At 45.0% G+C, this 72089-nt stretch overlaps 1 protein-coding gene across 1 annotated transcript; it reads left to right on the top strand.

Moving 5' to 3' along the window:
* The first annotated feature begins 18165 nt into the window (after positions 1–18165).
* On the top strand, positions 18166–57365 carry MTNR1B (melatonin receptor 1B). The gene is made up of 2 exons (XM_053385587.1): positions 18166–18679; positions 56065–57365. Exons 1-2 carry the CDS (start codon positions 18400–18402, stop codon positions 56931–56933), a joined length of 1149 nt encoding a protein of 382 aa, XP_053241562.1. The 5' UTR covers positions 18166–18399; the 3' UTR covers positions 56934–57365.
* The last annotated feature ends 14724 nt before the right edge of the window (positions 57366–72089 follow it).

Below are 72089 nucleotides of genomic sequence, written 5' to 3' on the forward strand. Positions count from 1 at the left end.
TCCCTCGTTATGCAGAGTATCCAGCACAGGGAAGGAGCCGAAATAGTATGAGTTACATGGCTAAAGAGTGTTTTATTCCTAACTACACAGACAGAAAAGAAAATACATCCTCTCTCTGTGAGAGCAGAGATAAACTGAAAACAAAGGAACAGGAAGCCAGTAACATCACATCCGTCTCCTGTCTTCCGTGAGACTTCCAACAGTCTGGAATCCTTGGAATGTAAACAGAGTCTTGTGACTCCAAGAGCACTGCACAGTGGCAACACACAGAAACCAACAGTCGCCCCATTATACAATAAACAATATGAAGAAGAAGAAGAAGAAGAAGAGTTTGGATTTGATATCCCGCCTTTCACTCCCCTTCAGGAGTCTCAAAGCGGCTAACATTCTGCTTTCCCTTCCTCCCCCACAGCAAACACTCTGTGAGGTGAGTGGGGCTGAGAGACTTCAGAGAAGTGTGACTAGCCCAAGGTCACCCAGCAGCTGCATGTGGAGGAGCGGAGACGCGAACCCGGTTCCCCAGATTGCAAGACTACCGCTCTTAACCACTACACCTCACTGGCTCTCGGTATGCTGCTTGTTCCTGCTGCAACAAGCTACCCCCTGGTCTCCCAGAATCAGAAGAGGTATGAAGAGGAAGGAGCAAAGACAGGCAAGCCAGCATAGTCTCATACGCCACCGCAGCCCAATTACCGTATTTTTCGCTCTATAAGACGCACCAGACCACCAGACGCACCTAGTTTTTGGAGGAGGAAAACATGGAAAAAAATATTCTGAATCTCAGAATACAGAACAGCAAGAGGGATTGCTGCGCAGTGAAAGCAGCAATCCCTCTTGCTGTTCTGGCTTCTGTGATAGCTGCGGAGTCTGCATTCGCTCCATAAGACGCACACACATTTCCCCTTACTTTTTAGGAGGGAAAAAGTGAGTCTTATAGAGCAAAAAATACAGTATATAATAAACAATATGCTTTTTGGCCATGGGTGAAAATGTTTACGCACACAAAATGCTCCTAATTACTGTACTTTTCCATGTATAAGACAAGGGTTTTTTTTACTCTAAAACAAGGTGCTTGTTTTTTTCTGCGACGCATGAGATTGGCAGTGTTTGTGCGTCGGGTGATTGATTTCTGCCATTCCCCTCCAAAAAAAGCTCAGCAACTCTGGGAAATCCTCCCCAAACGAAGCTCAACTATTCTGGGCCATCTCCTCCCATTTTCTTAAATCAGAGTCCCCAAAAGTAGGGGGCATATTATACATGGGGGCGTGTTATACACGGGAAAATACGGTAGCTTTTCTCTATGCAGAGGCACATAAGAACCTAATGAGTACCGCTGGGTTTTTTTATTCCATTCTCTGCTCTAGTAGGAAATTCAACATTCACAGGATGCCAGTTTCTGCGGCGCTGTCTGTCTTTCTATATTTTCCACCCCTACTAATGAAGAGTTTGAAGCTTTGGAGAATTGGTTCGAGATAAGCTTGTAGGGTAGAAGGAGGGGAAGCAGCACAGACGCATCTCCAGGCAGCAGCTATAAAACTACACAGTATAAAAATGAAAGAACAGTGGGGAAGGAGTAGCCTCCGGCAGGAAAAGTGGTGTGCAGAGTGTTTGATGGCTTCACTATAGAGGCTGTTGCTCAGTTTTCTTTCCCAGAGCACAAGCACAAAGAGGGTCTTGGGGGAGGCAGAGAATAAATTGAAAGAAGGACTGACCTGTATCTCAAAAAAGCAAATCTCTTAACACTAATCTGAGGCAGGGAACCCCTTGGCAATCATTCAGAAGGCGTTCTTTTCTTTAACACCCCCCCAAAAAAAACCTTCTGCAATACGTTATTTGAAAGTATACCGCTTTGCCTTAGAGACGCAACTCAGGATGATTTCTGATACGATCGTTTTGTAAGTCATCGCAGCTCAGTGCCACAGGGCACACTTTTGGCCTGGCAAAATTCGGAACTCCTTTGCGCTTTGTAGTTCCTAACATCCCTGAAGCTTCCTCTGTAGTTGTTATGGAAGTGGAAGCTCACAGTGCAAGGGTAGTCAATGTGGAGCACTCCCCAGATATTGTTGGACTACAACTCCCATCAGCCCAGGCCATGCTGGCTGGGGCTGATGGGAGATGGATTCCAACAGCTTTTGGAGGGCACCGTGTTGTCTACCCCTGTGGCAGAGTATGCAACTCTTTTCCTTTTGATGGGGGCAAAAGACGAAGTCAATTATTCTGGGATGCAGAGAGGAGTCCTTTTAGCATCCCTGGTGCAGCACCCACCCACAATCCATTGCATCCCATTTGACTCCTCTTAATTCTCCACGAACATACCCATCTGATTTGTTCCCTACAGATTCCATTGCTCATATTCACATGTGGCATTGTTGTTGTTGTATTTCTTTCTTTTGATTTTTTAAAACACCCACTGTTCCCAGAGCAGCATAAAGTCCATGTGCACGAAAATACAGTCCCTTACACTGACTGTCTAAAAGTACATGGCATGAAAGGAAAACAGACTGGGAGGAAAGAGGAAATGAGCAAACTCAGGTTCAAGTTCATAGTTACAATATTTTCTAATGGACAGGACAGTTCAAGGAGAGGAGGCACCAAACGTTGCCAGTCCCTCAGCTGTGCTGAATGAGCGACCCGACATCCCTTCTGTTTCCCCCTCTGCTTCAGCCTGATGTAAATTATTTATTTGCATCTTATATCTTCTTTTATTATGATGATTATTCTGATCTGGGTACAGCAGAAGAGCAGCCTGAAATATGTATCATCATCATCACCATTAACGCTATTGACAAGGGCACCACAATGTGCACCTGTCGTTTTAGAATATAGTCATTATTTATTTGTTTGCTTTTTCCATTTGAACCATGAAGAGACAGATGCTGTTGCGTCTCAGCTCTTGGATATTTCAGACAACTGGTGATGCCACTGAGACATTTATTTTCCAACAAGAAAATGTTAATTCATGGTGGCTCATCATGTACACCTCGAAAGCAGCCGGAGCATAACAGCCCCACATATTTTTCTTCAGCAAGGAGTTTTTATCTGTCCCATGGTAGAAATATCAGGGATTGTGGGTAGGAAGGTGGGAATATCTAAATTACTGGTTCTTATTAGTCTGAGTAGCACCGAGTTAAAAACAAAAGAGTAAATGGGTAAAATTGATGGTAACTGCAGCCAGACAGGTTATCGTAAGTAACTGGAAAATTGCAGAAGAGCTAGGGGTAAACCAATGGAGGAAAAAACTGAATAATATTATAATTTTAGAATATCTAACTGTGAAGATACACAGAATGAAAGGGTTTAAGGTCAGTGAGAAAGAGGAGGGTTGGTTTGAGAAGATATTGAATTATTTGGGTAGGTTTGAACAATTTGGGGCAATTAAAATGTTAAAAGTTAAATAAACCTTGTGGATGGAGGAGTGTTAACGTATATAAAATTGTACATATGGTTGATTTGAATATGTTATTATGGATTATGTATACCCAATGTATCAGCCGCCTGGGGAATTTCACTGTTTGAGTTTTGGTTGTTGATAAAAAAATAAAAACATTAAACATTTTTTTAAAAAATTGTGCCATGGAAGAAATAAACCCCTCCCTTCCTTCATTCTATAGTTAAAACTATGTAATTTCCCTCCCTCCCTCTCTTATTAATAGTAGAACCCAGGTTCATCCAAAGAAGCTAGGTACTGGAAGATTCTGGACAGACAGAAGAAAATACTGCATCACAAAGCACATTTTATAATGTGTTATAAATTTTATAATGAATGATTTTAGAGTGTTGTTTGTGTTGTACTTTTGTACTGTTTTATTGTTGTTAGCCGCCCTGAGCCCGGCTTCAGCTGTGGAGGGCGGGATATAAATAAAATTTATTATTATTATTATACTTAAAACTATTGAATTCGCTCCCAGCAACTTGGATGGCTTTAAAAGAGGATTAGACAAATTCATGGAGGAAGAGGCTGTCAATAGCTAATTGCCATGTTCTACCTCCACTCTCAAGAGGCCGTCTCTGAATACCAGCTGCTGAGAAAGCCACTTCCGCCCTTCGAAGGAGGTGGAGTTGCTGGCTTCACGGTCCCACACGTGCGCGGTGACTGGAGCCCAGCCCCGCACGATTGGGGGGGGGGGATTCCTGGCTGCATCACCCCCTGGCCAGCCAATCGCCTGCCCTACTTAAGGCAGGACGTGGCTGGGGATCTCCCTCTTTTCCCGCTTGCCAGCTGTTCCTGCTTTTTTTTTTTTAAAGATATTTATTGGAATTTTCAAAAAATAAAGAAAAAACATAAAAAATACAATTAAAAACAAATAAAATTTACATTTCTTACTGTCAATAACCAATTTCCTTGACTTCCCCACACCTCCCCTTCTTGTATTCCAGTTCCAATTTTTAGCTCAGCAAGTTCTTGTCCCCAAACTTTACCTTATTTTCTCTAATTCATTTTGGTTAACCAATGTTAACTTATAAATCTCAATCTTTATACATCAATACTTATTCTTAAAAATCTTTTTCTAAGGTCAGCCCCATCATTTTAGTTAACCAATTTTAACTTATAAACCTCAATCTTTATACGTCAATACTTATTCTTAAAGGTCTTTTTCTAAGGTTGGCCCCAATTCCCTTCCCCAAGATCCCCATTTTTATGTTAATGGCAAAACCAAATTAAATGAAACAGAATATAGTTATACACCCTTTGGATTCCCAAAGCCCCACCACCCCCTTTCCCGGTTTCGAACCCCAACAAAAGTCCATCAGTCCATCTGCAGTCAGCCTGGCGACCTCACATCCGAGGCTCTCAATTCTCTCTCAATTCCTCTTTGCCGGTTTTTTTTTTACCAGCTGTTCCTGCTTTTCCCACCCTCCCGCCCTATAATGTTTTCATTCCTTGACCTTGCTATGGACCTTGATTGGTCGCCGTTGAGGGGCCTGGCAGGAATTTTTCCACTTGGCAAATTGGCACCAGCCACTTGGTTTTCGCCTACCTCGTAGCAAATCGTCATAACTTTCTGGGTATTAGCGGTTAGGCATTGGTATTGTTTTGTAGATGGAAGAGGGGAGGTAGTGCCATTACCTGCCCCACATATTGAAGGGTAGTCCGATAAAGGATTCCAGGGGGCGTGGCCCTGTCCGAAGCCTATGGAGGTGAGGGCCTAAGGCACGCCCCCTTAGCGGTGACCCCGGGGGAGTTCCTAGTTGATGTGCATTAGCAGGACTCCCCCTATTGGTGGTTAACCCTTCCCGGACTTCAAGCGGACGGGCTGGAGTCAGATATAGTCGGTTAGGACCAATGCCTAAGCCAATACCGCTCATCACCTGTAACCAATAAAGTTGTGGCCTTATTTAGCCCATTAACCTTAATAATTGTGTCATGTGTCTTTATTTCCACTGGGGGCGGCAGGAACGTGCCATGCAATTACAAGGAGTGAGAGTACAGTTGTGCTCAGGTCCTCCTTCTTGTGGACTTCTCAAAGGCATCTGGTAGGTACCGTATTTTTTGCACCATAACACTCACTTTTTTCCTCCTAAAAAGTAAGGGGAAATGTCTGTGCGTGTTATGGAGGGAATGCCTACGGGTGGCATGCCTACGGATTTTCCTCCTCTAAAAACTATGTGCGTGTTATGGTCGGGTGCGTGTTATAGAGCGAAAAATACGGTAAAACACAACAAGAAGATTCTGGAGAAGATGGGCTGCTGATGAAATCCAACCGGGCTCTTCTTCACTCTAACGCTACCTGAGGTTCATTTAATTCAAGCATTGCGCAGCTGATCAATATGTTTGGCCAGAACAAGACAAATCGTTCTCTTTTATTTTTTCCTTTTCTTTCAACAAAGCACACTTCTTTCTCCAGTAAAACTGGCTCTCAGCCGTCTTGAAAACAATAATAATATTTGTGAGGCATCCAAGAACAGGAATTGACTGTACTAGACACCCTTTGAATACAACACACATTGATTTTTCAAGCATCGGGTTGTCCTTGGCTATTAATTTCCCTGAAATGTCTTCTTAGGACTGCTAAACTGTTGGGACAGGAAACTCACAAAATGATAGCATAGCCAAGAAATACCCCTCCTACGTCTCAAATGGTAGGGTTAGACCTGTGTTGTTGCTTTTGCGTTTGTCTGTTGCGGTGAGTGAAATTGCTTTGAAAATTATTTTTGAGGTGCATTTTTTTAAAAAAAAGATAAACTAGGCCAAATTCTGTGGAAACTCCCGTATACTAGCAGTGATTCATTCAGTGCCCCTGCTTAGTTTCAGATGCTTGGTTCATAACCATGAATGCTTCTCTGGTGGTTTAAAAATAAATAAAAAAAGAACTGGTGCTTTAAATTTCTGAAGTTTCCAAATGTTTGAGGTTTAGGGAGCAATCCTATGTGCAGGAAACTGGTGCAAAGCAAGATAGCATAATTTAAGCCAGTGTATCTGACCGCCCCAAGCCATCTGAAGGCAGCTCTGTAAGGGGAAGGGATATATATATATATATATATATATATATATATATATATATATATATATAATGTTGAATGTTTTATTATGTTTTTATATATTGTTATGAGAATCCTAAGGTCTGAAATAGTACAGGAGAGCAATCCTGAAGCCATTTTGACTCTCCCAAATTGACATCAATATATTCCTCTGCAAGGAACAAGGAAATGGGAAAGCCTCCCCATTGTCTTTTGCTCACATATCCTGTCTTAAGGGCATATTTGTGTATGAATAGGGTGAGCCTGTGACCTGCATTCAGGAAGCAAAGTATTAATCTTAGATTCCACCTATCTTAGATTCTTAGATTCCACCTAAACATTAGGAAGAACTTCCTGACAGTAAGAGCTGTTTGACAGTGGAATTTGCTGCCAAGGAGTGTGGTGGAGTCTCCTTCTTTGGAGGTCTTTAAGCAGAGGCTTGACAACCATATGTCAGGAGTGCTCTGATGGTGTTTCCTGCTTGGCAGGGGGTTGGACTCGATGGCCCTTGGGGTCTCTTCCAACTCTATGATTCTATGATTCTATGATAATCATCACAAAAGAATGGCCAGACTGCCCAGGTAATGCAATCAGTGCATTATCAGGTATCCTGGCAAACAGAATTTCTGCTGTAGACTGCCTCCTCTGCTGTAGACTGCCTCCTTCTGTGATGTATGTATGATCTTTCAGGGGGATGGTCTTGGGCTACAGGTTGGGAAATTTCAAAAGTCTATATAAGAGCTTGTGTACCATTGTTCAGGGTTCTCTCCTCCCTCCTGTGTGTGGTGAGTGGGAACCCTGTTGCATCAGTTAATAAAGATCAGGCTTACTAGCCACTTTGCTTCTCAATATATTTTGGTTGACCTCTGTTATTTTCTCCTGCCAATAGGGAACCCACGTAAGGACTCTGTACAGGCTCTTGGATACCCCATAAGGGAAAAGGAGCAGTTTTTTCTTATAACAATATGTTGCAAGTCACCCAGAGTGGCTGGAGCAACCCAGTCAGACGGGCAGGGTATAAATGTTGGTGTTGTTGCTGAATAAAAAGGTAAAGGGACCCCTGACCATTAGGTCCAGTCGTGGCCGACTCTGGGGTTGTGGCACTCATCTCGCTTTATTGGCCGAGGGAGCCAGCGTACAGCTTCCGGGTCATGTGGCCAGCATGACTAAGCCACTTCTGGTGAACCTGTGCAGCGCACGGAAACACCGTTTACCTCCCCGCTGGAGTGGTACCTACTTATCTACTTGTACTTTGACGTGCTTTCGAACTGCTAGGTTGGCAGGAGCAGGGACCGAGCAACGGGAGCTCACCCCGTCGCGGGGATTCGAACTCCCGACCTTCTGATCAGCAAGCCCTAGGCTCTGTGGTTTAACCCACAGTGCCACCTGTGTCTGTTGTTGTTGAATAGGACGTCCCTATTTTCATCTGAGAAATGTTGGAGGGTATAAAATTACACAAGACCGAAGTCTACAGGGGCTACAGCTGCTGCTCTGCCTAAACCAGGCAGAGGGGAAACGAGCCTTTAAAACAGCGCTCTAATTTGGGTTCCCAGGTCACATGACCAAGCGGAACAAGCATAGGATCTCCCCTTTCTGGTCCCACCCCGGGTTGGGCTCTTTGGCTGAGCTGGGGTTGGGGAATTCATGTAGGTGAGTCCAGCTGAGAGGGAGACCTGCTGCATTCTCAGTTGCTTATCTGAGATGATTTTGCCATAGCTTTGCCCCCATAATTTATGTTTTTAATTTTGCATATATTTTTAAATAATTGAACATTGCTTTAAGAACTAGATACAGCGGTACCTTGGGTTACATACGCTTCAGGTTACAGACTCTGCTAACCCAGAAATAGTGCTTCAGGTTAAGAACTTTGCTTCAGGATGAGAACAGAAATCGTGCGGCGGCAGCAGGAGGCCCCATTAGCTAAAGTGGTGCTTCAGGTTAAGAACAGTTTCAGGTTAAAAATGGGCCTCTGGAACAAATTAAGTACCTAACCCGAGGTACCAGTGTAGTGGAAAGCAGAATGTGTGTGTGTACGTGTGTGTGTGTGTGCGCGCGTGTGCGCTTCACGCAACCCTTCTCCAGCGAGAGAGAAGTAAAGGATCATAGCACAAAAAATACTCCCTTTATTTCAGGTACGGAGAGTGGGAAATCAGTTAGGTCGCATGAAAATGAACTGCAGTGAGTCAATCAATTAAGCAGTTCTAGGGAAGAGAAAAGAAACTCCATAAATTGACTTCTGAACGGGGGGGGGGGCGGGCTGAGTAGTTAGCTGTTCACGGAAGACAGTTTTATTATGTGACATGGGAGTGAATGGATATATTTATTGCTATTGATGAATTACTGCTCCAAGAAATGCTTGGAATCAATGAACTACAGAAGAATAACATACCAGGAAACAGGAAACAAAACAAAGCAAAACCCTCACAGCAATTAAAGCCAAAGTAAGAGTGCTAGCTGACCAAAGGATTTCTCAGCTGATGGTTGCTTATCTGATTTTTTCACAAAACATTTCTCCACTAAGGGAGTCTGAACAACACACACATTCTCTTGCCAGGTGGGTAAGATGAATTTTCCTTCTTCCTAATGTGCACCTCTGGATTCCAGATCCATCTTGGGCTCTTCCCAAAGGCTGCCTAAGAGTTCCTGGTTAAAAGCAACCTACCCTCACCGTGGGTGGCGCTGTGGGTAAAACCTCAGCGCCTAGGACTTGCCGATCATATGGTCGGCGGTTCGAATCCCTGCGGTGGGGTGCGCTCCCATTGCTCGGTCCCAGCGCCTGCCAACCTAGCAGTTCGAAAACACCCCCGGGTGCAAGCAGATAAATAGGGACCGCTTACTAGCGGGAAGGTAAACGGTGTTTCCGTGTGCTGCGCTGGCTCGCCAGATGCAGCTTGTCACGCTGGCCACGTGACCCAGAAGTGTCTTCGGACAGCGCTGGCCCCCAGCCTCTTAAGTGAGATGGGCGCACAACCCCAGAGTCAGACACGACTGGCCCTCACCAGATTCTGAAACTCCCAAGGCTGTGGAGAGACAGTTAAGATAAGAGGCAGATTACATGGACTCCTTAATTAAGGCATGAACTAAAAACCCAATGCTCTCTACCCTGTTCAATGAAGGAGATAAAGGAGGATTACGCAGATGTTTCCAGTGCTTGATTACCTTATCTTGGATTTTCAGGCCGTACAAGGAATTAATGAATGACAGAAGGTCCCTTCTACCAATGTCTGCTGGAGCAGCCTTCGGACCTCTAGGACCTAAAAAGTTCAGGTCAAAGGTCCATCTCGTCGAACATCACCTATGAGAAAGTTCCAAGCCAGACTGAACACGAGAATTTTCAGCGGATCCATGTGGATGCCCTTTCACCTACGAAGGATAACACTAAAAGTAAAGGTAAAGGACCCCTGGACAATTAAGTCCAGTAAGGCAACTATGGGGTGCGGTGCTCATCTCACTTTCAGGCCGAGGGAGCTAGCGTTTGTCCACAGACAACTTTCCGGGTCATGTGGCCAGCATGACTAAACAGCTTCCGGCGCAATGGAACACTGTGACGGAAGCCAGAGGGCACGGAAACGCCGTTTACCATCCTACCGCAGCAGTATCTAATTATCTACTTGCATTGGTGTGCTTTCAAACTGCTAGGTTGGCAGGAGCTGGGACAGAGCAATGGGAGCTCACTCCATCATGGGGATTCAAACCGCCCACCTTCTGATCGGCAAGCCCAAGAGGCTCAGTGGTTTAGTGTGGAGAAAGGGAATCAGCAGAAGTCTCTCTCCTTCTCTCAAAATAGTAGAATCCAGAGCCATCTAATGAAGCTGACAAGTGAGAGAATCAGGACTGTTTAACTACAACACTCTTCACGAGGTGCATATTTAATCTGTGGAATATGCTACCCACAGGACGTGGCGATGACCACAAGCTTGGAGAACTTGAGAAGGCAATTGGGCAAACTCATGGGGGGATGTGGCTATCAATGGCCGCTGGTGATGATGGCTATATATTACCACCAATATCAAAGGCAGCTTGCCTCTGAATGCTATTTGCGGGATAGCACAATACTGTGCTCGTGCTCTGCTTCAGTTGACCACCGTGAGAAGATGATGATGACCTAGATAGGCCTGCTGTGATCCCGCAGTGCTCTATTCACCTCATATGTTTTGAGCATTGGACGGAGTGAGATATCTGGGTTCTTGAATCTCTGCTCATCCATGAAGCTCGCTGTGTGTTCTTGAGCCAACCACGATATCTCAGCATCGTGTACCTCATTCCAATGCGCCATCTTCTCCTGCTTCTTGATGAAATGGCATTCACGCATGTGTGAATGGCTCCAAAATCAAGGGATGGTCCGAATGTCTGGAGGCAGCATTACAGACTGCACACTGAGCTTTCATGAGTCTCAAAAAACCCCAAAACCTACTCCTATGTCAAGGCCACTCTCATGCTCAACTTCAAACCGTCAGGTGATAAAAGGTCAATTGGTGACTGTGTGAATCGGCACAAAGACAGACATTGGGAGATGCAGAAACTTCTTGACAGCCATTGATGGTAGAATAGCACTGCCATTGTGTTGTGGCGAGAGCACTTGTGTCCAGCATGGTGCCCTCCCTATGTTGCTGGACTACAACTCCCATCACCCCGGACCATATAAACTCCCAGCAAAATGAGTAAGAGGAGTTGCAGTCAGGGCCGAATATATGGTTGCACACCACCCCAATCTCCAAGCGATGTGAGATTCCAGAGACTTACTCAGCACTTACTCAGAGTTTAGTTTCCTTGGACCACAGGGAGGTTAGGCTGGCCTCAACCAGAGCTGGGGCTTTTTCGGCTGTGGCCCCGATCTGGTGGAACGCCCTACCGCAGGAGATCAGGGCCTGAAAGACAGAGCTGTTCCACCAGGTCTTTGGCCAAGACACAGTTTGACCCGCCTCCTTTGGTAATCCTCACAGAACTCTAGCCCAATAGTTGCCATTAATTTGATTTTGAATTGATTTTAAAATGAATTGATTTTAGAATGCTGTGTTACTTTTATTGTTGTTAGCCGCTCTGAGCCCAGCTTCAGCTGGGGAGGGCGGGATATAAATAAATCTTTATTTATTTATTATTATTTATTGGAAAGAGGGTCAGCAGAGATGGTGGTGTCTTTAGGATATATGGTTTATTTACACATTTGTACAACCTGGGCCTATGATGGAGGGGCTCAACACCCCCCAAAAGGGCTTGCTTTCCCCACAGCCACAGCCTTGGTTCCAGAAGATCAAGCATGTCTCTCCCTCACATGCTTCTGCCTGCAGCCTGCTTCTAGCTCTCTTTCACACAACTTTCCTTTCTTCCCTCTGGCTACCTGCCAGTTAAGGGAGAGGGGGGTAGATCTACGCACTTGCCCTCTGGTGTGGAGCTACTTCCTGTTAGGATATAGTTCCGTTCCACCTTAAAAGGGAACAGGCATGACTGTTGTGTGTCACATGCCTGTTTACATTCCAGCACAGTCTGCTGGGAACTTCCGTTTGTATATTGCTTTTGCTATGTTGCTGTTTGTTGGACACAGAAGGGAGGCAGACATGTTTTTCCTTTGTTCCTGAACTATGCTGAATAAATGCCTATAAATAATGCTTACACACGTCTCTGTCCGCCACTTCCATTGTGAGAAGTTATTCACTCTGCTGATTAGAGTGTGCACTGTCCTCTGAAGGTTTTGGAAGCTCGTGTCACTGATTGATGCTGTACCGGGAACAGGTGTTCGCCCAGCTACCGGCCGGTGGCTGGAGCCAGCTGGGGGCCTGGCAAATGCCCCCGTCTCCCTGGCAGCATCCCAACACTTCCTTTGTTCCCTTAACAACCCATCCTTAGGGAGCCATTACCTCAACAAGAGGCTCAAGTGGCTATTCCAGCAATGGAATATTTGCTAGATCCAAGAACTGGAAGGGGCACAGGCATGCAGCCTAACCTCAACCCTCAACTCACAACGATACGTTGCAACTCCCCCCTACAAAACGTGACACTGAGCCTAGAATTCAATTTCCGTAGAATGTCAAGTTCCTGGTGTCCTCCTTGTTCAACAGCACTGCTTCCCCCCATGGTTACCAAGATCTAGTTACTGGCTATTTCCCCATGGACTCTCAAGAAACCAAAGCAGGTGCTAAGAATGGTTTCCAGTCATCAGAGACAGCGATTCCGTGCCATATACAGCTCTTAGCTTTTCAGTCAGATTAGCAGAAATTGAATCAGATTTATATATATATAAAAGACTAGATAGTAGGCTTGCTTGCTTAATATGCATCGTTTATAGAGCCCACAGGATCAAGTTCATCTCAGTGCACAGTTTGGACTTCTTTGTGGAGGTAACGCTCTGCTTTGCAAAGGCACACCTCGCACCAGACGTGCAACAGTATATCAAGGAGCATTGAGCCTGACTTTTCACCTTCTTGGCTAGAAAACAGGGTTTTCCCCGTGACCTTTTGTCCTCTCACAATTTGTTAGACATATCACTTGGCTGGAGCATGGCCAAGGACTAAGACATAATCAAGTATCGGGGGAAACTTTGAGGGAAACGCCTGCTGACAAGTGTATATGCTAACGCTAAAAATGTGCTTAGATGGAAATACGTTAAGTTCAGGGTGGTTTCACTACTGTTTCCAATTGTTGACTTCTGCTAATAAAAGGAGCCTCGGCAGAGCTAGCCGGCAGCTTGCTTGCAGCATGCTTGCCAGTGTGCTTCTGCACTGCTCACCTGCATTCAACCTCCTGTCGTCTCAGTTATTCCTACACTTCTTATTTTCAAGCAGAGGACACTCAGTGCTGGTTATTCTTCTGCATAATAGTAGCACTGCGGATGAAAGGAGTGTGTGTGTGTGTGTGGTCCTGGATTTAGAGTGGTACAGGCGGTTCAACTGCACAGCTCAGCCAGGGATCCTCCCAGCTCAAGGAACGTCCCATCTCAGCCAGGGAACCAGTGGATCCTAACCCACCCACCCTGGAGCATCTTGCTATAGGGTTGCTCCCACCATTTGCCCACCAGTTGCCTTAGCCTTTGTTTCCAGCTTTAACAAACCCTGATGAGCATATATTTATTGCATTTTTTTACTATTTATTGGAAACTGTTAGGGTTCCAAGGGGTTGCTCGAGAGCAAGCAGGCAAATAACTCCCTGCTCGGCTGTGAAGCCTTGCTTTTGATGCCAAAATAAACTTTATCTGTCCAGAGCGCCACTCTCCCATGGCTGGCTCATTCACTGGCAGAATCTGTGAGTGGGCGGTCCTTAAACCTTCCCCAGCAAAGTAATTTCTTGACGCCCAGTCTGCGCCTCCCCTCTCGGCGCGAAAGCTTACTACGCAAGTAGGGCGTGGGTAACGGTGGACCTCTCTCCTCCCTGCTTTGCCCAGGCAAGGTGTCCTGGCACCGCCTCGCCTCCTCCGAGCCCTGCAGCTCCTCTCCACTGGAGGCGTGGTTACTCTCCTACGCTGAGGAGGAGCTGCTTCCCATGATCTTTGGGGGCTCTCTGTAATCCATCTGGCTTTTCCTCTCTCCCTCCTGAACCGATGGCAGTTCCCTGACAGAAACCATTGCTGTTTCATGAAAGGCTGCATATCAATGATTTTGAACGAATAAAATAAAATGACATTCTGTTCTTTGGTGGCCAATCAGATGCCCATGGGAATCCCACACGCAGGATGTGAGCAGGATAGCTTTCAGGGCTCTATGGCCTCTCACCATCAGTAGCAGCTACACTGATAGACCCTGATAGGGACGCGGGTGGCGCTGTGGTCTAAACCACTGAGCTTCTTGGGCTTGCCAATAGGAAGGTTGGCAGTTTGGCTAGTCACCTTTGACTGGACTTAACCGTCCAGGCGTCCTTTACCTTTACCTTTTTACCTGCATAATCATAGAATTGTAGAGTTTGAAGGGACCCCGAGGTTCATCTAGTCCAACCCCCCTGCAATGCAGGAAACTCATCTAAAGCATCCATGACAGACGGTCGCCCAACCTTTATACCTCTATCATGTCCTGCTTTACTCACTTTGCTGAACTAAAAAAATCCCCAGAGCTGTAACCTTTCCTCTTAGGGAGTTCCTGTAGCCCAGGCATAGGCAAACTCAGCCCTCCAGGTGTTTTGGGACTACAACTCCCATCATCCCTAGCTACAGGACCAGTGGTCAGGGGTGATGGGAATTGTGGTCCCAAAACACCTGGAGGGCCGAGTTTGCCTATGCCTGCTCTAGCCCCTTGATCATTTTGGCTGCCCTTTTTCTGCACCTCACCAATTTGCATCTATGCCACATATATTTAGGACAGCGTACTAAGATAGGAAATACAAATAAAATATCCTGTTGGAGGGATCAACCTCCACACAGAAACAATTTCTAGCAACAGCCCCGCCCACCAGGAGCTGTATCATGAGAAGCAGCTTGAGATCATCTTAGCTGTTGCCAAATATACTAGGGCGTATTGCCATAAGAAATTGAATGTGTATTCCAAAAATAGCTTTAATAATTTGGCATCCTCCCTGGGGCGTCTGTTGTGGATGAGAAACAACGGGTGATGAAAGAGTTGGATTTTAGCTTTGTAATGTGCACATACACACACACACACACACACACCAATTTGATTTGGGTCCTAATGTGATGCTTTGGAGCAGCTCTGATAAAAGGAATAGCCTGACCTGGAAGGATCCAATGGTTGACCCAAACAGGATCTGGACTGGACACAGTTTTTAATTGGGGTTTAAACCCCTAATTAAACATGTGGTTGTTGGGAGGCGGGGGAGAAGGAGTAGCTGCATACTCACAAGCATGGTTTCAGAATAAGGGAAATCCGCCGATTTCAATTCTCTCATTTTTCCAATCTTAAATTCAACTCTCTGCATTTCTGCAGCGCTCTGCAAATTTCTTGTGAAAATCCACCAGCGTTTTAGGGCCAATTTCCTCTAACGAACGTTTTTGTGTGCAGTTTTAACTAATATACGCATCTACCATGGTTGGGAGTGTTGACAAAGTGGAAGGATCAGGAGCTGTGACTTATGCAATTTAATATTTGTGTAAACAAGAACATCGCTGGCTGCAGTTCTAGACATCAGGATGTTGCAATAGAGGAAGAATCACAGAGTTGGAAGGGACCCTGAGGATCATCTGGTCCAACCCTCAGCAATACAGGAATATGCAGCTGTCCCTTATGGGGACTGAACTTGCAACCTTGGCGTTACCATGTTGTTAAAGTCAAAGACCCAGGGCCAGAGAAACCAGGATTCCACATGGTACTTGGTTGGACAAAGGCATGCACTAAACTAAATGGGGAAAGTGCAGTTCTTTATCTCCATGAAAGGCTGAAGCTTTTAGAAGGATGCAATCCCAGTTGCAAGAAGAAAAGGCCTGCCTCCAAGTAAATGTGTTTACGATCAGGCAAGACATACGAAATATAGAGCTGCTGTGAAATTGAGCCCATGTGCTTTGGAATAACTATTGCTGTTCTCAATAAGGCACACTCACTTGCAGAATATCCAGTGGTGTGTATTCCTTAGTACAAGATGTGACGTTAACATATGAGAGTGCTGGAGGTGAAATAGTTAAACGGGTTACCCAATCAGAACCCGGGGGTGGAGTCAGAGGGACTATAAAACCATCTCTGGGAGGGGCGAAGGGAGGAGTTTGTTGGGAGTTGGGTGGTTGCTTGGAGTGGGAGTGAATGGGGATAGAGTCTGTGGGTAGGTGGAGTTAATGTAGCGGAATAAGCTGAGTCAGGAACAGTTAGGAGCTAGGAAGACGAGTAAATATCTGAGAGGTGGTTTAGTGAGTGAGAGCAGGTAGTGGAAGTTATAGGTCTGGATAGGCACCCCATGATTGTAATTGACCGATACTGTTTATGAAACCACACACTTAGAGCTGTTCGACAGTGGAATTTGCTGCCAAGGAGTGTGGTGGAGTCTCCTTCTTTGGAGGTCTTTAAGCAGAGGCTTGACAACCATATGTCAGGAGTGCTCTGATGGTGTTTCCTGCTTGGCAGGGGGTTGGACTCGATGGCCCTTGTGGTCTATTCCAACTCTATGATTCTATGACTTGTTAAACTGAAATAAATAAACAGAAGTTTGTGTTCTGATTTAACCCTGACGGTGAAACCTCTGGGGACCCTGTGTGATCGCCACAGAAAAACTGGGTGCCCAGTTCCACCATCCCTGACCATTGACGAGGCTGGTGGGGGCTTACGGGAGTTGGAGCCCAACCACTTTTGGAGGTCATGGATTGTCCACCCTGTCATAGGTGTATGCCATGCTTCACCAATCTGGTCTCCTCCAGATATTTTTGGGGGCTACAACACTAGTCCGTTAATGGCTATTGGCTGTGCTGGCTCTGGCTGATGGAAGTTGGTGAGCAGCGATATCTGGAGGTGCATACAGGTTCTCCACAGCTGCCCTAGTAAGCATGTTTGAGATTTCAGCTTTACAGCACAATCCCATACCTGCCCATTCAGGAGCAAATCCCACGGCATTCGGTGGAACCTTTCCCCAAGGTAAGTGTGCATAAGATTAGAGCCTTAGAAAGCTCAAGCATGTTGGTGTGCAATGCAAAGGCTCTCACTCAGAGTAACAGCCACCAGTTCAGAGGGGACTATGAAATTTCTGAAGGAGTTGTTTGACAATGGAAACATAGAATCACAGAACTGGAAGTGTTGGAGGGGGCATCAAGGGTTATCTAGTTTAACTCCCTGCAATACAGGAATCTCAACTTGAGCATCCATGGCATGTCTGCCGACAGCTGTTCTCCAGTAGTTTCGAGGCAGGACTTTTTGAATTCCAAATGTGAGGGAGATACAGGGAACATGTGTGTGTTGCATTAATGCCTAGGTTGTGCACCTCGCAGAAGCATCTGACCAGGCACTGCTAGAGAAGAGGATGCTGCACAACGTGGAACTTTCACCTGATCCATCTGGGCTCATCTTATGCAGCTATGTTTGGGAATATTGTAATACGAGACACAGAAGATTCTTTTATTGATCCATCCAATGTACATCACAAACACACACTTTGGAACCCCCCTGCTTGTCTAACTTTTGTTAAACTTTTGACTATTCAAACTGTTCGCAAACAATCTGTTTCTAACCTGCGCCTGTGGCTGCATACACAGCATGCATTTGAAGCACCCACACGCCCCAAGAATCCTGGGAACTATAGTTTGCTAAGGGTGCTGGGAAACATAGCTCTGTAAGGGATAAAATGCAGCTGCCGGGATTCTTGGGGAGCGGCGTGCGCTTGAAACACGTGCAGCCGTCACCTATTTCTTTGCAGCGTTTTCCAAAATAGCGCGCATCTGCCAACAATGAGAACAATTACGATTTTCAGTCCCGCCGTTGCTCCCCTCCCAGTCCTCCTGGACACATCTTCCCTTCCGCGCACCAAAACGCGTGCTGTTCTCCTCCTCCTCCTCCTCCTCCTCCGTCCGCGTTTCCACACAGCTAATCCGGTGAGTAATCGGCGTGTGTCACTCCGTGTCGGCGTGCAAAGAGTAAGGGACACCTTCCCACCCGCGCGCCTTAGGTCTTCCGAAGCTGCCGGCGAACTGAAAGGAAGCGAAGAAAAAGTTCCCTCGCAGCCTGGCAGGCCCCGCCTACGTGGGGGCGGGGCCAGGGCGCCAGTGGGCGGGGCCTGGCGCCTTGACCCCTCCTCCCACTCCCCTCGGTCTCCTTTTCCCTTACCGGAGTCGAACGAGAGGGGGCGGGGATTGGGCTGGAGCCCCGCCTCCTTTCCTTTTTTAAACAAAAGAGCCAAGTGCGAGGGGCGGAGCATGGCGAGTGGGAAGCCGTCTATTAAAACCCTTGGCGCTGGCGGGAGCCGGGCAGTCACCGGAGGCAGCGCACCTGGGACGGGGCAAGGAGAGGAGGGGAAGTCCCGGAGGCGCCTCTTTCCGATGCGAGCAGAGGGAGCGCAGCGAGGGCCGGGCTGGGGGCGCAGGGGTCCGCGATGCTGGAGAATGGCTCCTTAAGGAACTGCTGCGGGCTGGGCGGCCGAGGGGGCTTCGGCTTCTCCCAGCGAGGGGAGGCCGAGGCGGCGGCGGATGCAGAAGCGGAGGCGGCCGGAGGAGAAGCAGCAGCAGGGGCGGCTGCTGGGGCAGCAGACCCCCGGCCGGGCTGGGTAGTCGCGGCGCTGTCCAGCGTGCTGATCTTCACCACGGTGGTGGATATCGCGGGCAGCCTGCTGGTCATTATCTCGGTGTTCAAGAACCGCAAGCTCAGGAATTCAGGTAACAGGAGGACGCGCGCGGGTGCGTAAAGCGAGCGCGTGCGGGGCAGGGCTTGAGTCCTTTGCGCGCGTTCTAGCGGCGATGGGACGGGGAGAGGGATGGCGCATGGCGTTGTGCAGCCTTATTTTTGGGATGCGAGGTTCTGGCTGCTTTTGACAGGCTGAGAGAGCAGTTGTGCGGGTGGCGATTTGCCTCCAGGGATTGACCCCTTCTTACTTCTCTTCTGGAACACAGAGGGAGAAAGTATGCAAAACCACCGGAGCCTGCCAAAAGTTTGCTTGTTTGTTTATTTAAGATACATTGCACACTGCTAACCGCCCAAATAGAACCTGAATCTCCACCTCGGATCTCATCCTAATACCGTCCCATACTTCTAAAGGAATACCAGATGCCACCGTGCTCCCCGTTTTTACTTTCTGAAGTCCCAAGATTCAAACCTCCCTCCAAGTCCCACAAGCCTCTATCTGGCTCGTAAGATAAGCCCGGCTGGATCAGACCAAAAGGTCTAGTTAGCCCAGAATCCTTTTTCCAAGAGTGGCCAAGTAGATGCCTATAGGAAGCTCACTTGCAAAGCTTAAAGGCTGTAGACCCCCCCCCCCCCGTTCTTGCTCCCTGGCAATGTCTGGTATACTCTCATTGAACACAGAGTCTCCATTTAAGTACCATAGCGAATAACTATGGATAGATCCATCCTCTGTCATTCGACCTTAACTTGCAAACAGTCCAGCTTCGTTCCGGTGTTGTACTTTGTCAGCCCTAAAAGCTACAGGGCGCACAGTGTGATTCTGCAACTTTGCAATGAACTTGACTGAACTATTGTGCCACAAATGCATGCTATGCTGCATCCAGCATTGCTCTGATACTAACCTCAACACGATTCGAGACCTTCTGTTGATCTTTACACCTATGCAACGCATTGAACTGAGGGACCCTCCTCTCTCAACCCTGGTCCCAGTTTACACATAGTCAAGCTGTGTTGGACATGTTCAGCTTGTGTATAAAGAGACAGTTGCAGTCCCTTCCAATATACCTGCCTGAAGATCAATACATGCTCTAGATACAAATCTTATCGAGTTCACACACGGAGGGGGTGGGGGAGAAAGAAACCGGAGGAGTGGGTTGCTGTCACACAATTCTTACCAGATTTACTTAGAAATAAGTTCTACTGGCTATAAACAGTTTTATTTCCTTTTGTGTGAGTTATCATTCCATCCTTGTTGCAGTCTCCTGAAGTAACCTTAAAACTGTTTACCAGGAAGTAAGCCCCATTGCTCTCAATGGCACATAGCAGCCAAGCTTATATATCTGGTTGTCAAGTTCACACCGCGCTCACTTACCATCTGCAACAGCAAACAGAGTTAAGCTGCTTTGAAATCCTGTTGGCTTCAGGAGGATAGAGTTAAACACAGTTGAACTCTCCCATTAAACGCAGTGGATCTTAAACACGCTTAGGCTGGGCTGGATTGTGCCCAGTGGTTGCCAATTTTGTCTTGCATTTTTCAATAGCCTTGGCCATTTTATGAATGGTGGGGTTAAAGCAAGGGAGCTCTCCGTAGTTTAGCGCTTAGATCCCGTGGGAAACTGACAGCAATTCATTTCCAGCAGTGTTTGCAAAACTCTCCCCCTGTGGGGAGTTCTTCTTAACTGCAAGCTGTCGGAATGAATGGGAATCTGCGAGCTTTTCAGCACGCTTTGGCAGACGGACTGGAGAGCTCCAGCACTTGTGACCTCACCCATATTGAATGGGGAGCGTGAACGAGCTGAAGATGGGGATACCCCCCCCCGTTTTAGGAGAGCTTTGTAAAAGTGGGTTAGATAGGTGGTGGGAGTCTCCATTTCATCCTTAAAGGAGACGAAATTGCTTCACTTTTACTCTGTTGGTGTCACTAAATCCCAGAGTGGAGCTCTCTTCAAATATCCACAGAGCTGTCACTCGGAAGATGACGGAGCTGGATTGTTCTTTCGTTGCTCCGGAGGGCTGGACTATAAATGATGTAAGGCAGCAGATTTGAATTAAACATTAGGAGAAGCGTCCTAATGATAAGAGCCAGGTGGTAAGCTCTCTTTTTCTGGAGTTATTTAAGCAGATGCTGGCTGGCCACCTGTCAATGATGTCACTGGATCCTCCATTGCAGATTCTGCATTGAACAAGGGGTTCTCCTAAATGACCTCTATGGTCCTAAGCTTCTGTGCTTAGTCTATTGCAGCAAAGACAGAAGGAATCTCTGGGATGCCACACGACCAACAGATTTAACATATAGTTGGGGGATTACTCTTGCCGCAATGTATCTGCTAGGCTGTAAGGGGTCTGAAGACTCTCTCTCTTGTCTGTGGGTCGAGGAGATGCTTGCTCTGTTGATGGGTAGTAAGAGAGAGTTGACAGCAGTGTGGTGGAGTGGGTGGAGTGTTGGACTTAGTCTGGGTGAATCTGGGTTTAAATCTACATTCTCTTTAGGGAGTTTATAAAGTAAGAGTGGGTCAGAGCACATCCCTCAGCCAAACCTCCCTCAAAGTGTCGCAAAAATGAATTTCACTTTCCGAACTCATTGGAAGAAGGATGGGATAAAAACATTGGGTAGGCAACAGGCACTCAGCATATGCTCTGGGACACTCTCATCTTCTCCTTCATCATATATTATGGGGTTGCTTCCAGACATTGGAAGAAGATGCCAGGGCCAGGGCCAAGTTTTTGTTGTTGTTTAGTCGTGTCCGACTCTTCGTGACCCTATGGACCAGAGCATGCCAGGCACTTCTGTCTTCCACTGCCTCCCGCAGTTTGGTCAAACTCATGCTGGTAGCTTCGAGAACACTGTCCAACCATCTCGTCCTCTGCCGTCCCCTTCTCCTTGTGCCCTCCATCTTTCCCAACATCAGGGTCTTTTCCAGGGAGTCTTCTCTTCTCATGAGGTGGCCAAAGTATTGGAGCCTCAGCTTCAGGATCTGTCCTTCCAGTGAGAGCCTTTGCTTATTTTTTTATAGCTATATAGATGTAGAATAGATGAGAGCATCTGCTGAGTGCCTGTTGCTCACCCAGTGGTGAATAACTGTATAATGTGCTTCCACGTATCGGGGACTAGAACTGAAGTCTTAAGAGAATGGCATTTTGAGGGAAATCAGAGTCTCTTTCTCTAGAATTAGTTCTTGTTCTTGTTTTTATTAAGTACAGTCATACCTCGGGTTAAAGTACGGTAGCTTCAGGTTGAGCGTTTTCAGGTTGCGTTCCATGGCGACCCAGAAGTAACGGAATGGGTTACTTCCAGGTTTCGCCACTTGCACATGCGCAGACGCTCAAAATGTCATCACGTGCATGTGCAGAAGCAGCGAATCGTGACCCACACACACGCAGATGCGGGTTGCGTTCTGCTCAGGATGCGAACAGGGCTCCAGAACGGATCCCATTCGCATCCAGAGGTACCACTGTACTTTGTGTTTTTATTTTGTGTTTTTATGCTGAGAAGCTGACAAAGGGTGTTATACAAATTTAATAAATAAATTAAATAATAAAGTGATCCACAGGAAACCCGACTGCCATTTGCTCCAGCTGAGCTCTGAAGAGCAGTGTTCCTCAAGGTGAAGGCAGTAGAAGAACAAGAGGGTGTTTGGATAAGCCCATTGTCTACAATGACTTGGAACAGCTCGGTGAGGTTTCAGACAGGAATTTCTCCCAGATTTACCCGGAACTGACTAGGGATGTACCTGGGACCTTCTTCTTATGAAGCAGATTCACTACCATTGAGCTAGTGGGACGCGGGTGGCACTGTGGTCTAAACCACTGAGCCTCTTGGGCTTGCCAATCAGAAGGTAGGCAGTTCAAATCCCTGTGACGAGGTGAGCTCCCGTTGCTCGGTTCCAGCTCCTGCCCACCTAGCAGTTTGAAAGCACACCAGTGCAAGTAGATAAATAGGTACCGCTGCGGCGGGAAGGTAAACGGCATTTCTGTGCACTCTGGTTTCCGTCATGGTGTTCCATTGCACCTGAAGCGGTTTAGTCATGCTGGCCACAGGAGCCAGAATGCTATCTGTGGACAAACGCTGGCTCCCTTGGCCTGAAAGAGAGATGAGTGCCGCAACTGCCTAGTCACCTTTGACTGGACTTAACCATCCAGGGGTCCTTTACCATTGAGCTACATTTTCCCATGGAGACCACATAAAACAACACAGTGGGGACTGATGAAGCTGCTGAGCTCCCCTGGAACACTGACTGACTGTTGCAAGGAAGAAAATCTGAGCCCTGGGTAGGAGAGGAAATTGAATGGTGTGACTGGAGAATAAGAGTGGAAGGAGAGGCACATTGCTGTTTTTTTTAAAAAAAGGTATGAGACAACCATCTCCTTATCTTGGAGAGGTCATTTTCTGGTCCACCCTCGAGAAGCTATTTTTAAACATCCCAAGGATAGAGGTAAGAGTTCTCTGCAGAAATCAATGGCGAAATCAAAGGTTTTAATGTAGCTCGCTGTTCCTAAAGGTAACACAGTGGGTCAGTGAATCTGGCTGCTAACCAGAAGGTTGGTGGTTTGAGCCCACTAAGGGATGGCTGTGGGCAAGACTCCTGAATTGAAGGGGTTGGACTGGATGACCTTTAGGGTCCCTTCCAACTCTACAATTCTATGACTGAGCACCACTTGTGCCCCCTTCCCCGCACAAAACACCTGAAATCATCCAATGGGGACTGAGCATGCTCAGTGGGCATAGAATGCTAATTAATATGGATGGCGGAGGAGAACAGGAAGCTGTGGAGGATAGGGTTTGGAATGGATTGTCCAGAATGCATTGCAGGGGGTTGTTGTTGTTGTTGTTGTTATTATTATTATTATTATTATTATTATTATTATTATTATTATTATTATTTTATTTTATATATTGAATTTATATACCGCCCTATACCCAGAGGTCTCAGGGTGGTTCACTGAACTAAATCAGAATATAAAACTACAAAATATATAATCAAAATAAAAACAATAACCCAATAACACCCCCCCGAAAAGAGCCACATTTTAAAAGAGTATATGATGTCAAACAGATGAACCAAAGGCCTGTTTAAAAAGGAACATTTTTGCCTGGCACCTAAAGGTGTATAATGAGGGCACCAGGGATACTTCCCTGGGGAGAGCATTCTACAGACAGGGAACCACTGCAGAGAAGGGCCGTTCACCCTCTGGACCTCTCAAGGAGGGGGCAAATGAAGAAGGGCCTCAAAAGATGATCTCAGGGTCCAGGTAGGTTCACCTGAAAAGAGGCGGTCCTTGAGGTATTGCGGTCCTGAGCGGTTTAAGGCTTTATAGGTCAAAACCAGCACTTTGAATTGGGCCCGGAAGCTAGTTGGTAGCCAGTGCCATCAGACCAGGATTGGTGTAAAAAGGTAAAGGTACCCCAGACCATTAGGTCCAGTCGCAGACGACTCTGGGGTTGCACACTCATCTCGCTCTATAGGCCAGCGTTTGTCCGCAGACAGCTTCCGGGTCATGTGGCCAGCATGACTAAGCCGCCTCTGGCGAACCAGAGCAGTGCACGGAAACGCCGTTTACCTTCCCACCAGAGGGGTACCTATTTATCTACTTGCACTTTGACATGCTTTCGAACTGCTAGGTTGGCAGGAACAGGGACCGAGTAACGGGAGCTCACCCCATCACGGGGATTCGAACCGCCGACCTTCTGATTGGCAAGTCCTAGGCTCTGTGGTTTAACCCACAGTGCCACCCGCGTCCCTTGAATAAAGCTCAGTTGGATGCTAATAGTAGATAGTGAGAACATAAGAAGAGCCTTCTGAATCAGGCCAATGGCTCATTGAGTACAGCATCCTGTTCTCACGGTGGCCACCCAGATGCCTGTGGGAAACCCACATTGCAGACAGAAGAGCTCTCTCCCTTCCTGTAGTTTCCAACAAGCACTGCTCAGATGCATGACTGCCTCTGATCATGGAGGCAAAGCAGAGTGTTGGCTAGTAGCTATCCGTAGCCAGATGGGCGGGGTATAAATAATAAATTATTATTATTATTATTATTATTATTATTATTATTATTATTATTATTATACCCCACCCTCCCTGACCAGGGTTGGGCTCAGGGTGGCTAACACTGAATATAAATTACAATAAAATGTAATAGAAAAAAAGTAAAAACAGTTAATTAAAATACGGCTTAAGATGCACCTTGAAATGCAGCCTCATTTTAGTAGTGTGCCGGGTAATATGCTTCCTGGCATAACGGGGTATATACCAAATGCTCGTTTAGCACAAAGTAGACTGCCTATCACCACCCTTTCACCCCATCACACAGACAGATCTGTCTATCAACCACACTTTGAAACAAGTAGCAGCTTGTTCCTGTTAGCTGCAGCTCAGATACTGGTATTGGAAACTGCCAACACTGCTAGAGCTCTCTAAATGAGAAAGTAAGCGCTCTCTCTCTCTCTCTCTATATATATATATATAAGTAAAGGTAAAGGTACCCCTGCCCGTACGGGCCAGTCTTGACAGACTCTAGGGTTGTGCGCTCATCTCACTCTATAGGCCGGGAGCCAGTGCTGTCCGCAGACACTTCCGGGTCACGTGGCCAGCGTGACAAGCTGCATCTGGCGAACCAGAGCAGCGCACGGAAACACCGTTTACCTTCCCGCTAGTAAGCGGTCCCTATTTATCTACTTGCATCCGAGGGTGCTTTCGAACTGCTAGGTTGGCAGGCGCTGGGACCAAGCGACGGGAGCGCACCCCGCCGTGGGGATTCGAACCGCCGACCTTTCGATCGGCAAGTCCTAGGCGCTGAGGCTTTAACCCACAGCGCCACCCACGTCCCCTTAATTACAGCCAATGACCTGTATTATATGTAGTTCCTGCAATTCATTGGTTCTGATATTAGTGGATATATATATATATATGCACTAATATCAGAACCATTGAATTGCAGGAACTACATATAATACAGGTCATTGGCTGTAATTAAGAGATGGGATTCACAGAAACAGCACAAGAACCTGCCTTTTACCACAGCAAAGGTTAGGCCAGTAGCCAACTTACTCAATATCAGCTACAGGGATTGGTAGCAGCTCTGCAGAGTTTCATACAGAATTCTCTCCTGGTCCTCCCTGGAGATTCCAGGATTGAATATGGGACCTTCTGCAAGCACTAAGCTGCGGCCAGTCCACAATGCATTCAATTATATTTATGTGCAGGAAAAGAGGCAAGCATGAGACTGTTTTGTTCAAAACTGGATAACATTTGGATTATTGGGAAACAAACCACGTTCTTCATGTGATAGAATTTGTGCTGATGAATTACTAAACATTGTAAATGAGGTTAGGCTTTGTTTGCCATCTTCCCACAAAGAAAACTGTATACAGGCAGCACAGGTAAGCAAGCAAAAGCAGCAATTCATAAAAATGATCAATGAACATTTCAAATAAAATTGCAGCATAATATAAACATTTCAACTACGTCGGAGGATCTTGGGAAAACTCTATGCTCTTTGGTTGGGTTGTATTAAATGTACAACAAATACAGATAGGGACACGGGTGGCGCTGTGGTCTAAACCACTGAGCCTCTTGGGCTTGCCGATTGGAAGGTCGGCAGTTCAAATCCCCGCAACGGGGTGAGCTCCCATTGCTCTGTCCCTGCTCCTGCCAACCTAGCAGTTCGAAAGCACATCAAAGTGCAAGTAGATAAATGGGTACTGCTGTGGCGGGAAGGTAAACGGTGTTTCCGTGCGCTCCGGTTTCTGTCACGGTGTTCCATTGAACCAGAAGCAATTTAGTTATGCTGGCCACATGACCCGGAAAGCTGTCTGTGGACAAATGCCAGCTCCCTCGGCCTGAAAGTGAGATGAGCGCCATATCCCATAGTTGCCTTTGACTGGACTCAACCATCCAGGGATTATTTACCTTTCTTTACCTACCTTTAAAAGGGATTCAGGTGGCGCTGTGGGTTAAACCACCGAGCCTAGGACTTGCCGATCAGAAGGTTGGCAGTTCGAATCCTCGCGACGGGGTGAGCGCCCGTTGCTCAGTCCCTGCTCCTGCCAACCTAGCAGTTCAAAAGCATGTCAAAGTGCAAGTAAATAAATAGGTATCGCTCCAGCGGGAAGGTAAACGGCGTTTCAGTGCGCTGCTCTGGTTCGCCAGAAGCAGCTTAGTCATGCTGGCCACATGACCCAGAAGCTGTACGCCGGCTCCCTCGGCCAATAAAGCGAGATGAGCGCCACAACCCCAGAGTCAGCCACGACTGGACCTAAAGGTCAGGGGTCCCTTTACCTACCTTTACACAGGATTTCCCTCTATGTGGTACAATGTTTCCTAAAGGAAGTTGGCAGCTTGATCCTGTTCTCTTCTGGCCTTTGGAAAATGCTGGACTGGAGACAGTTAAGAGGGCAGGGAAAGCATATGCCATACAAGCTGAGTGGAGAAAGTGCCAGTGTTACAAACTGCTTTAATCTAAAAGCAATTTTGTGTCTGGAAACAACCGTGTGACTGTTTAGTCATCAATTGCCTAGTAACATAGGGATGTTTGAAGCAGGAGGAGATGGTGATAAGGAAGCCATGAAACAGAACTTGAATAGCTTGTGAGCTATTTCCCCATGCCGTACACCCTGTGCACGTATAAAATAACGATGGTGTTCTTTTTGCCGTTTTCACGTGTGGAGAGCAGTGAGGGGTGTGACCTGAGGAGAGTTTCAAGGGTCAGGTGGAAAGGCATGCAGGGCCTTTAAAGCCCTAAATGGCCTTGGTCCAGTATACCTGAAGGAGCGTCTCCACCTCCATCGTTCTGCCCGGACACTGAGGTCCAGTGCCGAGGGCCTTCTGGTGGATCCCTCATTGCGAGAAGTGAGGTTACAGGGAACCAGGCAGAGGGCCTTCTCGGTAGTGGCACCCGCCCTGTGGAACGCCCTCCCACCAGATGTCAAAGAGAAAAATAACTACCAAACTTTTAGAAGACATCTGAAGGCAGCCCTGTTTAGGGAAGCTTTTAATGTTTAATAGACTATTGTATTTTAATATTCTGTTGGAAGCTGCCCAGAGTGGCTGGGGAAACCCAGCCAGATGGGCGGGGTATAAAGAATATATTATTATTATTATTATTATTATTATTATTATTATTATTATTATGTCACTGTACTGGGCCTGAGTTTTCCCGCTCCTGGCTTAAAGCATGTGTTACTGTTTGCCTCATGAGCTCCTACTGGCCCACTCAGCTTCCCTGAGTTTTTATCTGGACAGAGCTGATTACAGTTGGCAGAGCATGAGACGGTTAATCTTTGAGCCCCACACTGGGCAAAAAGATTCCTGCATTGGAATAGATGGCCCTCGTGGTCCCTTCCAAATGTACAATACTATGATTCTAAGATCAGATGCATTTGGGACTGAAAGCAATTGCTTTAAAAGGTTGGTTAGATTTGAACAGAGTAATGCCCTATAACAGCCCTTCATATAGGATTGTTTTTTGCAAATCGGGACACATGGCCACTCTATTTGCTACTTAAAACTGGCTGGGGCCCAGGGAGATCTCTAGCTTTGCAAAGGACAATCCTTTATTTCAGGTTTCCAAACTAGCCCCCTCCATGAAAATTGCTGAAGGTCTTGATGAACTGTTTGGTTATTTTTCTGCCTGTTGTCGCAACTGTAATGAAACGTGCTAGGTGTTCTGTGATTTTTAATTGTATTTGCACTGCTTCTTTTATCAATTTTCATTTATTCTCACTCTCTCTTGCTGCTAATCCTCTCCACACCTTCCAAGGGTGTTTCTACCCCACCCCAGTCACTCCCAGTCCATCCTCCTCACCTTGTAGACTGACCACTGGTGTTCTTAGAATGATGCAACAGCAGCAGCGCTCATTTTTTATATATGCTGCTCCTGTCGTTCTTCACAGACTTGCTGTGGACCACCCAGATGAAGCTCATGGACCACTGGTGGTCTGCAGGCCAACAGTTTGGGAACCCTGGCTCAACTCGAGGGGCTGTCAGGGGCCATTACTGTGTTGAAAGGTACTCCTTTTCTGAAGGGCTGTCTGGTCTGAGTCTTGTTTAAAGATGACCACCAAGGAGGAAGATATGCAGGGGCTTTTGAAGCTGCTCATCTCACTTCTCACCTGGGCAGCAGACTGAGCAAGCGCGCAGCTCATCTCCATGTATTCCATCTCTATTTAAATCAGAGTAATTTTATCCAAATCTCTGTATTGAAACCTTTTTTTTGTTTTAGGCAAGGCTACGCAAACATGTCATTTTCTTATGTATGGGGAACACTCGAAGATGAGGTGTGACCGAGTCTAGCTTTGCTGCAGACGTTCAGCCCAGAAGTGAGGCTAAAATAGGAAAGTGGATGAGGGACCTGGTTTACACATGATAGCAGGATGAGGCCGTAGAGTCCTGAGCAGTGTTAGAAATTGGGATAGAAAAGCTGGCTCCTGGGACCTGGGTTGTGGGCGCCAAAACAGGACATCTGGTTGCCATTGGGGGCAGCAACACATTTTATTTATTCTTTTGATAACCATGAACTAATATGCAATTCACATAAGTGACACATTGTTAATACCACATTTTTAACATAAATTATTGATACATGTTAAATTTTGTGTTTACAATAAAAAATATCGGTACTGCAGTTTTCAAAACACTCTTACTCTTTATTGTTCAGCTCCCTAACATATTGTCTATCAAAGCACAGACATTTCAGTAATCCTTGAGTGTGAGCCAGGCACAGAAAATGGCACCCAGACTTTTTGAGGTGATCGCAAACGGAGAATCTTTAGATGCCAAATGCTCCTTGCGTCCTGCTAATTTTGAACCCTGGTCCTGAGGTGAGTGGATGGTACCATATTAGCAGGCCCATAGCTATAATGCCATATCATATCATACATCATATCATAACATCCTATCATATCATTGGCTTAAAGAGGTATACGGAGCAGCCAGAACATAAACTCAAAGGACTTAATATGCTTAAAATTAATCAACTGTTGTTACTGCACAGAGGGTATTCCTTCGGCAAGATCTGCAAGGATGAGTAGCTTAGGATGCAGCAGATCTCCGGATCAGTCAAATGATCCCCAGCTCAGCCAGCATTAAGTTTCCAACTCTTGCTCAGTCAAAGATACAGTGGTACCTCGGGTTACAGACACTTCAGGTTACAGACGCCGCTAACCCAGAAATACAGTGGTACCTCGGGTTAATAACTTAATTCATTCCGGAGGTCCGTTCTTAATCTGAAACTGTTCTTAACCTGAGGTACCACTTTAGCTAATGGGGCCTCCTGCTGCTGCCGCACCGCCGTCGTGCAATTTCTGTTCTCATCCTGAGGCAAAGTTCTTAACCTGAGGTACTATTTCTGGGTTAGCGGAGTCTGTAACCTGAAGCGTCTGTAACATGAAGTGTCTAAACCGAGGTACCACTGTGGTACCTCGGGTTAAGAACTTTGCTTCAGGATGAGAACAGAAATCGTGCTCCAGTGGCACAGCGGCAGCAGGAGGCCCCATTAGCTAAAGTGGTACCTCGGGTTAAGACCAGTTTCAGGTTAAGAGTGGACCTCCGGAATGAATTAAGTTCTTAACCCGAGGTACACCGGCATTACTTGCTCATCCCAGCTGAGCTGAGGATGGTTTAAGTCCCCCCCAAATGGGGTGCTCAGGGTCATGGCAGCACCCATTGGAGCCAACTTCTAGGGGCCGAGGGGTCTTTGGCCCCCCAATAAAATATTTGCGGGGACCACACCCACACCAAGTTGATGGGCTTTGCCATTCAAATCGTGTCTCATGTGATTGATTATGCAGGGCTTACTTGGGTCTCCCCCAATATTTTATTCAAGTTGGCACCCCTGGGACTTAGACTGGATCAGCTTAGTTATGTGACCTAGCAACCCAGCACTGAACACTGTTTTAAAGGCTTGCTGTCCCTCTGCCAGGCTTAGGCAGAGCAGCAGTCTTTCCGTTGAACAGAGTTTGGATCTCGTGTAACTTTGCACCGGCTTACACTGGCTTGCTTCACGACAGCTTCTTGTGCCTAGGTTTGCTCTCTTGGGGTTCGGTGTAGTAGAATACTCTTTGCATGCTTTCCCCTGTAAACCACAATTTATTTATTTTTTTTAAAAGCTAGTTATTTAGGTGAAAACTGAAATTCAGGGAGCGGCTTGGCTTTTCCCTCACCGCCTCCCTGCCATGGTTGCAGTTCTGCACTTCAAATAAATGCATGTATGCATTTCCTTTCTAATACTCTTCCATATCAAAGCAACAACTGATCCCTGCAAGAAGAAAGCTAGCTCATCAGGGATTGCAGTCCTCGTTTTATTTCTCTTTCTTTCCAATTTGCTGGTTTTCTATTTTCGGGCGCCCTGAAGCGGTACAATCCAGCCTGTCAACTCATTCTACATACAATAAAACACACTCTTTCTGCTGCGTATGTAGATCTTAGCCTCAGCTGCCAGTCATCAGGCGGTGAATCATCAAGCGCTCCCATGAATCAGCCTAAGAATTAATAGCTCAGCTATGCACTTAGAATTCCTCCAGATTGCGTGCAGAGGGAGTTCAGCCATTTTGGAAATGGAAGCAGAGAAGGAGGTGCAGGGGGAAAAATGCAGGTGGTTCTCAAAGAAAGGCATTTTAAAATTATTTCTGAAGAGCAAAATTAGAACCTATTTGTATTGTGGAAGAAATGAGTCAGAGAATGACAGTTTCGAAAACAGCAAAGAAAGTTGGAGAGGATGCGCAGGGAGGGATAAGTGTTGCTGGAAGGTAAAAGAGAAGTAGATTTCATTGGAGTTGAAAGAGCAATTTAGAAGAGAGAGCATGCAAAAGCATCCAACTCGAGATAATTTCAGAACCTGCCTAGAAACAACATCAGGCTCTGGCGGGAAAGAAAGGCATTGGTTTTTGGAAGGAGTCCAGATTCTGGATTGTTTTTATTTAATTTCCAGTGTGCCTGCCACACAGAGCCAGCGTGGTGTTGTGGATAAGAGCGGTGGACTCATAATCTGGTGAACTGGGTTTGATTCCCTGCTCCTCCACATGCAGCTGCTGGGTGACCTTGGGCTAGTCACATTTCTCTGAAGTCTCTTAGCCTCACTCACCTCACAGAGTGTTTGTTGTGGGGGGGGGAGAAAGGAGATTGTTAGCTGCTTTGAGACTCCTTAGGGTAGTGATGGGAGGCGGGTAGTGCTGTGGGTTAAACCACAGAGCCTAGGGCTTGCCGATCAGAAGGTCGGTGGTTCGAATCCCCACGACAATGTGAGCTCCCGTTGCTCGGTCCCAGCTCCTGCCAACCTAGCAGTTCGAAAGCACATCAAAGTGCAAGTAGAGAAATAGGTACCGCTCCGGCGGGAAGGTAAGCGGCGTTTCCGTGCGCTGCTCTGGTTCTCCAGAAGTGGCTTAGTCATGCTGGCCACATGACCCGGAAGCTGTACACTGGCTCCCTCGGCCAATAAAGCGAGATGAGCACTGCAACCCCAGAAGCGGCCATGACTGGACCTAATGGTCAGGGGTCCCTTTACCTTTACCTTTAGGGTAGTGATAAAGCGGGATATCAAATCCAAACTCCTCCTCATCCTCCTCTTCTTCTTCTGCACCATCATTCAAGACAAGCCCCACAACAACACCCCGCACCCCAAAACAGAAGGCAGTTCACACAGATGATTAAAAACAGAGGACTGGATCTATACCTAGAGAGCAATCCTGACCCTTTGTCTGCATTGCTCAAAGGGATGCTGTAGAGATGTCCCTCTCCCACAGTTGCAGATGTTTCCAGAGTACCTGTTGCAAGCAGAGTGACATGCTTGCACATGCTACTGCTGGAGAACTTTTAAGAGCCTGATATGGGGCATTGAGGAGGGTGGGAGTGGAATAGGGCAAGGGATGGGTCAGCTAGATGCAAAGCTGGACTGTTTTCCTAAGGAGGGGACCTTCTAGACCCAAGTGCTGGAGCAACCTGGAACTAGCACAGGGAGAAAATGGCAATGATGCCAAGTGAGCTTCCTTGGGATGAAAAAAAAGGTCGCTGCTGGTGCCGTGGTCTAAAGCACTGAGTCTCTTGGGCTCGCCAATCAGGAGGTTGGCAGTTTGAATCCCCGCAACGGGGTGAGCTCCCATTGCTCTGTCCCAGCTCCTGCCAACCTAGCAGTTCAAAAGCATGCCTGTGCAAGTAGATAAATAGGTACTGCTGTGGTGGGAAAGTAAACGGCGTTTCCATGTGCTCTGGTTTCCGTCACGGTCTCCCGTTGTGCCAGAAGGGGTTTAGTCATGCTGGCCACATGACCTGGAAAGCTGTCTGAGGATAATAATAATAATAATAATAATAATTATTATTATTATTATTATTATTATTATTTATACCCTGCCCTCTCCGGGCCAGAGCTGGGCTCAGGGCGGCTAACACCAGTGAAATTACAATTAAAAAAAACCCAACCAATTTAAAATACAGGTTAAAATATACTTTAAAATGCAGCCTCATTTTAATAGTAGCCCATAGATCAAAACCATAAGGGGAGGGAAACATAAGGGTCAGACTGAGTCCAAACCAAAGGCCAGGCTGAAAAGCTCTGTCTTGCAGGCCCTGCGGAAAGATGTCAAGTCCCACAGGGCCCTAGTCTCTTGCGACAGAGCGTTCCACCAAGTCGGGGCCAGTACTGAAAAGGCCCTGGCCCTCGTTGAGACCAATCTAACCACCTTGCAACTTGGGACCTCCAAGGTGTTGTCATTTGTGGACCTTAAGGTCCTCCACGGGGCATATCAGGAGAGGGGGTCCCATAGATAAGTGGGTCCTAGGCCGGATGAAAGCCGTCTCCCTCGGCCTGAAAAGCGAGATGAGTGGCGCACCCCATAGTCGCCGTTGACTGTACTCAACCATCCAGGGGTCCTTTATCTTTTTACCTTACCTTGGGAAGAGCATTACACAAAAGGGGAGCCACCACTGAAGAGGCCCGTTCTCGTGTTGCCACCCTCCACGCCTCCCTAGTAAAAGGCACACAAATATTTCAGGGTGTGCAAAACTACCTGCGCTCAGTGAAGCACTTCCTCGCTGTGGCCCAGTCATGGAGCATGCCTCCTGATTGAAGAAGAGAAGAGAGAGTTTGGATTTGATATCCCGCCTTTCACTCCCTTTAAGGAGTCTCAAAGCGGCTAACATTCTCCTTTCCCTTCCTCCCCCACAACAAACACTCTGTGAGGTGAGTGGGGCTGAGAGACTTCAGGGAAGTGTGACTGGCCCAAGGTCACCCAGCAGTTGCATATGGAGGAGCGGAGACTCGAACCCGGTTCTCCAGATTACGAGACTACCGCTCTTAACCACTACACCACACTGGCTGATTGGACAGAGGAGCAGTGATTCCTGTCTGGGTGCAGGTGGTTCAGTTTCGCAGTATGAACAGGGCTCCAATGACCCTAACCATTCATACATGGAAAGCATGTAAGAGGAAGTCACGGAGATTCACCAGTTGGTCTTGAGCGTGCTGTGCATCCCCAATCCCTGATGGCTAGGTAGCTCGTGGCTGTATAAAACTTCCCTAAATACATAATGATGTTGGCACAAAGGATCCCTTCAGATGACTGCTCCAGGTTTGGCTGGTGACCCTTGAGGTCCCACCCAACTCTACAGTTCTATGATTCGAAGAGCGCTGCGGATCATGGAGAGAGGCAGCAAGGAACCTCCTTGGGGAGTGGACACTCTGGTTTATGGAAATCGCTCCTAAATGTGTTCTCTTTGCTTGCTAACAGTTCTCTTGTTACACACTATTTGGGAGTTTTTGAACTACCGTTTACTAGACTCTCTGTCTCTTGCCCTGCACAACATTGGACTAGTGTAGTCATGCTGTTGGGACAAAATAATGTGTTCTGATGACTAGAGATTCAACCATCTGCCATCTAATGCAGCCAGAGTAAAAATGTTTGGCAGTTATTCCTATAAACACACAAGTCTTTACTCATTATTTTATTTGCTCCATGTGTCTGGAGATGGATGAGAGTTCTATGTGGCCCCGCCTTTATGCAACGACTTCCCCAGAGAGACTCACTTGGGTTTGAACTTTAGGTCTTCGTGGTGCCAACAGAATACCTTTCCATTTGCCCAGAGCTGGCTTTTATTTGGTATTGATCCTGTGCTGTATTTTATCTGTTTTTTGTTGTTATTTGGATTTTGAACCCATTCATTCATTCATCCATTCATTTTTCCTCCTTTTGTCCTTGATGGAGAACCAAGCAGCTTACAGCTAAAATTGTTGTTGTTGTTTAGTCGTGTCTGACTCTTCATGACCCCATGGACCAGAGCACGCCAGGCACTCCTGTCTTCCACTGCCTCCCGCAGTTTGGTCAAACTCATGCTGGTAGCTTCGAGAACACTGTCCAACCATCTCTTCCTCTGTCGTCCCCTTCTCCTTGTGCCCTCAATCTTTCCCAACATCAGGGTCTTTTCCAGGGAGTCTTCTCTTCTCATGAGATGACCAAAGTATTGGAGCCTCAGCTTCAGGACCTGTCCTTCCAGTGAGCACTCAGGGCTGATTTCCTTCAGAATGGAGAGGTTTGATCTTCTTGCAGTCCATGGGACTCTCAAGAGTCTCCTCCAGCACCATAATTCAAAAGCATCAATTCTTTGGCGATCAGCCTTCTTTATGGTCCAGCTCTCACTTCCATGCATCACTACGGGGAAAACCATGGCTTTAACTATACAGATCTTTGTTGGCAAGGTGATGTCTCTGCTTTTTAAGATGCTGTGTAGGTTTGTCATCGCTTAGAAACAACTAAAAACATAGGGGTGAGGGAAACAGCGATCAATAGGAGGTCCCAGGGTAGCTTACAACAATTCATAAATACAATATTAAAAGCAGTGGGAATGACCATAAGCACAGAAATTTTGGCAGGAATCTTTTGTGATCCTTAAAGATCTCCTCCACAGAGATATTGAAATGCAATATGAAGGAGCACCTCCACCCCCATCGTTCTCCCCGGAGGGCCTTCTAGCAGTTCCCTCACTGCAAGAAGGGAAGTTACAAGGAACCAGGCAGAGGGCCTTCTCGGTAGTGGCGCTCACCCTGTAGATCGCTCTCCCATCAGATGTCAAGCAAATAAAGAGCTATCTGACTTTTAGTAGACATCTGAAGGCAGCTCTCTATAGGGACGTTTTTAATGTTTGATGTTTTATTGTGCTTTTAATATTCTGTTGGGAGCACTGGGGCAACCCAGTCCGATGGGCAGTGTATGAATAATAAAATTGTTGCTGTTATTATTATTATTATAAGCAAGCTTAGCTTTGTTCTCCTCCTTTTCTCCCTTGTAAGAATCTGATAAATCTCCTCCTTAGGACAGTGCATGTGGAACTGGGGTTGCATTGGAAAGATGCACATGGCTGCAAATGGTTTGATAGGGTATAGGGTATGGTACTTGGCTTTGACCGATACACAACACTATAGTATGAGGCACGGAGAAACAAAACAAAACAAAGATACTTTCTATGTTGATTAGTATTTATTTATTTATTTATTTATTTATTTATTTATTTATTTATTTTTATTAACTGTCACCAGAGGAACATAGACCGCCTGTAACTCATCTATCTTTTTGGTTTGGTTATTTGAGTCCAATCCAGCAGAGCTCTTCATATGTTTGTTTAACTTGGGCTATAGTTGCAAATCTGCCTATGGAGTAGCGTTGAAGGAAGGAAAGCATTTACAAAGAGGGTTGTATTTAAACATCTGAAAGCTTTTCTCGCCATTGCATACAATAATTGGTATGAATCAGCAGCACTTTGCCGGTTACATAAATGTCTCTAACCTCTTTTGTAAGACGTGGAGTAATATCTGATCTTTTGAAATAGTGGGGCTCGAGGAGAAATTGGTGCTTTCATTGTGTCTAATTCTGAAGGAGAAATAATTTTGCCCAAGATAGAGCTGAATTAAAACTTCACTCAAAGAAACAAGCACAGATTGTCCAATCTTTATCTCTTTTTGGAGATGGGAGTGTGGAACTGATAATAAAAATTGCTCCCAAAACTTCTGCAATGATGATGCTTCGAGTGAGCAATGCATTCCTTTGGCTGTCAGTGGACTGAATTCTTAGACTGGCCTGTTATGTTTGATGTTATATTTCATGGAAAATGAAGCTATTCTCTTGGCTATTAGCTATGATGACTATGTCTTCATAATACCTGTTTCTGGGGACCACCAACTGTTTCCTGGCAGAGATGTCAACATTCTGCAACTCTCCATATAAATCAGCACAAGCAAATTTTACCCAAATCTGTGTCCTCATTTTTCAGCAATGCATTTCCTATTTTCTGGGGATGTGCAAGTGGCCACACTAGAGTAATATTAAGCCAACTGAAGCCCATGTAGTCTTCTTTCATCTGCTGCTTCCTTTTCCCAGTTGGGCTGTAGCAAGATTTAGCAGCGGGGAGTTTCAGCACCACTTACAATGGAAATGCAGCTGTATGAATAAGGCATTGAAGTTTGGTTGCACGCATCCTGGCTGCATTCCAGAGGGTGCGCTTTCATCCTATTGGAATCCATTTCAGTGAGCTTTAACTGTGCACAACTTTCTCTGGACGGCTGCCAGGATATACTTTATCCTTGGTTGCTACACAAAGAGGTGTTGGCTGCAATCCTACTTCTGTTGAGCCGGCTGGATGCAATTCACTAGAGATCAGTGACAATCATCAGGGTTCCCCCCCTTAATGTGTGGGTGGGTAAAAGGAAAAGTGTTGGTCATTGGGATGGAGAGTACTGTTCAAGTATGAATGACGCATGCACTGTCTGTACTTGCAAGGATCTATATTATTTTGTGGGGGAGGGTGTCTCTCTTTTTAAGTTATATGGTGCTTCCATTTAAAACAACTTTCTTACTGAGGCCCCACAAGTTCCTGGTATGCAAATGTTTTTTTATTCTTAAGTTATAAAGTTTGCAGGGACGCGGGTGGCGCTGTGGGTTAAACCACAAAGCCTAGGACTTGCCAATCAGAAGGTCGGCGGTTCGAATCCCTGCAATGGGGTGAGCTCCCCCTGCTCCTGCCAACCTAGCAGTTCGAAAGCACAAAGTGCAAGTAGATAAATAGGTACTGCTCCGGCGGGAAGGTAAACGGCATTTCCGTGCACTGCTCTGGTTCGCCAGAAGCGGCTTCATCATGCTGGCCACATGACCCAGAAGCTGTATGCCAGCTCCCTTGGCCAATAAAGCGAGATGAGCGCCGCTACCCCAGAGTCGTCCACGACTGGACCTAATGGTCAGGGGTCCCTTTACCTTATAAAGATTGCAGGCTAGAAATTCTTGCTTCCTTCTTGCCTTCCTTCTGAATGCCATTGCACTCAAGTCCTGCTTTCATTGGTAACCCCGATTAGACTGGTGAACAGTTCTAAAGAACATTATTTTATGACATTTTTGGTTGGACTAATAAAAGCATTGCCCCAAACTAGTATTGCGCCAGTATAGATTTTGGGATATTTCTTATGGGAAAACGTGGCTGCCCTGACTTTTTTTAAAAAAAATAATAATCTCCGTTTGGGGGCTGTTCACAAGTGGGGGCAATTGGCAAGCCCCCAGCTGGCTCCAGCCCACCGGCTGGTGTGCAAAGCGAACTCCAGTCCCTTGGTACAGAATAATAATAATAATAATAATAATAATAATAATAATAATAATAATAATTTATTTATACCCCGCCCATCTGGCTGGGTTTCCCCAGCCACTCTGGGCAGCTTCCAACAAAGTATTAAAATACAGTGATCTGTTAAACATTAAAAGCTTCCCTAAACAGAGCTGCCTTCAGATGTCTTCTAAAAGTCTGGTAGTTGTTGTTCTCTTTGACATCTGGTGGGAGGGCATTTCACAGGGCGGGTGCCACTACCGAGAAGGCCCTCTGCCTGGTTCCCTGTAACTTGGCTTCTCGCAGTGAGGGAACCACCAGAAGGCCCTCAGCGCTGGACCTCAGTGTCTGGGAGAACAATGGAGATTTAACTCAGTCTCTTAAAATCAGTTCCGAACATACGGTCATCATCATTTCCTCACATTGCCGCATCATTTCTTATTTAGAGTCCAGTTGACATCCTTCACTTGCCGTTAAACCGTTCTTCCAGCTGGCCTCTTTTTCCACCTTACAAACAGCACCTCCATTACATCTTATAAATAAGGAATCAATGTCACTCTGTGTTGCCTCCTTAAGCTGTGCTCTGCCCCATTCATCATTAAGGCCAGACTATTTTGCTGCTCAGTCACATATATTTTGTCCCTTGCATTCTGCTTGGGCAGAGAAGATAATGAGCGACATAATGCAAAGGTATTTGTCTGGTTCAAATCCTGGGATCATGTTGACTCTCGTGGAGAGGCAGACAAGGGTTTTCTTTGCAAGCAAGTTTGAGCCTGGGATCTTTGAGGTTATTGTTCCATGAATTTGCTAGACTTTCCAGCCAAAGCTTTAGGAGAGAGTTTGCTTGAATCAGTTTTCCATTGCACCCGTACTTTTACTCACCTTACCAATCTGCAGTGCATTGTTATAAAGATGAGGCATACCAACAGACGATGGCTTTTAAGGCCCTTTTCCCCAAAGGAGCAGATGGTTAAGACTAGCAGTGGCTCATAACAGCACTTGACTCCTCAAGCACATGCTGGGTAATGTGCCTGCTTTTTGTAGTTATTAGGTACAGAAAGGGCTCGATTTTCTAAGAGCTGTTGTTGAGTGCAGACTGGTTGTCATAGCCTCATCCGGCAAGTCAGAAGCCAACGCAGGGGAATAGCATAGGAGCCAACTCCTTGGGGTCAAGTTCCCTTAATAATAATAATAATAATAATAATAATAATAATAATAATAATAATAATTTATTATTTATACCCCGCCCATCTGGCTGGGTTTCCCCAGTCACTCTGGGCGGCTTCCAACCAAATATTAAAAACAATACAGTGTCAGACTTTAAAAACTTCCCTAAACAGGGCTGCCTTCAGTTGTCTTTTAAAAGTAAAATAGTTGTTTATTGCCTTGACATCTGCTGGGAGGGCATTCCACATGGCAGGCACCACCACCTAAAAGGCCCTCTGCCTGGTTCCCTGTAACCTCACTTCTCGCAGTGAGGGGAGCTGCCAGAAGGCCCTCAGCGCTGGATCTCAGTGTCCAGGCTGAACACATGGGGGTGGAGACACTCCTTCAGGTATACTGGGCCGAGGCCGTTTAGGGCTTTAAAGGTCAGCACCAGCACTTTGAATTGTGCTCGGAAATGTACTGGGAGCCAATGAAGATCTTTAAGGACCGGTGTTATATGATCTTGGTGGCCACTCCCAGTCACCAGTCTAGCTTCCGCATTCTGGATTAATTGCAGTTTCTGAGTCACCTTCAAAGGTAGCCCCACATAGAGCGCATTGCAATAGTCCAAGAGGGAGATAACTAGAGCAACCCCCCCCCCATAAAATATTTGAGGGGACTGCTTCTCCCAGGGTCTATCTTCTCCCAAAGTTATGGAAGGGAAGACCAGTTATGGAAGGAGGACCAGTCATGTACACTCCTCTCAAAATGTGGGTACAGCAGAGAAGCAAATTTCTTCTAGGAAATACCTTTAGCAATATGTAACATTTTGCTTATGTTCACATGAACACAGTCAAGAAATAGCTTTTCAGCTTTCGGGGAGCAGGAAATAAGTGCTGGTATCTTTCAATATTTGATTTTCCATTTTAAAACAGATTCTATATTGTTTTAGGAATGACTTTAACTGGACTGTAGGAAATTTTTCATCACTTTGCACGTCACGCCTCTTCTTGTTTTACTCATGTGTACAATGTCATTTTAAAGAAACTGTTGTCAGGTAATGTAACTTTGGGAAATTGACTTTAAAATGATATAGAACATGTTATCTATATACTATATATCTACTCCCACTGATATAGAACATGTTATCTATATACTATATATCTACTCCCACTATAAAAAAGCTGGCGGTGATCGACTCACTGGATTGACCAAAGTTGTTGGGCTTTTTTTAGAAAGTCGAAATCAAAGTTGCTGAGCTTTTGGGGGACAGTCAATTTTTTTGAGTTTTTTTTTTTTTGGAGAAGTCAAAGTTGTTGAACTTTTTGGGGGAGCTCAAAGTTGTTTGGGGGGGGTGGAAGGGGTCCTGCGATCTACCGCGATCTACCACAGGCACCCCACGATCTACCAGTAGATTGCGATCTACCTGTTTGCCATCCCTGCTGTATATAAATGAAAAATGAGTCTGTAGGTTGACATTTTCACGGAATTACCCTGAAACACAAGGTGGCAACAGAGAGTCATTATAAACACCTTTATTAATGCTGAATGAGATCTTCTTGGGAGGCGGTAGCTGAGTGGCTTTATCTGCGTGGGGGAGCTTAAAGCCCCAGTTAACAATGGAGTGACGAGGATTGTTTATTTTGCCACCTGTGGTAGGTTAGGAGAGTATGCTAACAGAGAAAACACCTGCAGCGCTGTGGACCTGTTGCAGACCCCTCCAAGGGTCCCTATTTTCCAGGGACAACCCAGATTTAGAGAAGCCATCCCAGTTTCTGATTTGGTCCCACTTTTCATTAGTAAAGGTAAAGGTACCCCTGCCCGTACGGGCCAGTCGTGTCCGACTCTAGGGTTGTGCGCCCATCTCACTTAAGAGGCCGGGGGCCAGCGCTGTCCGAAGACACTTCCGGGTCACGTGGCCAGCGTGACGAAGCTGCTCTGGTGAGCCAGCACCAGCGCCACACACAGCAACGCCGTTTACCTTCCCGCTATAAAGCGGTACCTATTTATCTACTTGCACTTAGGGGTGCTTTCGAACTGCTAGGTGGGCAGGAGCTGGGACCGAACAACAGGAGCTCACCCCGCCGCGGGGATTCGAACCGCCGACCATGCGATCGGCAAGCCCTAGGCGCTGAGGTTTTACCCACAGCGCCACCCGGGTCCCTCACTTTTCATTAGAATGCACTTATTTTCATTGGAGAAATGTTGAAGGGTATGGAGTTATCCAACCCCTGAGCCAGCTGAAGGCAATCCTGTATAGGGAAGGGTTTTTTTAATTAATGTTTAATGTTTTATTGTTTTATTAATGTTCAATGTTTCTACATATGTTGGAAGCCGCCCAGAGTGGCTGGGGCAACCCAATAAGATGTGTGGGGTATAAATAGCAAAATTATCATGATGGAATGGTAAATTCCTATTTTCACCAGAGAAATGTTGGAGGGCATGCTGTTGCTTGCTAATCAGGAAACAGAACAGAACTGAGATGACTCAGTTGGTAGAGGATGAGACTCTTAATCTCAGGAGTGCGGGCTTGGGCAAAGGGTTCCTGCATTGCAGGGGGTTGGACGAGATGACACTCGTGGTCCCTTCGAACTCTACAATTCTATGATTCTTGGATACTGTATATCAAGCATGTATTTGTGGCTTTGGGTAGTTTATATTATGCTTCCAAGATCTGGGATATGAAAAGATCTAGCGTATTTGGCAACAATCAACGTGCAAGAGGAAGGTGAGAGCAAGACAATAGGTCAGCATGATGATGATGATGGTGAAGTTATATATTTTACTGCCCCCCGCTTTCAATTTAAGGTTGCAACAATTTAAGATACAACATTAAAAACAGTTTGAAAACTTACCAAAATATATATAGAGAGAATCACAAAAAAGAGGGTGGGCTCTGAAAACATATTTCTCCGGTGTCACACAGTGTCCTCCATACGCTGTAGGATTCCAACTCCCTGTTAGGATTCCTGCTCTGTGTTTGCGGTCTTGAGATTGTTGTGTATCACATGACTGTGTATGGTATGTATGGAGTGTTAGGGGAGAGGTAGTACCTCTGGTGTGGGACAGGTCGTGCTTCTTCTGGGGTAGTTCGTCCACCTTTGGTCCCCCACCTTGCACTCAGCTCTTACCTGTGGCTCCTAGAAGCTGCCAGCATGAGACAGTGGCCTCACTCTAGGAACGGCTTCCACTGGCCAGCTAAACCAGGTGAGGGTAACCGACGGGTCTCAAACCCTCAGTGACTTAGAGACTTCGCCTGCGTGCAAAAACAGGCTCTGGCAGTCGAGATCAACTGTGGGTCCAATAGTCAAGAAGGCAATTTCTGCATATGCTGTAGAGAGAAGTGAGGGGGCAGATGGGGCTCATCCAGCTGGGAAGGTGGCCTGTCTAGCAGAAGGAGAACTCTGATCCTGAACCTCCACTGCCTTGCAGGGCATCTTTGGGAGAAGAAAAGGCTAAGGTGTAAACCCAACACAGATCTGGAGTCCCTAAGATGGTTGGGTGGCGCCTTGTATGCCTCCTTCCAGCAGCTCCTGCAGCCAAGCTAGTGCCAAACATACTGTTCTGCTTTCCTTTAGATGACGTGAGCGAGGCCAAGAACAGGGTCTTGTCACCTGAGCAGCCCAGGACCTCCATACACACTGCCCAGCCTTGCACCCCAGAGAGGTCATCTCAGTGCTGCTAACATATTGGTTTGACTTCATTCTCAGATGATCACTCCATTGTCCCCTGAGACGGACGGGTGCCAACCATTAGGAGCTGTATCCCAACATTTTCTACAAGAGTGTAGGTTCTCCACCCATGTCCAACGGCAACCACCAGTAGAGCCCATTGTAGTTATCTGTCTTGGGAGTTATGGGTTTACCACCATGACCAGCCTATTCTCATCCCAGAATGGTCGTAGCTGATGAACCAGCAGAAGCTAGTAAGTGGCTCTCACAATGGAGGCTACTTGTGTCTCCGTCAACAGTGTTGGATGTGGAGTAAACTCAGGCTGTATACCTGTTTCTTAAGGGAGGGTGCAACCCCATCTAGAACAGGCTGCCATACACAATTCCTGGACTCAGGGGCCACTCAACTACAGAGCCTTTATCATGTCAGGACTCGCTCTCTGCTCCGCAGTCCTCATCTTGGTCCTATACTTGGTTATGTTTTGTTCACGGTCAGAAGGATATAATGGTAAGGGCAGAGTTTCACTTCTAGATATTAGCATCTCTCCGCTGACAACTGTAGTTGTAGTTCTCCATTAATGTATCTGGCAGATTTCCATTGTTGCTGTTGTTCATGGCAACTTACTTCTGCATATATTTTGTTCCACATCAGCTGGCAATAAGATGTCTCGTCCTCCACTGGGACTGGCTTTGCATAATCTATATTTTAATCTTTCAAAACAAAACGAAATTGCATATGCATTCACTACAAAGAAAGGGGAACTAGTTTAATTAAGGCTACATTTATTTGGGGCATAACCCTGCATAGGAAAAGGTACCAAGGACACACACAAGGAGGCACCGTAAGGGGAATACTGAGTATCTTCCACTATGGGGACGTTGTACTTTTAAGCATAGCCAATATGCATTTTCACCACCCCTCTGTATTAAAAATCAGGGGCATGCTTCCACCTGTAAATGGTTCTTGTTAGGATGCATAAAACAGAGGTGCAGGGCCTTTTTCAGCCTTTCCAGAGGCCGCATTTCCTTCTAGTCAACTTTCCAAGGGCCACATACGGGGGGGGGGGGGGGCTAGAAGCAAAACCAGTCACCACCAGAGGTGCAGTGAGCTATGGTTGCCATGCGTCTTCTTTTTCCAGGACATGTCCTCTTTGTTGGGGTAAAATTTCTGTCCGGGTGGACATCTTTAAAATTCACCAAAATGTGTCTGGCTATACTTTCTGGATGAGACATAGACATAACTGCTGCCTGAAGACTTGCTTTCCTCTTCTTTTCTCCTCCCCCCCCCCAGCAATATATCACAGCTTCTATAGCCTACATATAGTAGGGGTACTTAAAACGAGAGCCGTTGTAGTGTCCTCTTTTTTGCTCTTCAAAATATGGCTGTTAAGTTGTGGGTGAACATATCAGACGACACAGCGATTCTTCAAACAGCTCTTGTTTATTCACAGGCCAGGACAGAACTGAACTGAAGGGTTCAGCCAGCCTGCTTATATAGAGCTCCAGTACAACGTTATTGTAACAACTTTCTAAAACTATCCAATCACTGAACATCACTTTCGATCCCTTATTTGCATAACTATCTACAGTATCCCCCTACTGGCCCAGGGTGAGAACTTCAGTACATAACAATGGCAACCCTAAACTGTGAGCAGAAGGCTCTGAATGCACCATTCCAGTTTTGGAAGCAAGATGAGGCCATTTGAAACTCTGGACTGTGTTTAGGCTGGAGGAGAGAATTCAGGCAACGGTTGTGGGAGACATTTTAAGGACCTTCAGATATCTGAGAGGCTGTCCCACAGTAGATGGTGCGGACTTGGGTCACACCTGCACCATGGCATTCTCATTGTCAGGGGTTCAGCCTACACTCGAGTAGAACCCTGGCAGAGACACATGCCCGATTGGCATGTTCTCTCCCTCCTGGTCAATTGTTCGGGAGCTTCAAAAGCTTTCTTCAGCCCGAACATCACAGCGACCGATGCCAACTGACACCGGCACACTTAGGGATCCGCAGAGTTTGCGCATTTCGTGTGACCTCAGCAACTCAACATTTTGGCTAATCTACTTTATTTACATAAACACAGAGAGAGCACTGCAACATGGCTCCCTCTCTCTCTAGCATCAGACAGCAAAGAGAAAGTACAAAGGACAATAGTCCCACTTCACAGAACACAGTAACACAAACATCCTGTCTTCGTCACTTCCCACCCTGTGGAGTCAAAACATATACTGTCATGTGAAAGACAACAATCCCATGACTGCAGTCATGGAGCAGGAATTCTAACACTCATATCACTTCAACAGCCATGGCTTCCCCCCAAATGAATATGGAAACTGTAGCTTCTTAGAGGTACTGGGAGTTGTTAGGTAAAGGTAAAGGAATCCCTGACCATTAGGTCCAGCCGCGGACGACTCTGGGGTTGCGACACTCATCTTGCTTTACTGGCTGAGGGAGCCAGTGTATATCTCTTGCAGACCTGCCATTGCCAGAGGTCCTTTGGAAAAGGAATTGAGTCTAGGGATTGTAACTCTGTGGCAGCATGTGTGGGGGGGGTGTCTTCTAACTGCTCTCAGTGCCCATAACAAACTACAGTTCCCATGATTCTTTGCAGTGAAACATGGCTAGCAAAGTGGTATAAAAGTGTGTTAAATACAAAGATGTGGAAGCAACCTTGTCTCCTGTTGTACCAGAGGGAAGAACTAGGATCAACAGATTTTGGATAAATATTAGGCGGAACTTTGTAATGGTAAGAGGTACAGTCTTCATCCTTGGATGTTGTGGTAATCACACAGGGTCCCTGGACGTTTAACGGTCTATTGATCCATGTGCCACCACTGTGCTCACTTCCCCGCTGCCACCAACTAGTTACTCTCTGGTAATACACTGAGTCCAGTCGGTTGTTAAAAGTGAACCAAAAAAACCAAGTTTATTTTACAAACATTAATAAGTTCATGGTTTCTCAGATAATATTCCTGCCAGTATCTTAACTTTAGTTTCTTTTTTTTTTTAATAAATTTTTATTAATTTTCCAACACATATTAAAAGACAATACAAAACAATACATAAACAAACAAACATATAAACACGTATAATTTCTTAACCTTCTTTTCCTTAAGCCTTCTTTCAGCGACTTCCCCATACCTCCTTTTTCTGCATCCCTGTTTTAAATCTTTCCAGCAACCCCTAATTTTAATTACTTATAACACTTCCTTTAAGTCCTTTTTCTCATGTCCGATTGTTTATCGCTGCAATTCTATTTTGCATTACTCAAAACATTTTAACACTCATTAATTTTACAACAGTTCTTAAGATAAACTTTAAATTTCTTCCAATCTTCTTCCACCATCTCTTTCCCTTGGTCGCGGATTCTGCCGGTCATCTCAGCCAGTCCCATGTAGTCAATCACCTTCGTCTGCCATTCTTCCAGTGTGGGTAGTTCTTGTGTCTTCCAGTACTTTGCTAAAAGTACTCTTGCTGCTGTTGTCGCATACATAAAAAACGTCCTATCTTTCTTTGACACCAATTGGCCTACCATGCCCAGGAGGAAGGCTTCTGGTTTCTTCACAAAAGTGCATTTAAGCACCTTTTTCATTTCATTATAAATCCTTTCCCAGAAAGCCTTAATCTTTGGGCACGTCCACCAAAGGTGATAGAAAGTACCTTCAGTTTCATTACATTTCCAGCATTTGTTATTGGGCAAATGATAAATTTTTGCAAGCTTGACTGGGGTCATGTACCACCTATAAATCATTTTCATAATATTCTCTCTTAAGGCATTACATGCCGTGAACTTTATACCGGTGGTCCATAACTGTTCCCAGTCAGCAAACATAATGTCATGTCCAATGTCCTGTGCCCATTTAATCATAGCTGATTTAACCATCTCATCCTGTGTGTTCCATTTCAACAGCAAGTTATACATTCTTGACAAATTCTTAGTACTGGGTTCCAAAAGCTCTGTTTCTAATTTCGACCTCTCCACCTGAAAGCCAATTTTCCTGTCCTGTTTAAAAACTTCATTTATCTGATAATAATGAAGCCAGTCTCTTACTTTAGACTTCAGTTTCTCATAACTCTGCAATTTAACTTTTCCCTCCTCATACTCTATAATTTCCCAATATTTCGGCCATTTGGATTCCATATTTAATTTTTTCACTTCCTTAGCTTCCATCGGTGACAACCACCTGGGGGTTTTGTTTTCCAACAAATCTTTATACCTAATCCATACATTGTATAGGGCTTTTCTGACAATATGGTTTTTGAAACCTTGGTGGATTTTAACCTTGACATACCATATATATGCATGCCAGCCAAATCTATTATTGAACCCTTCCAAATCCAAAATATCTGTATTTTCAAGAAGCAGCCAATTTTTCAGCCAGCAAAAAGCCGCTGATTCATAGTACAGTTTTAAGTCCAGCAGGGCAAACCCCCCTCTTTCTTTTGCATCAGTTAGTATCTTAAATTTTATTCTGGGCTTTTTGCCCTGCCAGACAAATCTAGATATATCTTTTTGCCACCTCTTGAAACAATCCATTTTGTCCACAATCTGCAATGTTTGAAACAGAAATAACATTCTCGGCAAAACATTCATCTTGATAACAGCAATTCGGCCTAACAAGGAAAGTCTCAGACTTGACCATATTTCTAAGTCTTTTTTCACTTCTGCCCAGCATTTCTCATAGTTATCTTTAAATAGATTCACATTCTTGGATGTCAAATTTATCCCCAGGTATTTCACCTTCTTTGCTACCGATAAACCAGTATCACTCTGGAATTTCTCTCTTTCTGAACTGTTAAATTTTTATCCAGTACTTTCGTTTTCTGTTTGTTCAGCTTAAAGCCTGCTACTTGACCAAATCCTTGTATTAACTCTAAAACTCTTCTCGTACTAGTGTCTGGCTCTTGTAAAGTTAAAACTAGATCATCTGCAAATGCTCTCAGTTTGTACTGTTTAGCTCCGACCTGAATCCCTTTAACTAGCTGGTCCCCTCTAATCATGTTTAATAAAACCTCCAGGACTGATATAAAAAGCAGTGGGGATATTGGGCATCCCTGTCGTGTCCCTTTTTCAATAGCAAATTCTTCTGTAACCACATTATTTACAATCAGTTTTGCTTTTTGTTCAGAGTAAATCGCACTTATACTATTCTCAAAACCTTGGCCTACCCCCATCCCTTGGAGATTCTTTTTCATAAAGCTCCAAGAAATATTGTCAAAGGCTTTCTCTGCATCTACAAATATTAATACTGCCTTGGTGTTAATATTAACTTCCAGTAACTCCATAATGTCTATTATGTTTCTCACATTGTCTGACAAATGTCTTCCTGGAAGAAAGCCCGCTTGGTCTTTATGAATCTCCCCCACCAAAACTCTTTTCAATCTTTTTGCTAAAATGTCTGCAAAAATTTTGTAATCCACATTGAGTAATGATATAGGGCGGTAGTTCTTAACCTGGTTCTTCTCAGTCTCTGACTTTGGTATAAGTGTGATATAAGCCTCTTTCCACGATTCAGGTGCCTTTTTCCCCTCTAAAATTTCATTACAAACCTCCTTCAATGGTTGTATAAGCCATTCTTTCAAAGCTTTGTAATATCTGGAGGTTAGTCCATCAGGTCCTGGAGATTTTCCCAATTGCATACTTTGAATGGCTCCCTCAATTTCTTGATCAGTAATCTTCTGGTTTAAAATCACTTTACTTTGTTCAGAAATTTTTTGTAATCCGTATTTTTTAAGAAATTCTTCTATTTCTTTTTCATTCACCAGCCCTTGTGCATAAAGTCTCCTGAAATAACTCTGAAAACAGTTTCTAATCTCATTTGGTTTATAAATGTTCTTTCCTTCCACTTCTAGATTTGTAACCGTATTCTGTTTTTGTCTCTTCTTCAATTGCCATGCCAGAAGTTTCCCACATTTATCAGCCGATTCAAATGTCCTTTGTCTCATTTGTTTTATTTTCCATTCTATCTCTTGGTTCATCAAATCCATATATTGTCTCTGGTAAAACTTAATTTCTCTCAAGATTTCATGTGACTTTGGTTTAGATCTCAATTTTTTTCCCCTTCTTTTATCTTTTCCAAGATCTTATCCTTCTTCTCATTATATCTCTTCCTTTTTATGGAATTCTGTTGTATTAAAAATCCTCGCATGACGGCTTTACTTGCGTCCCAAATTACTCTTTTTTCCACTTGTGTTCTCAGATTTATCTCAAAGTAATCCTTCAATACCTTCTGGGCCTTTTTATACACCTCTGCATCTCTAAACAGGGAGTCATTCATCCTCCATCTAAAGGATCCAGCTGTTGTTATGTTCATTTCCATCTTTACTGCATTATGGTCGGAGCAAGTCTTTGGGCAGATTTCCACTTTCTTTATCTTAGATGCCATTCCACTAGTTACCCAAATTTGGTCAATTCGAGTCCAGGTCATTTTTGCTTCAGAAAAGAAAGTTCCCTCTCTTTCAAGAGGGTTCCTTGTTCTCCAAATGTCAATCAGGTTCATGTTGTCAGTCATTTCAAAAAAGGTCTTAGGTAGTCTCCCATCTTTGGAGACCACCTGTCTTTGTGCTTTGTCCATATTTGTAGAGACCACTCCATTCATGTCTCCCATTAAAACTACATTATAATCCAAATAGTCCATTAATGTCTCATGCAATTTCTTAAAAAATTCTGACTTCCCTTCATTCGGTGCATAAACTCCTATAATCAATAATTTTTCTCCTTGAACTTGAATTTCAATTGCCAAATATCTTCCTTGTTCATCTTTAAATACAAATTTAGGGACCAACTTTTCCTTTGCATAAATCACCACTCCTCTTTTCTTCACTTTGTCCGATGAAACAAATTCTTGTCCTAATCTTTTGTTAATAAGTAATTTTCGGTGAACTCTGGTCACGTGGGTTTCTTGTAAACAAATCAAGTCCAATTGTTCTTTTTTCAAAATATGAAAAACCTCACGTCTTTTTCTAGGGAGATTCAGTCCATTACAATTCCAACTTAGAATTTGCAGAGACATCTTGTTATTTATTTAGTTATTCCTCCAGCTGCTCCCAGCAAGTCTTCTTCTGTTGGTGTTTTGATCCCGAAGGATAGGTTTGAAATGTCTGGTACTTCTGCTAGGTCCGTAGGTTCCGCCGTTTCCTTCAAAAGGTCCTCCTCGTTCCTTGCCAAAAATTGTTCTTTATCTTGCACTGTTTTTATCTTGATTTTCTTTCCCTTATAGTTGAAAGACAGGCCTTGTGGGAACTCCCATCTGAATGGTATGTTGTTCTTTCTTAATAGGGTGACCAAATCCTTGTAGTAGGTCCTCACTTCCAGGATATATTTAGGAATGTCTTTAAAAATCTGCACACGAAAATCTTCAATCTCAAGGGGTCTTTGAAAATGTAAATTTAATATCTTATCTCTCTCCTCCTGAGATCTCAGAGTTATCAAGCAATCTCTTGGGCTCTTTCTGTTTTGTCTCCTGCCCAGTCTGAAAGCAGTTATTATCTTAAATTTCTCTTTTTTCAAATCGTCCTGCCAAAATTCCAGAAATTCTTTTGTAAGAAAGTCTATCAAATTGTCCTTTTCATTTTCTGGGATCAATCTTAATCTCAAGTTTCTACTTTTCCTCTGTAATTCCAATAAAGACAGGGCCGCATCATGTTCTTCCAGCTTTTTACTGACTGGTACCAACTTTTCCTGTGCAGTTTCTGCAGAATTTTTTGCCTCTTCTGCGGAAATTTTGGCCTCCTCCGCAATCTTTCTAGTTATTTCATTTTCTTGAACTAATTTATTTATTATATCTGTATTTAAATCCAATTTTGTTGACAACTCAGACAGCTGTTTGGAGTTTTCAGTGCTCTGCTTTGTGAGCACTTCCAAAGATTCATTTATTTTAACTAATGCCCATGTCACTGTCACTGTATCCATAGAAAAAGTTGTAGCAGCTGCAGCTGGATTTGTAATTGATCCCCTTCTTTTGTGTTCAACTTTACTCTTAGCTCTTGTTGTTATTCTCTCTTCTGTTGGGCCACTCATCCCAAGGTCGTTCCCACGGGAATTACTTTCAGTTGGAAAATTCCACAAGCCTGTTCCTTACAGTAAAGATAATAGCTATTTCCCTGCAACCTCTAGAGGGAGCAGTCCAAAGTTCCTAATGCAAAACAACAAGGGTTCCCTTCAAAGGTAACAAAAGTAACAACCAATTGTTAATTGTGTCCAAGTAATAGCAAATTGTAACTTTCCAGAGTACCAGACTTGAAGCAAGTAGAGTCTTTACTTGTTATAAAAGGGCAAAGCACCAACTTTGTAGCAAGCCTCTAGTGACAGCTCTCAGTCCCGGTGGCTCACTTTCCAGGCAGCCCTCCCCAAGGGTTCAAAACGGCAGAAATTTCCCCTTCTATGCTTCCTCCATGCAGGAAAGACAAATCAAAAATCTTCCCCCCCTGCCCCTGCCTGCTAGAGGGGGAATTAAGTCCAATGTCTGAGTCCGTCAATTTTTAAAGCTGCTTCCTGTCAAATTGCAGCCTCCTATTTCGTTGCTTTGGTTACATGCAGTCCGAGGAAGGCAGACTTCCTTATTTTTTGCCTTCTCCGTTTTCAGCCAATTTCTAAATGTTTTCTTTTAAAGTTGTTGTTCCTTCTTACTCACGGATAATCCAATTACGTTCCAAATGTCAGGAAGGAATCGACGCTCTCCGTCAAATGGCAGCACGGCTTCACTTCGCGGGCTGGGTAGCGGCTCTCAGCACCGCGCTCCCCGATGCCGCTCCGGAGCCTTTAAAAAGACTCCTTTGCAGTGAGGGGGGGCGCTTAAGGTACCCACCAAGCCTCCTTGCTCTCAGGCTTCTGCGCCTGAGATTTTAGGGGTCCCCGCTTCGCCGTAGCGGTCAGACCCGAACTCGCGAAGCAGCCTCCCTGAGCGGAGCTCAGCAGGAGGCAGCCATTAGACGCTGGCGCCGACCGGAAGTCCTTAACTTTAGTTTCTTTACTGGCCTATACCTTCCTAATACCTTCTGACTGATTATCTCAGCTGTTTGACTGACTCCTCTTAACAAATTCTCTCACTCTCTCTCACCAGACTAGCCCAACCCATAGACTTCTCTGTCTCTTCTAACTCCAGACTGTCTTCTCAACAACTCTAACTCCCTAAAAAAAATCCCTCTGTGCTTAAACCGTATACACAGTTAACTCTGCCCCTGGGTTCCCATTGGTTAATCATTTTACAATTAGTTAACCCTTTCCCTATGAACCCAGCATGATGTCACACACATAGGAGGGCAAACGCCACATATGTTTATGAAGTATGGTGTGATTATCTACCAGGGATTGCACTCTGTGTTTAGCAGTGGGTTGGAGTAGATGACCTCTGAGGTGTTCTCCAACTCTATAAAAATTTCAGATGGATGGATGGATAAGTGCATTAAAAAAATAAAAAGCAAGTTATTTTTTATTTACCAAACAACAGTTCTATACCTCTTGATTATATCTCCGAATGGTGTACAAGAAATATTAAAATCATCAGTAAAAACAACAACAGTTAGAACAATTTAAAACATTAATTAAAATTACAGTGGTGCCTCGCAAGACGAAAATAATCCGTTCCACGAGTCTCTTCGTCTAGCGGTTTTTTCGTCTTGCGAAGCAACCCTATTAGCGGATTAGCGGATTAGCGGATTAGCGCTATTAGCGGTTTAGCGGCTTAGCGGCTATTAAAGGCTTAGCGGCTTAGCGGCTAAAAGGCTATTAGCGGCTTGGCGGCTTAGAAAAGGGGGGGGGAGCGAAAAAATTGCAAGACTCGCAAGACGTTTTCGTCTTGCGAAGCAAGCCCATAGGGAAATTCGCCTTGCGAAGCGCATCGAAAAACAGAAAACCCTTTCGTCTAGCGGGTTTTTTGTCTTGCGAGGCATTCATCTTGTGGGGCACCACTGTAATAGTAAAAGGGATGAAAACATCCTGACTTCTGTGTGTCTGGGTAGACTTGCCTAAACAAAAATGTTTAAGCAGGCACCCAAAAGAGTACTGTATTTTTTGCTCAATAAGACTCACTTTTTCCCTCCTAAAAAGTAAGGGGAAATGTGTGTGTGTCTTATGGAGCGAATGCAGGCTGCGCAGCTATCCCAGAAACCAGAACAGCAAGAGGGATTGCTGCTTTCACTGTGCAGCGATCCCTCTTGCTGTTCTGGCTTCTGAGATTCAGAATATTTTTCTTGTTTTCCTCCTCCAAAAACTAGGTGCGTCTTGTGGTCTGGTGCGTCTTATAGAGCGAAAAATACGGTATATAACAAGGGCATCTGCCTGGTGTCAATAGGCAGGGAGTTCCAAAGTTTATGTGCCAACCACACCAAATGACCAATTTCCAACACGACTGCAGGATGAGTATTATGAGGCACTTCCAATAATGTCAGGTCCACAGAATCAAAGGGGTTAAGTGGGTATATGGGGCAAAGTGGTGAATATTACTTTTATTTTTATAAAAGCAGGCAAGCAAACAGCGATCCAATTAAAGCTTCCCATACCCATTACTGCCCAGATATCAAAAACCTACTATTAAGAGCTTTCCTATTATAAATACAGTTAGAAAGCTACTGCAGATTTGACTTGGCCTTCATCCCACAAACTCCGCAGAAGAAATGTTGTGAGAAATGCGTTCCTTTCCTCCCCCCCCCCCCAATATCAATTTTAATATCCTGCTGTTGGGAGGCGGGGAGAAAGGAATTGCTTTTTATAGAGAGAGAGCAAAGTGATGAAAGGAACATCATTTAAAGATCGACAAAGAGCTTCCACTGCTTTGCCAGGAGGGGAGGAATGCATTTCATTCCCAGAGACTTCTAAGCATTTGAAAGCTTTTGTTTCTTTTCATTGGGTTCTTATTGCTTTGAGTTTTCTACATTGTTGTCAGCATTTTGGTAAGGTATAGAGGAGGTGCTTTCTTCCCAAATTGCTCTCTGGTGGCAGAACATCAGTGGTTGAAAGCAAGCAGCGCATCATCACTCAAAGGAAAATACATTCCTGCAGGTCAGTTCAATTTGTGCCGTTTATCAGAAGAGGCAAGTGATTCATTGTCACTGTTCCAGAATATCTTTATTTGATACCTTTAAATCCTGTCTCTCTTTTCTCCACGGAACTCAAGCCAGTGGTCACCCATCCAGGCCGTGACCAGACCCAGGCCTGCTTAGCTTCAGTAAACAGACTGCATCATGAACCATCAGTCCATAACAGGGGCTGTTGGTTATCATTCCTTTTTTTTAGCTTGCAAAAGGAGTAACAAGAGTAGTTTCGTCCTCATAAGCAAACCCTGCAAAGGAGATCAGTGTTGCAACCATTTTAGGGACAGGAAACTTAAGAGACAAATGGCTTGGTTAAGGCCATAGGAACATAAAAACACAAGAACAGCCTATTGGATCAGGCCAGTGGGCTGTCCAGTCCAGCACCCTGTTCTCACAGTGGCTGACCACATGCCTGTGAGAAGCTTGCAAGCAGAACCTCAGCACAAGAGCACTTCCCCCTCCTGAGGTTTCCTGAAACCCAGAAGCAATTACAGGCTTGACTACTGTAATTCGCTCTACGCGGGGCTGCCCTTGAAGCTGTCCTAGAAACTCCAGCGGGTGCAGAATGCTGCAGCGAGGCTCCTCACGGGGTCTCTGCCATGGGAGCATATTCACCCAGTGCTTTTCCAGCTGCACTGGCTCCCGGTAGAGTACAGGGTCAGATTTAAGGTGCTGGTTTTGACCTTTAAAGCCCTTCACGGCCTAGGACCCTCATACCTACGGGACCGCCTCTCTCGGTATGCCCCACGGAGAGCCTCAAGGTCCATAAATAGCAACACCCTAGTGGTCCCTCGCCCTAAGGTAGTTAGATTGGCTTCAACCAGAGCCAGGGCCTTTCCAACTCTGGCTCCGGCCTGATGGAACGCTCTGTCTCATGAGACCAGGGCTCTACAGGATCTGATTTCTTTCCGCAGGGCCTGTAAGACAGAGTTGTTCCACCTGGCCTTTGGCTTGGAATCAACTTGATCCCCTCCCCCTCTTTCCTTTCTCTTTCTGTGATGGAACTCCTATTTGGGGACTTCCCTGGCTTTTTTCTGGCCCCTGTGGGACCAGTCTGGATAGTTGGCCTTGGTGAAGATTTGACGTTTTCATCCCCCCAAAAGTTTTTGATTTGAGTTTCTACTGAAATGAGGCTGTATTTTAATCTTGTTTTTAAGTTGTATTTTAATCCATTGTTTTTATACCTGAGCCTGGTCTTGGCTGGGGAGGGTGGGGTATAAATAAAAATTATTATTATTATTATTATTATTATTATTATTATTATTATTATTATTTTCCCCATTGTGGGATGGAGGGCTTTATTTGCAATTCTGAGAAATGAATGAGTATGGTCATCCCACCCACCAGCATCCTGATCAGTTAGCAGAGTCTAAGAAGATTATGAACTGACAGGCATACTGTTGTGAAGTTTATACCAGGGGTAGTCAAGATGGTGCCCTGCAGATGTTGGACCCCCCAACTCCCATCAGCCAGCATAGCCAACGGTGATGGATGATGGATCCAACAACATCTGGTTGGACATCACTTTGGGTATCCTTGCCTTCTAACACATCATGGGCCAACAGGTGTCCTCCTCCTGAGTTTAAATCACAAATCATGAGAGCAAATTGAGGAGACTTCAGCCATTTTGAAGGGCTGGAAGTGAGACTTACTGGCAGATCAATGGCAGATATCTTCCTGACTATTACTGAGAGGCAGCCACCAACTCTCCACCCCCCAACTGCACCTTCTGAAGACCACTATGAGAAGACATAGTGTTGTGTTTGGGTGATTGTCCCTAAGACTCTTCAGGTGGGCATAGGTTGGTAGAACACAATATTCAGTTTTTGGGGAGTGTCTGTATTTTAGAGTTGGATTTTCAGTCTTAACAGGCATACATTTCTGGTATTCTGTTGCTCCTTATTACTTGTCACTTGAAGGTGTTTGTTAGTTTCCTGTGAGTTGGGATGTCCAATTAATTATTATTATGTGTCTGTGTTTTTTCTCTTTCTCTCTCCTTCTCCTAGGTAATGCATTTGTGGTGAGCCTGGCCCTGGCCGACTTAGTGGTGGCCTTGTACCCTTTCCCTTTAGTGCTCTCAGCCATCTTCCACAATGGCTGGTCCTTGGGGGATATGCACTGTAAAGCAAGCGGCTTTGTGATGGGACTGAGTGTCATTGGCTCCATCTTCAACATCACCGCCATCGCAATCAACAGGTACTGCTACATATGCCACAGTTTTGCGTACGACAAAGTGTACAGTTGGTGGAACACCATGATGTACGTCTGCTTGATTTGGGTGCTGACGGTTATCGCGACGGTGCCCAATTTTTTCGTTGGCTCTCTCAAGTACGACCCGCGCATCTATTCGTGCACCTTCACCCAGACGGCCAGCTCCTATTATACCATTGCCGTGGTCGTCATCCACTTCGTCTTGCCCATCACCATCGTGAGCTTCTGCTACCTTCGAATCTGGATCCTGGTGATCCAAGTGCGGAGGAGGGTAAAGTCAGAAGTCAAGCTGAGGCTGAAGCCGAGTGACTTCAGGAACTTTGTCACCATGTTTGTTGTGTTTGTGATCTTTGCCTTTTGCTGGGCGCCGCTGAACTTCATTGGGCTGGCTGTGGCCATCAACCCTTCCGAAATAGCGCCCAGGGTCCCCGAGTGGTTGTTTGTGGTGAGTTACTTCATGGCCTACTTCAACAGTTGCCTTAACGCAATAATCTACGGACTTCTGAACCAAAACTTCCGGAAGGAATACAAACGGATCTTAATGTCCTTGTGGGTGCCGAGGCTGCTTTTTCAGGACACATCCAAAGCAGGGACCGAAGTTCAGAAGAGCAAGCCGTCTCCTGCTTTAAATAACAATGACCAGTTCAAAACCGAGACCTTGTAGGTAGGGGGACAGTGGATGCGAAAGGGCGCCATTTTGTGAATTCCAACAATGCTTTTCTTAAAGTTGTACATCTTGTTCCTGCTTACCTTGTCCTGTGTTCTCCCCCACCGAATGAGCGTGCTGTGGCGACTGGAATCTTGTCTTCTTGGCAATGCACCTTCTGTTTACATGTTTCTATATTTGATAGCTAGGTATCAATATGAAGTTGGCTTTGGAATACAGAAGAAGAAGGTAAACAAACCAACAGGCTGAAGCCAGCCATGGACTTGGATGTAGAATCAGCAGGTCTACCAGGGTCCTTCAACGTTTGTACAAAATATGGTTCTCAGGAAGCAGAATGCTTGCACTGTCTTGTCAGGATGTGTTGTGGATGGTGACTTCTAACAATTTCCCCTTCTCTTAGGGAAAAGAAAATTACTGACTGCCTCTTCAGCTGAATGCCAGCCCTTTCTTACGTATAATATAGAAGAGATATTGTCCCCAAGCTTTAGGGGAAAGACAAAGAAAGATAAATCCATTCATTTTAATGAAATCTGGACCTTCTGAAACTATGTGAAAACCAAAACTACAGCTATCATTTGAATTGACACTTCTCAAAATGGTCTGTTTTCCAAGCAGAATACGCATACAAATAAAAGCATGTATAAGAGGAACATGCATATTAGTAAAAAAAAATAACGTTCAAAAATATTAGGGGAAAATTATTGCAAAAATGTGTGCATTAGTACAAAAACAGGTGCTTAAATGAGTACAAATTTTCCATGTGGATTTATAATACAGTTCACAACGTGATGCAGAAATGGGGCAAACCAGACTTGGGATTGGGGTGGGGGGTGAGAAACTGACGATTGCATATTTGTCCGTTCCAACTCTGAGCTGACATGGCTGACCTATATGCACATGGTGAACAATCGTCCATTTTTGGCATCGCAGCAGCTTGTCCCACTGCTGTCATGAGATGGCATCTTGTTCTACTTGGGAATGATGGCTGCATGAGCTGCAGGCTGATACAACAATCCTCTTGTCCAACCTTCATCGCCTGCCACCAGGACAAGGCTGTAAATGGAATGGTGGCTTTGCTGCTCTGTGCCCCATTCTGCCCTCCGCAATTTGCAGCTGGGGTTTGGATTGCCCCCTTAGACTTGTTTATGGCACACCTCAACCCCCAAAGAATCCTGGGAGCTGTAGTTTAACCCTCGCAGAGCTAGCATTCCCAGCACTTGTGACAAACTACAGTATCCAGAATTCTTTGGGCTTCAGAAGTATTTGACATGGACTGAATCACGCTCATTGTTCGTTCATGGTGAATGTTCTCTTTTATGAGCAATTGTTTGTTTTTCAACTGTATATTCTTTACCTTTTTCCTGCCACTTTACTGCCTAACATTGATTCAGTTCCTTCTCGCAACCTCCCATTGTAAAGACACTGTAAATGCAAGGGGCAATTATTTCTGATACGGCAAAGAAGAAAAAGCTATTTTAGTAAATTTTGACAGAGGTTATATGTTTTTGTGTGACTTTGAAACTCAGGAAGGATATACCGAAACTGTGTGGAGACCTCTGTAGACTTGCATATTTAAGAAATTATCAGTTCCGTTTCGAAGATTTACAGAATTAATACCAGCATTTGAATATATATATATATATATATATATATATATATATATATATATGTCAGGGAAAGAAAAGAAAGCTGAAGTTTAATGTTCATAATGCAAAGGGGGGGGAGCAGGGGGAGATGATGACAGTTTAGAGATCTACTGCTTTCAGAACAGAGAGATGAGTTCTCTCAAGCATTTTATTCTCTCTTAAATAATGGGTTTCTGTGAAGGGATTGTATTTATTGCCAACAGAAGATACACATGTGATGTGCATTTTGTTCAGCGTGTGCAACTGGCAATAACTCTGGAGCCTACGAAAGTCCTTATAGTCCCCAAAGACATGCCATGGTTTCTGCCCATGGCGCAGAAGCCACACAGGCGCATGGGAGGACATTTATGTGCCATGGGCAGACAAATGTATTCCGCCCAGCAGCCAGGAGTAGGAATGGGGGAGGGATTTGATTTTGGGCTGCTTTTCGCAGTGGACCAGCCTAGTCTGAGCTCGCTAGCAGACCAGAATGCTGATGCCAACCGTATTCAGCACATCTCCAGATTCTGCAATATAGTTTCGGTCTGGGCAAAGTGTGCATGAAAACACACATTGTATCTTAAGGATAAATGCATCGAAAGTGGCATATTTTATGTGAAATGTGGGTACAAAATGCAGGCAGCCTAAATGTGGACTTCGTGTCCGTTCCGACAAAAAGAAGCTTTTGATGGGCTTTGATGATCTAGCTATATTGAAATCCTACTGTTGTGTCACAGTCTAGTGTGACCAAGAGACAGAACGCAAAGTGGCACTATGTAGATGAAGAGCAGGGCTTGATTCTCAGTGGCTGAGTCTCCTCCTCCCCCCCTACTCAATTGTCCTGTTGTCTGTCATCCGCACCACACCAGTCATAATGACAGACAGTTTGCTAGTCAAACATAACTAACAAGATGTCATGGATGCTTTTGTTCAGATTCCTGCATTTCAGGGGGTTGGACTAGATCCCTTCCCAGGATCCCTTCCGACTCTACAATTCTACGATTCTATGAATGTGGCTTCGCTACCTCTCTCCCCTCCCATTGGTTGAGGAGATGTATGAATTCAAACAGGGTTAACTTTTGTCTGTGTGCTTCTATTTATTTACTTTCAATTGGTGCATGAAGTGAAGAATTTTAAAGAGACTTTTCTCTGTGCAGAAATAAAAGATATTGTAAATATGTTGTGAATCTTGTATATTGCATTTTTCTGCAGGACTTTCTCTTGGAGCTGGGGGAAAATCCTGTTTCCTAATCTGTTGGGAATTGTTGTTTTCACTGGCTGGTACTATGAATGCTATCATACTAAATACAGAGGTTGCCTCAAGGTTTATCAAGTGTGCGAGGAATTGATGTCAAATTGTATAATGCGTCATTGACTTTTTCTCCCCAGCTTCCTTGCTATGCGATTAGCTACATCTGGGGGCAATGGAGGACGGGGGACGGATAAATCCTGGCATTATGACCCGAAGTCTATTTTATTGTAAATATTTTGTAACTGCAATGGGCTTGATCTAACTTCCAGCACAAGTGCTATTTTTAATTACATTGTAAAGGAAATCACTAATATGATGTAAGAGCGAAATGGCTTTCCTCTTGCTTAGTAGCAAGTTGACCTGAGCTTGTAAAACACGATGAGGGCATGGAATATTTATGTCTCCATTATGTGCTCGCCGGCAAAAAAAAAATGATCCTGCAGTTTCTTCACCAGGCAAAAGTCCTGGGCCCAAATTTCAGGAGTTACGATGGGGTTTCAGCAGTTGTCCAAAACCACTTCTAAGTGCGAATCCGCCAAGCTCCTGCACTTACTGAGTTGTGATGACGTGACTGAAATCTCACTGCTGCCTGGAATGCTTCCACAAGGAGTTCGTTTCAGGGCACAGAACATTTTAAATGATATCATTAGTAGATATGTTCGTGCTGTGCCAAATATTTCTTTGCGTTTCCCCCCCACCCTAACGTTTGCTGTCAATTCACAAGAAAAGAAATTGCATTCAAAAATTATCCAACAGGAGAGAACATTTGGGGAACATTCTCATGAGTAGGGGGCAGGGTTTTCATTGCGCTTTACCTTACTTTCAAGATGGCCACTTTTTTGTTGCTTTTTTAAAAAAATGAGTATCAGTACTTTTCATTTTATGAATCATCTTTATGGAAGTCTGCATTTACACTTCCTATAAACCTTGTGATGTCCTCAGCTGGGCTTGCCTGGAAGTCTGGTAAGCCGGAGAAGCTGTCTTCACTCTCCTGACAGCTGTCCGGTGTTGTTATAGAAGTCATAGGATGCTATCTTCTACTGAGTCAGACCACACTACCCTCAGCCACCTCGCTATGATAAGGTTAACTCAGCCCCATACCCACTGAAATTATGAAGTGTCCTGCAAAGGAGGTAGAAAAACAGAACCTTCATTCATGGGGGAAGAAAGTAGCTGAGAAACTGAAGGAGAGCCACCTCACCATGATAAACAGAGGTACACTGGAAGTTGTGGCCAATAAAGACATTGTTTTAGCTAACAGAGCTGGGAAACTTTGCAGAAAGTTTCAGAAGGTGCTAGGTTTGATTCTTGCCATCCCCCATTAAAAGAAGGCTCAGGAAGGAGGTGACAGGAAAGAACTTTAGGAAGACAGGAAGCTGCCAGTATTGAATCTTGCCATTGGTCCATCCAGCTCCATATTGTCTACAGCAAGGCCTACACTGGTCTACACTGACTGGCAGTAGACCTCAGATCAGTAACACTCCTCCTTTAAACTCTGGAGAACTTCTGTCAGACAACACTGGGCTAGAAAGGTCAATGGTCTGAATCAGTCTAGAACACCTTCATTTGTTTTCATTGTGGTGGAATAGCTGAAGCTTCGAACTCAAGGTGGCATATGTAAGGTTTTAAGAAAGTCTTATTCAGACAGAGACCAGACCCAGATCTGCTTAGCTTCAGCAAGGTTGCCGTATCACATTCCCTCAGACCATATCACAGATTTGTTTTCTCCAACCCCTAGCTTAGCCTTCTTTCTATGCATCATGTTCTAGCAGCCCACTATGAGAACAAAATACTGGACTATGTAGGGCCTTTAGTCTGATCCAGCAGCAACAAGAATTATTCTGGAACGCATTAATACTTTCTGTAAAGAATGCATTTTATTTGACCCATTGTGGGTGATGAGTCGTTCACCATCTGATATGTTGTCAAAGCATGCTTTTCAAGAAGGAGGAAGAAGAACAGTGGGAGAGGAGAAGCAGAAAAGCAAGAGTTCCCTTTGTCCCACTAGGGGTAGCCAAGGGACGTGGGTGGCGCTGTGGGTTAAACCACAGAGCCTAGGACTTGCCGATCAGAATGTCAGCGGTTCGAATCCCCGTGATGGGGTGAGCTCCCATTGTTCAGTCCCTGCTCCTGCCAACCTAGCAGTTTGAAAGCACATTGAAGTGCAAGTAAATAAATAGGTACCGCTCCGGCGGGAAGGTAAACGGTGTTTCCGTGCGCTGCTCTGGTTCGCCAGAAGTGGCTTAGTCATGCTGGCCACATGACCCGGAAGCTGTAAGCTGGCTTCCTCGGCCAATAAAGCGAGATGAGCGCCACAACCCCAGAGTCGGCCACAACTGGACCTAATGGTGGGGGGGCCCTTTACCTTTACCTAGGGGTAGCCACCATGACGTCTCCTGAATACTGCTGGACTACAACTCCTGTCATCCTTGACCATTGGCCATGCTGGCTACAGCTGATGAGAGTTGAAGTCCAACAGCATCTGACGGGGAGCATTGTATTGGCTATCCTGCCCTACAACCTTCTTCAGCAATGAGCAACCTCTCCTCACTTTTGCATATGTACTGAATTGTACGAATTGGACCAACCTTCCACAACCTGAGCTTTCTAGATGTTTTGGGCTACTACAGTTCCACCAGTCCAAGCCAACATGATGAATGGTAATGGGAGGTGGGAGTTGTGGTCCAACACATCTGAAGAACACCAGGGTAGGGAAGGCTTGGCTGGCCAAACACCTTCATTAGATAACTCCATATTATTCTGCCACATTATCATCTGTGCAATAATACGAAGGAGAATTTGCCATGTTGCTGTACACTGTAAGTCTTAACGTTCCACTTTCGGGGAGTGGTTGCCAGATCTTTCTGTGTCAATGTCTGTGTTGGGAAACCCCAGCATGTTCCACAGCATCTTAGGACGTCTTCCAGGATGTCCTATCACTTTGTGGAAATGTTGTGGTCTCAGCATGAACACCCTGCTTTGAGATGGATATTCAAACCTTTAAAATGTGATTTCCGCCAGAGACAGACCAGAATTAGCCGTGTAAAAGCTTTTCTTCATGGTGAGAGAATGGAAGAAGAAACAAACGTTGAGCTAATTTGTTGGTGAATACAGTGGTACCTCGGGTTAAGTTACTTCATTCGTTCCGGAGGTCCGTACTTAACCTGAAACTGTTGCTAACCTGAGGTACCACTTTAGCTAATGGGGCCTCCTGCTGCTGCCGCTGCTGCCAGAGCACGATTTCTGTTCTCATCCTGAAGCAAAGTTCTTAACCCGAGGTACTATTTCTGGGTTAGTGGAGTCTCTAACCTGAAGCGTCTGTAACCTGAAGCGTCTGTAACCCGAGGTACCACTGTACAGTGTTTCTCTCATTGTATGTTTTTACAAAGAAACTTTAAAAAATACGAGTTCTCATCTGGCAGGCCTGTTCCTAACCCAATAATTCCATCCACCATCTACCCTAGTCTAGAGATGGGAAGGCCTGGAAAAAAACCTGGAAAAATTGAAAAAAAACAGGTTTCCCCTGCATTTCATACACACTGCATTTCATGCAATTTGTAAAACTACTCCACGCTGAACTTTTTTCAATTTTCCCAAAATTTCTATTTTTTCCAGGGGGGAAAACGGGGAGGAAATGTTTTTTCCCCTCATGGCTTCAAAATTTCCAGAAATTTTACATCTCTACCCTAGTCCCAGACTATCTGTTTTAACTGAGACATTAAAACTGTTCCCTCCACAATATTTCCCTCCTTCTCTCTTACTTGGACATTCTGTAGTTCAAACAAGGCCTCACCGCTGTCCCATAGGAACTGTAAATGAAGCTTACCATGTCCACAAATCTGCACATTTTGTGGAAGGTGGATAGCATGTTAGCAAACTGTTGTTCATTGAAGATTGTCCATTGCTGCTTTTCATATGTCTCTCTTCTTCTCATTGGGGAACCCCTTGCAAGGTATTCCAAGGGTGTCCCAGAACACAATTTTGCAAAATATTGCTTTGGGGAAAACATAAGTTCTCTGATGCTTAACCATCCTGATGCACTCAGGTATTCAGACCTACTTGTTACTGGACTGCTAAATCTCTACTTTAAACTGTAGTGGGGGACTCATAGCACTGGACACAAAACAAATCCCTGGGCATAGGAAACTATATTTCAGGGAGAAGAGTAGCTTAGGAACCTTTCTCCCTGTTTTCTACATGCTGAGATTTCTTTTTAGGTGAAGGAGAATTGGATCATACAAGGCCCTACCAGCAGTCAGTAAAGAACCCCTGTACAACTGTCCAGTCAAAGGTGACTATGGGGTTGCGGCACTCATCTCACTTTCAGGCCAAGGGAGCCAGCGTTTGTCCGCAGACAGCTTTCCAGGTCATGTGGCCAGCATGACTAAACCGCTTCTGGCACAACAGGACACCATGACGAGTGCCAGAGAGCATGGAAATGCCGTTTAGCTTCCTGTTGTTGGGATACTGCCAGGGAGACAAAGTCCATCTGAGCCCCCAAGCTCCTGCCGGACGATCCATCGATCTCCCGTAGACAGGCAATATCAGCAATTAGCGACACGAAGCCTCAAGAATAGATAGCCACATTCTTAGGCTGGTGCACACTCTATCAGCAGAATTCACACAGCAAAAGATGCACAGCAGGAGAGCATATTTACAGTTTATTCAGCGTTGGTCAGAACAAAGAAACCATGACCGCCTGCATCGGTATGTTCAGGCAACAAGAAGGAAACGAAAGCAACGACACAACAGAAACATCCTGTGAGACAGGAAATACACAGGCTTTGACACAAACACCCTGCTCCCTTTTAAGGTGGAACGGAAATATCCTAACACCCGCCACAGTGGTACCTATTTATCTACTTCCGCTGGTGTGCTTTCAAACTGCTAAGTTGGCAGGAGCTGGGACAGAGCAACGGGAGCTCACCCCATCACAGGGATTTGAACCACCAACCTTCTGACTGGCAAGCCCAAGAGGCTCAGTGGTTTAGACCACAGCCTTCTATGCAGGTTTAGTGCAGATGTAGTAAGAACTAGATTTCAGTGCTGCATGCGCCACATCTGAAATTAAGGTGACATCTGAAATTAAGGGCCGTTCTGCTTGCCTTGGAACCGCAGTTAAATGGGAAGTGTGTGCAGGTGGAGAACAGAAGCCCGGCATGAGAAGGGTGTCTTCTTAAACGTTGTCCATACAGGGTCAATCTCAAGCCACACTGCCATGTTTTAAGACTGTGCGTCAAAGACATTTACCTATTTGAAATGGGGTGAATCACCCCGCCATCTGCCGTTCCCTCCCTCCCTCTCTCTCTACCCCTCTGCTCCCGATAGCATGGAATGTCAACTGCAGTGCCAGACTGAAAGTGGACTTTTCACACTTTGAGAATGTTTTGTACAGTTAGCAACTATAAACTCTAGAGGTGTGCGTGTTCAGCTATCAGCACTTCAAAGCTGGATTCTTTAGTGCTGCTGGAGGCAGCTGCCAGGCAGCGAGCCTTTGAACAGAAAAAGTGCCCCGACGGCACATCTAATAGCCCTCACTGCTGTATAACACCGACAGACCTGGCACTCTCGTTGCGACGCAATGCGCCTACTCTGTCCTTCTTTCTACCACAATGTCTTCTGTACTAGTAAATACCATTTGTAAGTGATTCCAAGGTGTGTGTGTGTGTGTGTGTGTGTGATATATATGCCTGATTCTGCAACACGCATGCATCCTGATGAACGCAGGGGCCTCTTAAAGACTGGCTTCCTTCTTCATTTAAATGGAGGGAGCAGGTTGACATGCCTATTCCTCTCTGTGGACAGATGAGGAGGAGGATTAGTGCTTTTTTTGCTGTGGTACACAATACCAGCACCTTTCCCTTCCAAATGTTTAAATTGTGGCATGGTGAGTAATGATACATTTCCCCCTAAAAATAAAAAGCACAGTACCGTCGTACCTTGGCTCCCGAATGCCTTGGGAGTTGTACGTTTCGGCTCCCGAACGATCAAAACCCAAAAGAGACTGTTCCGGTTTTCGAACGTTCTTTTGGAAGCCGAACTTCCAGTGGGGCTTCTGTGGCTTTCGATTGGCTGCAGGAGCTTCCTGCAGCCAATCAGAAGCCGCAACTTGGTTTTCGAATGTTTCAGAAGTCAGACGGACTTCCAGAACGGATTCTGTTCGACTTGCGAGGTACGACTGCATTACTATTATTATTATTATTATTATTATTATTATTATTATTATTATATTCACCCCATCCTTTTTACCTGCTGGGACTTAAGGCAACTTACAGATAAAAACAAGAACAGCTAAAAAATATGACAATCAATCATTAAAATACAATTAAACACTGGCAGAATTAAAGCTATATACATATATAAAACCTGTTTTAAATAATTCCAGTACAAACATCATGGCACCAGCCCATTCATTAAAAGCAGTTGATTCCCAAATCCTGTTGAAACAGGAAAGTCTCCCCCGGCCACTGGAAGTAGGACAGGAAGGAAGGAGCCAGTCCAGTTTCTCTGGGGAGGGAGATTCAAAGCCTGGGAGCAACCACCAAGAAGGCCCCCCTGCTTTGAAATGAATGGAGAAGAGAGGGGCCCGGATCCAACAGTGCGTGCAAAGCGGCTGGGGCTGTAGAGTATCCACCAGGGTATCCACCATTCTGTCCTCTAGATGTGGTTATGAGTATATTTCTCATAATCCTTGAGCATTGGCTTAATCATTGGTTGGGGCTAGTGGTAGTATAAGCCGGTCAAATCAGCTGCAACTGGGCCAGTCTGCTGTTGGGTGAGGAAGGAGAGCTGGAATGTTAACCTGGTTAAAGAAGAAATGGAAATTCAAAATTGCAAGGTCAGGGAATAAAGAGTTGCTTGCTTCTTCTGAGTCCCTTGCTCAACCCTAGCTCAGCAGTAGAGCATTTGCCTTCAGTGCTGAAGGTCCCAGGTTCTGTCCCTGGTGTCTCCAGGTAAGGCTGGGAAATGTCTCTTGTCTGCAACCCCAGAGAGCTTCTGCCAGTCAGTGTAAACAGTGCTGACTGTGGCCGGATCTCCATTGATCTCATAGAACATTATATTTGAAAATGTTAAAAATGTTTGGTGCAGTTTCCCATTGCTGGTGGCTCGCTGCTCTGCAGCACCCCCTGATCTCACATTTTAATAACATGTTTTTATAATGTTATAAACGATGGGTGCAGATCCGCCCCAAGATGGAATTTACACAAGGCAACATCCTCACCTCTACTGCATAGACAATCAAAAACAAATTGATTAGTTAAAGATATTGTTCACTTTTGGATGTGAGTGGATTATCGTGTCGCTTAGGGATTATGTTTCCTTTGTTCTGTTTGTTAAATAAATAAGTAAATTTGTGCACCACCCTATACCCGCAGGTCTCAGGGCATTTACAACCTAAAATCACAAAACTGTTTTACTATTGTTTGAGCCTCTTCGGAGAAAAAAGTGGGGTGCTTATTTTTAAAATAGTAAATACCATATTTTTTGCTCTATAAGTCTCACTTTTTCCCTCCTAAAAAGCAAGGGGAAATGTGTGTGCGTCTTATGCAGCGAATGCAGGCTGCGCAGCTGTCCCAGAAGCCAGAACAGCAAGAGGGATTGCTGCTTTCACTGCGCAGCGATCCCTCTTGCTGTTCTGGCTTCTGAGATTCAGAATATTTTTTTTCCTTGTTTTCCTCCTCCAAAAACTAGGTGCGTCTTGTGGTCTGGTGCGTCTTATAGAGCGAAAAATACGGTACATGATCTCAGTCCAATTCCTCCATGCACAATTCTCTTCCTGACCTTGAACCCTTGGTTGTTGCATTTGCAGCATATTTTACAGAGCTGTGGGCCATGCAGCCCCAGCTACTAGATCAAGATGGAAATTTCTGCATGTAGCACCCAATTGTGCGCATGATTCCCGATGAAGTATGCGCAGCGCATGCGCACCAGGTTGCATGTTCACAAGATATCCAGGTGCACATGAGCAGCCATGGAGCTATAGATCAGGGCGTATGGCTCAGATATACCGATTATTCCATAAGTGCCACAACTCTGTGTTGGGCTATGGCAGAGCAATCTCAGAATCTGTTTATGTCTTCATCCTCCCAGAATTTCTCAAGACTTATAAAGCAACCTCTTCTTCATAGCCAACTGTGTGCAGAAAACTAAATTAAATAAAAATATTCTGCTATTTCTCCAAAGGACTGGACAGTTTGTTAAATTTGTAAGCCTTTATTCTTCTTTGGGTTTCGTTTTTTAACCAGAACTTGATTGGCATGCTGCTTTTTTTGTCACGGATGTTCAATGTTTTGTTCAATTTATTAACCTTTCCTCTGTAATGTTCGCCATTTATGTTTTTTCCTCCTCTTGGGGGAGGAGGGGCAAAGGGATCTTCATTCTCTTTGAGCAAAGAAACAAATTCACTTCAACTTTGACATTGTTCTCCTGAGTAAATATTATTAAAAACTCTCTCAGAGAAATTCTATGCTTTCTTCCTTATGTTTGATTATGTTTTATTTCGGACCACTACAAAAAGTACCATATCCACATGGTCATTTATAATTGCATTTATATCCTGTCTTTTCTCTGGGGAGCTCAAGATGGTTCTCCTCATCTTCATTCACCCTGGTCTCCAAAGTCCTAGTCTCACACCCTAAGCACTACACAACACCACCTTATTTTGTCACACAGCCTAATAACAATCTAATTTTGAAACCATCTGATTGGCCTATAAGGAAATTCTGAATGAATAGAAGTATTACCCATGGGAGAAGTTTATAAAGGCAATACAGGATAGATAGATAGATGATAGATAGATAGATAGATAGATAGATAGATAGATAGATAATAGATAGATAGATAGATAGATAGATAGATAGATAGACGATAGATATGTTAGATAGATCAATCATGGATAGGCAAACTAAGGCCCGGGGGCTGGATCCGGCCCAATCACCTTCTCAATCCGGCCCGTGGACGGTCCGGGAATCAGCGTGTTTTTACTTGAGTAGAATGTGTCCTTTTATTTAAAATGCATCTCTGGGTTATATGTGGGGCATAGGGATTCCTTCTTTTCCCCCCTTCAAAATATAGACAAGGTCTGAGGGATAGTTGACCGGTCCCCTGCTGAAAACGTTTGCTGACCCCTGTGATAGACAGACAGACAGACAGATAGATAGATAAATGATAGATAGATAGATGATAGATAGATGATAGATAGATAGATGATATAGATAGATAGATGATAGATAGATAGATAGATGATAGATAGATAGATAGATAGATAGATAGATAGATAGATAGATGATAGATAGATAGATAGATAGATGATAGATGATAGATGATAGATGATAGATGATAGATGATAGATAGATGATAGATAGATAGATAGATGAGAGAGAGAGAGAGAGAGAGAGAGAGAGAGAGAGAGAGAGAGAGAGAGAGAGAGAGATGATAGATAGATAGATAGATAGATGATAGATAGATAGATAGATAGATAGATAGATAGATGATAGATGATAGATAGATAGATGAGAGAGAGAGAGAGAGACAGACAGACAGACAGACAGACAGACACAGTGCACAATGCCTTTGATCTGACTTGATCCATACACAGAAATATGGTCATTTGTAGGCCTGTTAAAAAATGTGCCAATCCAAGCCTTTGGGGGGCCTATAGCAGTCATTCTCCCGAATGCCCTGTTGGACATTTGGCTTCCAAAAATAGTTCACAAACCAGAACAGTCACAGTTTGCGACGTTGGGAGCCAAAACATTCGAGAACTAAGCTGTTTGAAAACCCAGGGGTGACTGTATGTTCTTAAGCAATCTCTCCATCACCTGAACTGGCATCCCTCTTGACAAATCCAAACTAGTAAGAAACAGGGCTCTGGACTAGATGGACCATTGGGCTCTTCTCACAATCTTAACAGCAACTTCTGAATTATTTTCAGTCCATCTTCTTCTTTGTGCCTTTTTCCATTATCTTTTTAAATAGGATAGATGAACTCAGGGATGCAGGGTTATTGATAGTGACGTCAAAAGGAGATGCATTAGCCTAGAGACAGAAAATACAATGCACACGCAACATAAATGCCTTGTTATCTGATGACAAAAAAATTAGGGAGGCAATCATCTTTTCACTGCAAAAGAAGGATAATCATCGATGAATATTTGTACTCCGTGCCATGAAAAGAGCATTTTTCATCCCCTCACAATCATGGCAGATTTCGTCATAAGAGTATGGCAGCCATTTGTTCAACGTGGGGTTTAATTTAGGCCTTACGGGACATAGTTTATAAATGACCAAGTTGCATCTTGCGGAGCTTTACACAGCAAGAAACAAGCATAATTTTTAAGAGTGTGAGAAGAATATGTCCTGCCTGCCTGACATGTTCTTTGTTCCCAGAGCTCTAACAGATCACCTTGCCATGATGCCTTAACACCGCCTTCTATCACCCAAAAAGTGCAGTGTGCAATTTCTAGGGATTATTGCCTCCGGACTGCCATCATTTTGAGGGAACAATTTGAGCACACACCAGAACTTTAGGCTTGCGCAATTAAAGAGGACTAAAGAGCTCTGTCATCCTAGCACAACTAATCTACTTTTTAAAAAAAACAAACGGCCATTTTGTGGTTTGGAAAATGATGGGGAATTTCGTTCAAAAGTGTGGGGTGAACGAATGAGTAACAGGAAGATGTGCAAACACCCCACAAGCAAATCAGGATCAATGTTCATTGTCATGAAAGTCAGATCAGCAACCCCATGATATTTCTCCTTTGAAGTTGAACCTGGGCTTCTGCAACCACTTTGTATATATGCTTAAAAGGTAAAGGTAAAGGGACCCCTGACCATTAGGTGCAGTCGTGTCCGACTCTGAGGTTGTGGCGCTTATCTCGCTTTATTGGCCGAGGGAGCCGGCGTTTGTCTGCAGACAGCTTCTGGGTCATGTGGCCAGCATGACTAAGCCGCTTCTGGCGAACCAGAGCAGCGCATGGAAACGCTGTTTACCTTCCCGCCAGAGCGGTACCTATTTATCTACTTGCACTTTGACGTGCTTTCGAACTGCTAGGTTGGCAGGAGTAGGGACCGAGCAACGGGAGCTCATCCCGTCGTGGGGATTCGAACCGCCAACCTTCTGATCAGCAAGTCCTAGGCTCTGTGGTTTAACCCACAGCGCCACCCGTGTCCCTTGTAATATGTGTAATATGCTTACACTTATTTTAATGCTTTTTTTAAAAAGACTCCGCCATTCCTGAAGTCCTCACACTCTTTTGGATTAGTAGCAAACAAATAAGATCCTCACCACCACACAAATCACTACAGTGACCGGTTAATCGACTATGCAATCCTATACACATCTACCCAGATGTAAGTCCCACCAAGTTCAGTAGAGCTTACTCCCTGGTAAGCGAGTATAGGACTGCAGCCTAGCTAAAGCCGACTTTGAGTGCTCTTCTGTCCATGCAATTGTGTTGAGAAACCCTCGCTGGCTCTCCCTCATTCATTGCATCCCATGCTAACTCCATCCTCACACTGTCTATGCATTGGGGATATGTCTGCAGAAAGGAAGCCTTCTGAGTCAGTGGTGGACCTACATTTTGGGGGCTCTGAAGTTCAAACTGTTATGGGGGCCACTTCGCAACCAGCAACGAGGTCTGGGTAACCACTGTTATCGTCTTCAGTGGGGTTGTTTACAACAACCTTTACAGCATCTGTGCTACTGACTCTCAAACTTTGGGATGGTTGAAAACAAAACAAAAAATCAATTTGAGTTGTATGACTCAAATTGGGTCTAGCAGACCACTCTTTTTAAGCAATGTGAACTAAATTTGCTTCTGGGGTCCCTCCAGGATTAGGGTCCCTGAAATTTAAGCTTTCGGGGGACTTATTCCTACTTATGCATTAAGTACTTAAGAAGATCTTGCTGGATCAGGCTCATCTAGTCCCACATCCTGTTCTCACAGTGGCCCACCAGGTGCCTGTGGGAAACCAGCAAGCAGGATTTGAGCACAAGAGCTCTTCTCCGCTCCTGTCAGAGATGGACCTTGCTAATATGGGGCTCTGGGAAGACGCCAGAATTTGATGTCCTCATTCTGCCTTCCCAAAGCTGAGCAAGTGCTAACTAGACTGTGGGAAGGAGGCAGAGGGACTCTAGCACGCTGTCAGGGTCATCAAGCATCCTTCCCAAAGGGACTCCTGACCATTAGGTCCAGTTGTGGCCGATTCTGGGGTTGCGATGCTCATCTCGCTTTATTGGCCGAGGGAGCCGGCGTACAGCTTCCGGGCCATGTG

The sequence above is a fragment of the Podarcis raffonei genome, chromosome 4, assembly GCF_027172205.1.
Source record: "Podarcis raffonei isolate rPodRaf1 chromosome 4, rPodRaf1.pri, whole genome shotgun sequence".
In the NCBI taxonomy this organism is placed as follows: domain Eukaryota; kingdom Metazoa; phylum Chordata; class Lepidosauria; order Squamata; family Lacertidae; genus Podarcis; species Podarcis raffonei.

Excerpts from the sequence above, each read along its gene's own strand:
- MTNR1B (XM_053385587.1), top strand. The coding sequence starts at position 18,400 with ATGCTGGAGAATGGCTCCTTAAGGAACTGCTGCGGGCTGGGCGGCCGA. Across the intron at positions 18,680-56,064 it reads CCGCAAGCTCAGGAATTCAG|GTAATGCATTTGTGGTGAGC; the intron begins GTAACAGGAGGA and ends TCCTTCTCCTAG.